The sequence below is a fragment of the Pelobates fuscus genome, chromosome 5, assembly GCF_036172605.1.
Source record: "Pelobates fuscus isolate aPelFus1 chromosome 5, aPelFus1.pri, whole genome shotgun sequence".
Taxonomy (NCBI): domain Eukaryota; kingdom Metazoa; phylum Chordata; class Amphibia; order Anura; family Pelobatidae; genus Pelobates; species Pelobates fuscus.
The window spans coordinates 322,403,238-322,475,326 of NC_086321.1; the positions used below are offsets into that span (position 1 = coordinate 322,403,238).

General features: G+C 40.0%; 1 protein-coding gene across 3 annotated transcripts; it reads right to left on the reverse strand.

Moving 5' to 3' along the window:
* Positions 1 to 6,813: 6,813 nt before the first annotated feature.
* On the reverse strand, positions 6,814 to 55,122 carry LOC134611584 (lysine-specific demethylase 4B-like). Of its 3 annotated transcripts, XM_063455593.1 has the most exons (23): positions 54,961 to 55,122; positions 39,583 to 39,764; positions 38,056 to 38,231; positions 31,614 to 31,728; positions 31,145 to 31,338; positions 20,299 to 20,348; positions 19,227 to 19,330; positions 18,999 to 19,136; positions 18,600 to 18,796; positions 18,207 to 18,361; positions 17,055 to 17,134; positions 16,740 to 16,895; positions 16,520 to 16,634; positions 15,698 to 15,876; positions 15,336 to 15,528; positions 15,134 to 15,210; positions 14,807 to 14,862; positions 13,240 to 13,348; positions 12,748 to 12,933; positions 12,336 to 12,497; positions 9,096 to 9,215; positions 8,821 to 8,913; positions 6,814 to 8,279 (listed from the first exon to the last, which is right to left on the reverse strand). In XM_063455593.1, the coding sequence occupies exons 2-23, from the start codon at positions 39,718 to 39,720 to the stop codon at positions 8,112 to 8,114; spliced, it is 2,961 nt and encodes a 986-aa protein (XP_063311663.1). In that variant the 5' UTR covers positions 39,721 to 39,764; positions 54,961 to 55,122; the 3' UTR covers positions 6,814 to 8,111. The 3 variants fall into 3 exon arrangements, with proteins under 3 accessions (XP_063311663.1, XP_063311662.1, XP_063311661.1); XM_063455592.1 differs by having other exon boundaries at positions 15,698 to 15,858; positions 16,740 to 17,134; XM_063455591.1 differs by having other exon boundaries at positions 16,740 to 17,134.
* Positions 55,123 to 72,089: the final 16,967 nt, after the last annotated feature.

Sequence of the window (72,089 nt, forward strand, 5' to 3'; positions counted from 1 at the left end):
CACAATGCATATTCTCAGAAAACATGGTTGTATTGTCAATCTAAAAAAGTCACAGCCTTTTCAACTTTAAAGATCCAATTCCTGGGTTTAATCATATATTCCAAAACACCATCACTTTATCTTCCGCTTCAAAAGAGACAAAAGATAAAAAGGAAATATTTTTTCTCCAACAAGAACCACATTGCACTATAAGAAAAGCAATGAGTATTCTAGGAACCCTTACATCTTTAATTCCAGCCGTCAAGTGAGCGAAATCAGCAATAAGGCCACTCCAATGGGAGATCTTATCTCATTGGACAAGAAGGAACGAAGACCTGGATTTGAAATTCAGCTTGTCATTACCAATCCGGATCCCGTTGAATTAGTGGAAGAAGTCAAGATTCCGGACGGGTTTTCCGTTTCATCAGAAAGAATGTATAGTTCTCACGACAGACGCATCAAAACAGGGAGGGGGAGCGCACCTTCTGTCACATTCCGTCAGGGTCTGTGGAATCAAGAGGAAGCAAATCATTCATTCAATTATAGAGAACTCAAGGCAGCTTGGTATACCCCGAAAGCGTTTACATTCTTGATTTTGAACAAAACAGTGAAGATCCAATGAGACAACAGCACTATGGTAGACTATATCAATCATCAAGGCAGAACAAGGATCAAAGAACTGCAAAGATAATGGTGTGGTCACAAGAAAATCTGGATTCCCTCGCAGCAGTCCACATAAAAGACAAAGAAAATATTGTCGCGGACAATCTCAGCAGGAATCAGTGGTCTCCAACAAACTGGTTTGTCCAGCCACATATTTTTTCAAAAATAGTGGAAAGATACGGTCTTCCTGTAATAGACCTCATGGCAAGAAAAATTAACAGAAAGGTTTCTGTGTTCACGTCGCTTTTCAGACAAGACAATCCATATTTTCTTGACCATAAGTCAATCCTCTGGCATTTCATTATTGCGTACCTGAAAAAAGAGAGAGGAAATCTGTTCCCACTACCAATATCAAGTACACACAAACAGTTAAAAATCTAGAAGATACTTTATTGATTGATCAGAGACACCAATGTAAAAAACCCCAGCAGTGACTGCCTGACTAAACGGAAGTCAATTTCGGCAGTCAAAGCAAAGAGCACAAAAAAATAGATAGAAAGTAAGAAAAATAGAGAATTACACAAAGAATAAAACAATGGACTGAGTTTCTAAACGACGCCGTAGCGATATAGATAAGTATCTAAAGTAGAATTAGTGCATAGAAGGTGCTCCAACTATGATCCCACTAAGTTGAGTTGTACAATATCGTTGTATATCGATATAATTGTATCAATGTGTGAGATATAAATTAGATACAATGCAAAGTATCTGTGCCGTTCAACTGAAGGGGGTTCTTCTACAGTCAATGTAAACTCAGTCTATGATAGTAATAGCAAATGAACATGTTCTATTATGGTCTCTTCAATGGTTCTTGTATACATATATGCTCAAATAGTACTAAGTGTGAGCCATATCAACATCAGATTCCTGAATTCGTATTGAAACGGTCATATGCAAATCATATCAAATCCTCCTGATGAGCCTTTAACCCCTTAACGCCGTTCTATGCCATCCCGCTTTAAGTGGGCTTTAATTCTACTTTAGATACTTATCTATATCGCTACGGCGACGTTTAGAAACTCAGTCCATTGTTTTATTCGTTTGTGTAATTCTCTATTTTTCTTACTTTCTATTTTTTTGTGCTTTTTGCTTTGACTGCCGAAATTTACTTCCGTTTAGTCAGGCAGTCACTGCTGTTTTTGTTTTTTTTACATTGGTGTCTCTGATCAATCAATAAAGTATCTTCTAGATTTTTAACTCTTTGTGTGTACTTGATATTGGTAGTGGGAACAGATTTCCTCTCTTTCTCAACTCTTTGAGGGTTACCCCCTTATCTGTTCCTATAGATTCTAGGACATCGATCTTCTGGCCAAATTTTCATTAATTATTATTGCATACCGGTTTCGTCCAATTCCATTGATTCCGAAGGTACTTCAGAAGATCAGAGCAGACCGGGCACGAGTTCTTGCTATCCTTCCTTATTGGCCGAACAGGAGTTGCTTATCGGCATTAAGACAAATGGCCCTAGAATCTTGGGAACTCTGCCTCTCGGGATCATCTTTTGGAGATTGTCCTTCTTCCATAGAAAATGCTTCAAATGTCCAAATTGACGGTTTGACTGTTGCAAGGCTAATTTTACAAAGTAAAGGAATACCGGAAAATCTGTTCAGTGCAATTCTAAATTCTACTAGAAAATCAACAGGGGAGAGAAAAAATCTTAACATAAGGGATAGTCTCCAACAAAAAGACCCAGATAAGGAGCTAAAATGCTTCTAAGGAAAGCTATCTCCCACTAAGTGGTATATCTCTAGAGAACAAGGGATGTGGGACACTACTACCACCCACAACTACTCAAACAAGGTTCCCTACTAGTAGGAATAAAAGTTATAGTTAAGGTCTAGGGGTGACTTAAGAGTCAGCACACATACTTGTCCCTATTTACCTCAGCACCGCACAAGGCTAGTGCCTACCTGCACCGAAATTCCCTCAAAGATAATTCCATTCAAAAAGTGCATAGTGCTACCTAAATGTGAATAAAATAAAACAAAAAATGAATGCCATATGTGCTTTTCGGGCGTGTTAAGACACAGGGTATGGCAGAATGACCATACCCTTGGTCTGTGCTGAATAAATATCATATCCTTAATTAGCCACCTCTGGATAAGCCAATCGGCTTACGAAGGGCGCGGGATTGAGAGGATTTTTTTTTACCTCTATTTAATTAATGGTTATCCCCTATTAGCAAACCCAGTCTAGGTCACCTTCACTCAGATAGGGGGCAGGACAAAGGGGTCCGTTCCTACTCATCTGCAAGGAGTGGGAACAGGATACCTACTTGGTCCCAATCTCCTGCCTTTTCTTCTTTATAAATATCTTAAAATCATGCAATGTTCCTTTGCCTTTTCCTATTAGAACCCATTTGACTAGGACCATGTCTACATCCTGAGCTTAAATATCCAACACTTCTCCTGAAGACTTTTGGAAAGCAGAAGCCTGTTCCTTATTTCATATGCTTATAAAGCACTATTGACTAGAGATCTTTTCATCCTCTGAAGCTGCTTTTGGGTGTAAGGGGCTTCAAGCTTTTTATATCTCCACAGGTACTGCCACTAAATTTACTTACCGTAAATATTTTTTTCCTTACTATAGTGTCAGTATGATTCCCTCCCTATATTGATAATACATGTATATTGAGCATGGAATGGTTTCTTGTGTTTTCTTATCATACTGGAGAGTCTGGGGGCAAGTCCGGTGTTTAAGGGGAACGTAGGTAAGAGGGACTACTTAAATTTATGATTGATTTATATTACAGTCGGCTTGTCTATAAGACGATATACAACCCCACAAGTACTGCCACTATATTAATGAAAGAATTTTCGGTAAGTAAAATTTCTAAAAACTATTGATTTATACACAGCATTTATTTGCGGTAACTATGATAATCTCATTCTAGTAAACAGTTTTATATGCTACAATTTTAACTATCAGTCAATGGTACTCATAGCCCATTAGCATTTGCCAAGTACTGAAAGAACAGTTGCAAGAAGTCCATTTCTTGAAATAAACAGACACATAAGAGACACCTGTGTAATCAAAACCTAGTGTACGTGTGCAGTAAATTGTCATCTGCCAAAAAAGTTGTTGAAACAGATTGAAAAGGTTTTTTTCTTTAATCTTTAGATCCAAAAGTGATATTTTTTTTTAATGTATGAATTAACCATAGTTAAGACACATACTTGGGAATCCTGAACATTAGCTATAAAGGTTTGGTCATACTCTAGATATAATCTTAGCCTTTAGCCCATTCTGTCCCATATCTGTCCATCTTGCCCAATGTCCATCATATTTTTTAAAATCTCTTCTCCTGTTTTTCTGCACTTATTGAATTATAAAAAAATTTAAAGCCTGTAATTGGAAGTCTGTAATGGGACAGCCGAAGCAAGTCTAGGCTGGGTTGAAAGGAAAGACTTACAAAGGCTTTAGACAAGAGATCTGCTGCTTTTGTAAGCTGTTTTTAGATATAGCTCAATGAGAAAAATAATGCATAATTAAAGGGACACTATAGAGCATGGGTGTCTAACCCGCGACTTGCATGTGACCCGGTTGCCGTCCGCGCTGCTGGGCAGAAAGTGAGGCAGGGAGCCCATTCAGTGGTGTGGGGAACAGCAGGAGGAGGAGGAATGTGAAGGTGCGCAATAACGCGCTGTCCACATGCTCTGCCCTCACGGTGTTCTGAGCAAAAGCACTCTGACAGTCTGTGCAGGCGCCGCCGCGGTGGGAGAGTCTGCAGTCTGGATCACCAGGAAGCAGCAAACAGGCGGAGGAGCAGGCTAAGTGCTTGCTAATATTGTGTTTTTTTAATTTCTTTTTTGTGCAAGGGTCTCGAGAGGGAGCAGGGTTTTTTGTAAACGGGTTTGTAGGGGGGCAGGAATCTTTGTACAGGGGAAACAGGAGTTTTTGTGAAAGGGGATTTGTAGGGAGTGAGCAAAGGTCTTGAAGCGAGTGACTGGGCAGGGGATTTTGTAGAAGGGAGTGACTGGGCAGGGGATTTTGTAGAAGGGAGTGACTGGGCAGGGGATTTTGTAGAAGGGAGTGACTGGGCAGGGGATTTTGTAGAAGGGAGGACTGGGCAGGGGTTATGTAGAAGTGAGGACTGAACAGGAGTTTTGTAGAAGGGAGGACTGAGCAGGAGTTTTGTAGAAGGGAGGACTGAGCAGGAGTTTTGTAGAAGGGAGGACTGAGCATGGGTTTTGTAGAAGGGAGGACTGAGCAGGGGTTTTGTAGAAGGGAGTGACTGGGCAGGGGATTTTGTAGAAGGGAGTGACTGGGCAGGGGATTTTGTAGAAGGGAGGACTGGGCAGGGGTTTTGTAGAAGGGAGGACTGAGCAGGAGTTTTGTAGAAGGGAGGACTGAGCAGGAGTTTTGTAGAAGGGAGGACTGAGCATGGGTTTTGTAGAAGGGAGGACTGAGCAGGGGTTTTGTAGAAGGGAGGACTGAGCAGGGGTTTTACAGAAGGTGGAGGGGTTGTAGAAGTGGGACTGGGCAGGATTTTTTGTAGAGTGGCAGGTGTTTTGTAGAAGGGGGGATAGAATGTTTTTTTTATTGCCTATTACTGTTGTAGTAGGCAATAAAAAAGAAAAATTAGAATACAAAAGCTCTAGGTATGCCCCTGGGCCCATTACATTCTGTGCTCCTCCTGCACAGCTTCCTCACCGCCTAACAGTGACCTGTCCGCCGGGATAGGACATCATCCCGGCATCACTGCTGGGCATGCGAGGGACCTGTGCATGAAGAGCACAGAGGTTCCAGGCTCCATCCCAGCAGCAACCACTGGCCACCAGGAAGAGGAAGAGCAAGTTAGGGAGGCTGGGTATACCTCTTTAGTATAAAATGTGTGTGCATGTGATTTTTGTGTATGTTTTGTCAGTGATTGGCTGTGTGTGGGGGGAGGGGTGGAGGGGCAGGGATCTGTGGACATGTCTGATTGTGTGTGTGTATATCTGTGATCATGTGTTTGTATGCATGTGATTTTATGTGTGTGTATCTGTGATTATGTTTGTGTATAAGTATGTGTGTGTATAGGTCTGATTGTGTGTAGGTATATGTATGTGTATGGTGGTGTGTGATTGATTGTTGGTGTACGCATGTGATTGTGTGTATGTATTTGTGATTGTGCGTATAGGTCTGTGATTGTATATGTGTGTCGGTGATTATGTGTATATAGGTCTGTGATTGTGAGCATCTGTGCATACATATACACACACGTGTGTGTTTAGTCGATAGCTCCCTAATTTGATATTCTTAAATATGCCAATCCCACACAAGGATAACAAATAAGGGAGTTATCTACTAAACAATTGAAATATCAAAATTAAGAAAAGGGCTTTTAAAGAGATTACTTATATACATTATCTATAATCTATATTATATATTTGATGTGTGGCCCAAGACAATTCCTCTGCGCTCAATGCGGCCCAGGGAAGACAAAAGGTTGGACACCCATGCTATAGAGTCTCAAACATAAACATATATATATATAAAAAACATTTACCCCCCCCATGCACCCTAAAATCTTACTTTTATTGCAGCTTGCTGGTGCTGGCTCTGCCTGCTTGGCTGACATAATCAGAAGTGTTCTCAGCCAATCACAATCCTTTCCCAGAGGAAAGAATTTGATTGGATCAGATGGTCAATGAGGCAGATCAGAGGCAGAGCCAGCACAAACCAAACACAACCTTGGCAAATCAGCATATTCTCAGAGATGAATTAAACCAATGCATCTCTATGATGAAGGTTCAGTGTCTCCATGCAGCATGTCAGTGCTGCACAGTGGCCACTGGAGGTATCCCTAGGCTGTGATGTAAACACATAATTTTCTCTGAAAAGATAGGCTTTACTGCAAAAAGCCTAAAGGGACTGATTATACTTACCAGAACCAATACAATAAGCTGTAGTTGTTCTAGTGACTATAGTGTCGCTTTAAATGCACGCATGTTTCCATATTGGGTATATCTGTGATTACTTTAATTAGGGCAGTCGAGTAGCCCTTTTGGTCTCTTTTCATATCCCTACTACCACTTATTATATAGTACATACCTCTTTAGTCTTCAACCTGGTATCTAAATGCTGCTTTTCTACTAAATGTAAGCAAAATATACATTAACAAAGTATATCTGGCAAACAAAATAAATTGAAAAAATTGAAAAAAGTAATAGGTCAAAGTAGAGAGTCAATGATCTGACATATCTTCGCTCATAGCTTTTAATTAATTAGAAACTGAGCAGAAAAATACATCACACGTCTGTCTAACAAGAGGAAATATCTGATTTGTGTGTGACGTGAGACAAACTGACAAATCCCACCCCCCCTCCCCAAAATTAATTTTTCATGGTTCCTTTTGGCTCCGTACAGCATGGGTTATAAGAACACAAACAGGAAACATGCTGCAGGCTGCACAGCTCTCAAGGGCAACACCTCACAATACACATTAAAAATACTTAGAAATGCAACTCCATCGCCCCAAAACTTGGTGAAAAAGGGGCTAGAACACATGCATAGTCAGCCCAGGAACCTAGTACAAAACCCCCACCACAAACCCTCCAGCCAAAAACACCCAATATTCTTTACATACATCCAGGAGCAGCATGGCGGAAGTGGCTATTACCGTTTAGGTCTTCGGACAGTAATTAATAGAACAAATTTTGCTTTGCTTTCTGCTGCATCCCCCCCCCACTCCCAACAGAAATAAAATATACATAAAAAACCCAAACAAACAATTTAGCTGGAATGGTAATTGACAAGTTTTACCCCTTTTGAAAATACTGTCCCATACAAATAATTTTTTGTGAGTAAGCTCAAGTGAATTAATGAGAACAAGCAGCAGATTCACAGGTAGTGATAGGAGAGAGATCAAGAACAGAACCAGAAAAATGAAAGTATGGAAAAGTAAACGCAAAAGGAGGAGAAAACAAATGACGACATCAGAACAATAGGAGAGAAATAACATTTGAATTAGGAAAAACACAAGCGAATTCCCCAGATAAACATGATCATCTTCTTTCACATCACAAAGAACAATTTTGTGTCATTTACAAATAAAAATATATATATATATAAAAATAATAAATAAAATGGTTGCTGCTCTGATTTCCTCCATAGATGTACGTCTACAAAATCGCCTTTTGATTCATTGTTTAAAGCCAGTAATTTATAAAACCTGATCTGAATTCTTCTTTTAAATTTTCTTCAGTTATTTCTAGAAATATTTCTTGCAAGGTTGTGAAAGAAGAGAGAATACTAAAGGGCAGTTTCAAGATAGCACCTGGAGCATTATTATTGTTCACACCTGGATGTGTCCCAATTCCGCATCTCTGCCCATGGCATAATTGCTCCTGTTTATTCTTTCTGAAATGTCAATAGTCCATAACCTGTGAACCTCGGAGAGGCTTTACTGTTCAACCATTAGCAAGACATTGTAGAGGGTGTGCATGGTTTGTCCACATATTGTTCGGAGCAGCTTGCTGGCAGTGTCAGTAAATTCCTTGAGACTGATTCAGGCTCTCTACAAATGGCTCTTTTAAGACTTCAAACGCCTGGCTTTCGGAATGTTCTTCAGGCCTGTCGGGACTGGTCACTCTTGGGCGTTTAGCTGTGTCTTCATCCTCAGTGCCATCCAAGGAAGCTCCAGTACTCAGAGACTGCACAAAAGGAGGGTTTATCAATGAACAAGCTAAAAATGCAGTACAACATTAATAATAATAATAATAAAAAAAAAAACTCCACTCCCTGGCACCGTACAAGATTTCACATATACAGCACTAGTCAGGTTCTATGCTGCCTGCAGTATTCCCTTTCGGGTGAGTAGACGGTTTGTATTTTTATTAAACAGACACTGTATTTATAGAACGTAATAGCTAGATTCAGCAATTTACAATTGTAACAGCAGCTTGGAAAACTGTTCTAAAAAGTCATCAATTCCTCCTTACAATAGCTTAAAAAAAATGATTATTTGTAGAAGATTGGCATCTGAAAATATTAAGTTGACTGCTATACATAAGGAGAAGTAGTCCCGTAATTTTCCTTATGTGTTTTATGAAACCTGAAGCCCTAAGAATAAAAATTAAGAGAAGCAATAAAGAAGCAGATTACATAAATATTCTTTTTGGTGGCACTTTAATGTGTTTACAAAAAAAGCAAACCATAACTACCACAAATAACCACAGAACTGATGATACTTACTAGACGACACCTGACTCTTTTCGGCAACTGTTCTTCGAGAGTAAAGATCTCATTGCGTTTTACCATTAACTGAGAGGCATCTTCAAACTCAACCTACATACAGAGGATACCCCCAGAAAGAGTGGGGAAGAGGAGGTTAATAGAAGACAGAATTAGCTATACATATTTAAAGACAGTTTATGTTATGTAAATCAATATGATAATGTGTTCTATTTCTGAAGGATGCATGTGTCCTTGTATCAGCTTTGTTTCCCTGTGTCTGAGAAATTGCTCACCTGATACACATGGTTGATATTGGATGAGATGAATTTGGCTTTATGCCTATTTCCATCCTTCCATCTCATCTCCAAGAACTGGCCTTCAGATGGTGGCCCATCCTTTACGCAATCCCTGCTCTGAGATGAAAATGTATGAAAGAATGATTAAGAAGAATACTCAGAGAATTAAATATCTTATATTGAAACAGATGCTGGTTAATGCAGATGGGCAAGAATCATAAAAAAAATAAATCCTGTAGTGCAAGACAAGCCAACAATGGCAAAGGGAGGAAATAGAAAGCAAAAAAGAGATAAGATGGTTTGAGAAATCCAAGGAGGAGGTTCTGGGATAAAGAAATATAGAATTCTAAATGTGATAGAAATCAGAGATAATATTAATATGCTTCATCTTTTCCTTTTACAATAACTCTACTTTTCTGAAACGTGTATTTACAAAAAAATAAACATTATTATTATATATATATAAATATATGTATACACAAAATATATATATATATTAAAGGCAGTCCAATGCCGGGCGCACCACCAGAGCTCCAAATAATGTAGAACAACAGAAGGGAAGGCTGCTCTCCGGACTTTAAAACATAAAAACTTTTATTCAATTATGATTAAAAAACGACCAACGTTTCGGTCCCCGTTCGGGACCTTCCTCAGGGTCAAAAAATAGAACAGCAGAACAATACAGTACAGTGCATCAGTGACCAATATATACCAAAATAATCAATTAGTTTACTCACTCAGGTGTGTTTCCGTGCGTTCCCGCCATCAACCTGTGCTCTTCCGGGTATGCGCGCGCATCCATGCGCGTTACGCCCCCTCCATTACGATATCAACAAAACAGCCCGTTCGTGAAAACCGGTCTGTGATCAACAGGATGAGAGATTCCACAAATATACTTTGAAAAAAAGTGCATAAAAGTGCTTCTAAATAAATAAAACGATCTATTGCTTGTGTAAGTGGATGTGCTAATAAATACCTATATTTATCATGAACCATAATATAGGCACAAATGTATCCTAATAGCAAAATAATGTGCATAAACCCCTTTGGGGTATGGGGGTAATTATATATACTCTAAATATATAATAAATGGAGTTGTAAAAGTGCTACTGCTTTCGTTTAAAGTGCTGGTGATAAATATAAAGTGCTAATGATTACCACAAAAAGGTGCAAGTGATCTAAATAAAGTGCAATAACCGCATGTAAAGTAGCTTAAAACATTAAACGGCTGTGTGCAACATAACAGTACATTATAATGACTCCAACATAAAATCACAACTAATAACAGTAATACCCGTTGCTTTCTATTACCAATTAAAAATTAAATATTACTAGCTAGCTGTAAACCTTCATATAAACGAGTGATATACATTGCTTTCGTTTAACCCCATAGGAGCCACCGTATTCAATTGGTGGATCCAAAAGGTCTCTTTTTGAAGGAGCATCCTTCCTCTATCTCCACCTCTACGGGGGGGGAGGAATGTGGTCAACTTGGGGTTATGACCCAAAAGTTTTTGGAAAGAGGATATGATGCTCATGTGTTGGATGATGCACTGTTGAAAGCTCGCTTAGCTCCGGTGCTCCCAAGTAAGAAACGTGAACAGAGACTGGTCTTCCCGATGACCTTTCATAATTCATCTAGCCAAATATCAGCTATTGTCAAAGATAACTGGAAAATGATCTCAGCGGACGACACTCTGCCAAAAATCTTTAAGGAGAGGCCACTTATCTGTTACAAGAAGAATAAAAGCCTCAAGCATATACTGGTTCGTACAGATCCAGTGGAGAGCTATTCAGGTGCAGTTAAGTACAACATACGAGGGAGTGTGCGGTGCCTTGGGTGTGTGACATGTGGACATATGATTCCAGCTAAGAGATTTAATCACCCACATACGAACAAGACCTATGACATTAAACACACCATTACTTGCAAGACTCAGTTTGTTGTATATAAACTAGTATATGCCCATGTGGCCTCCACTATGTGGGCAAAACGGAGACGCAGCTATGCGAAAGGATCAGAGGGCATCGGTCGAGTATTAGGTTAGCCTATAGGGATGGACTATCAGATAAACCGGTTGCACGGCACTTTTTGGAAAAGAAACACCCATTGGCATCATTGAAGTTTGTGGGCATAGACCACATTCCTCCCCCCCGTAGAGGTGGAGATAGAGGAAGGATGCTCCTTCAAAAAGAGACCTTTTGGATCCACCAATTGAATACGGTGGCTCCTATGGGGTTAAACGAAAGCAATGTATATCACTCGTTTATATGAAGGTTTACAGCTAGCTAGTAATATTTAATTTTTAATTGGTAATAGAAAGCAACGGGTATTACTGTTATTAGTTGTGATTTTATGTTGGAGTCATTATAATGTACTGTTATGTTGCACACAGCCGTTTAATGTTTTAAGCTACTTTACATGCGGTTATTGCACTTTATTTAGATCACTTGCACCTTTTTGTGGTAATCATTAGCACTTTATATTTATCACCAGCACTTTAAACGAAAGCAGTAGCACTTCTACAACTCCATTTATTATATATTTAGAGTATATATAATTACCCCCATTACCCAAAGGGGTTTATGCACATTATTTTGCTATTAGGATACATTTGTGCCTATATTATGGTTCATGATAAATATAGGTATTTATTAGCACATCCACTTACACAAGCAATAGATCGTTTTATTTATTTAGAAGCACTTTTATGCACTTTTTTTCAAAGTATATTTGTGGAATCTCTCATCCTGTTGATCACAGACCGGTTTTCACGAACGGGCTGTTTTGTTGATATGGTATCCAGGGTGATGGGTAAACCAATACGTAGGCACGTAATGGAGGGGGCGTGACGCGCATGGATGCGCGCGCATACCCGGAAGAGCACAGGGTGATGGCGGGAACGCACGGAAACACACCTGAGTGAGTAAACTAATTGATTATTTTGGTATATATTGGTCACTGATGCACTGTACTGTATTGTTCTGCTGTTCTATTTTTTGACCCTGAGGAAGGTCCCGAACGAGGACCGAAATGTTGGTTGTTTTTTAATCATAATTGAATAAAGGTTTTTATGTTTTAAAGTCCGGAGAGCAGCCTTCCCTTCTGTTGTTTATATATATATATATATATATATATATATATATATATATATACATATACACACACACATACACACACACACACACAAAAACACACATACAGAGAACGTTAGGACATGTAATGATTTCACTCACCATGACATTTTCTGGGTACACATTGTTACTATACGATCCGTCATCAAAGTTAACCTCATAGAACATCTGAGTGGCAGAGCCGATCACCTGACATTTGTAGTACAGTCCGTTCCTGTTTCGACTAATAACAGTCTGCCCAACACGGACTTCACGGGAAGAATTCTGCAACAGATAATGGCAAAGATGAAATGCGATGAAAATAAAACTGCAGACAGGAATGTTGATTCAAAGAAAAGGGGGCAAAACAAGAGGAGAAAGAGTAAGAAAGCAAACACAGGCTGGGCAAAGTAAAAGAAGGAAATACATGAGAAAAGAAGAAACACAAGTAAAGGTAAGGCTTGCAGTAAGTGGTAATTGAATTTAGGATGACAGAAAAACAAAACAAAACAAAAACACAAAAGTAAAAACTCACATTCTCATTTGTTGATCTGTGTTTGAAGCATTTTATTGACACGACATATGGCCAATCATCTGGCTCCACTGAGATGCCAGCACTGTGTGCACAGGTCACGTGGAAAGAAGTTGAACATCGATTAACGGAACACTGAACACATGCTCCTCCATCCTTGCGGATCTTTCTTCGACAATATACACATCTCTAAATAGGAGGAGAGTTCGTGTTAAACAGTGATTTCAAAAACTACTGTCACAGATTAAAGATACAGATAATCTCTCCCCTGCACACAAACAGGGTTATTCTCTAAATTGAGAATTCAAAGTAAATTTCAAATATAAGGTCAAAATAGCTAAACTGGAAAAATCATCTAAATCGGCTATGCTTGCAGTTCAGCTATTAGAGTTTTAAATTTGCAATTTGCTTTGAAAGCTCACCTTGGTAAATAACCCTGAAAGTGGTGAATCTTTTCCAGCACCAAAGCATGTCCAACAATGTGTGTTTTCTTACCAATTTGCATCTCTGCTCAGGAATGGCAGAGACATCTACTGGATGTCGTTCTACTGCACTCACAAAGCGAGCTTCTGGGACTGCAACAGCACACACAATGTGAACCCACCTAAGAATAGTGCAGAAGTGACAGTAGACAAAGCAGAAAACCGTTATAAGGATCAACGAAAACAGTCAGGTTTACACATGGTACATGTGAGCAGAGAAAGAAAAATAAAACTGTGGGGAGGGGGAGGCTAGCAGGTCAAGGGAATAGCTAAACGTGAAGGTCTTATGACCAGAACATAAGTTTCTTAATTTGCTTTAGTTTGTGTTTTGTAACATTAAAGTTATGACCTTTCTGCATTAGTTTAAGTATGTGAGATATATTTAAAGCAAAAAAACCAAAAACACAACAAATCAAAAAAAGCACTCTTAAGAATATTTTGGTTCTTGTAAAATCAATTCATAGTTGACTAATTAGAAATTCTGAAGTTATATATAAAAATAAATGGAAATTATCAGTTGGACATTAATAGTATACGACCAAAAAATGTTTTAAATGTTGTGTATAATATCGCATACCAAAATAGATGGAGGAAACAAGTTTGGTAATAAGAGTAAGAAAAATAATAAAAAAATAATAATAAGAAAAATAATATAAAAATTTGTGAGCATTCAATAAACATTAATACAAACACAAAATCTAGTATCTTGTTACTGATCTCAAAATACATGCCAAATATGAATTGGTTTAATTTCTTGGCATTCACTATTGTCTTAAAATACTCAACTTTTTTTTTTTTTTTTTTTAAAGGGGCATTCTATGCAACATAGCCACTAAACCAAGTGGCCCTCATTCCTATGGCGCTAATCAAACAATTAAAAAAAAATTCCTTCTCTGAGCAGAGGCCACATATATAATGCAGAATTAACACTTCTGAAAGATCAATGTCAATATCAACCAACCTAAGGGATGTTGATTGACTGAAGACCTGGGATTTTGAATTATAAACAACATATGAATGCATCAAATGAGACTGAAATTCAACAGCTTAACAAACACAAAGAAATGAAACTCGGGGTAACCAGATTGCATGCTTAGTGACTACTGACTTGCACAGTCAATGCTTTTTGTAATAAACAATTCACACTGAATAATACAGATATGATTTTTATTGTTCTGCACACAAGTGCAAAATTTATCCAGGTTTCGTCAACTCGAAATTGTTCGGGAAATAAAAGGGACATTATAGTCACCAAAACCACTACAGCTTAATGTAGTGGTTGTAGGGGACAATGCTTGTTCTTGAAGGCTTAGAATTGCAAATGCTGCCTTTTCACTATGACAGCCCCTAGAAGGACTTACTCAATGAGGTTCTGCAATCTTTGCAGGACCTATGTTCAGAATCTCTGTGCAGTGCATGAAGACACAAAACGCTCGCCATAGAGATGCACTGATTAAATACACCTCTATGAGGAGATGCTGATTGGTGCAGATTTCTCTTGAATTGCATTTGCAGTTTGAAATGGTCATTTAGGATTGTCCCTCTCTAGGACACAACATTTAAAAAACAGTCACACCTACCTATTGTCTGTTGTTTTCTGCAAAGCTCCTCCTCTGAGATTACACAGACAGCAATCCTGCATGAAACAAACATTAAGACTGGAGAACACTCTTCCAATACTAAACAGACAAATCTACACACTCAGCATTCCAATTTAATTTAGGTCTCAATAAATGGAAATTGATAAGGCTATAGTCAATTTTAGGACAAAGAGATGAAGATGGTGAAATTATCCCAAATCAGCTACTTTGGTCTCAGAATTCCCTAGTGGGTTTCATGAATATTCCTACTTATTAGAACACGGTCATACACATCACCCCTTCACTCTCTCATTTTCCAATACTCACTGCAGCCCAAGCAGAAGCAGTGCAGCGTGAGCAAGTCCAGTTCTCCTTTACCAAATCTGGATGGACACCATAACAGCCTGGAGATGAAAAAAATATCACCAAGGAAATTACATGAGCGGCCACAGGGCTTAAAAATATATGGAAAATGTTAAGTGGCACGAGCAGTGTATAACGCGGGTCATTTGATTATTACAACACTCACTGGCATGGACCTGTACACAACAATTGGTACAGAACAGCAACGGGCTGGTACCATCCTCTCCGGTATAAGTGCTAATTGGCAGAGGGTCCACATTGCTTTCACTGGAGGTAAAGCACATTTCTGGAATAAGTGGCTTTGTCCTTTCACCTCGTTTCGACATTGGGATGAAGGAATCTGGTACAGAGGTTGAATCCTAAGGACAAAATTATTACATCAAAAATGAAGGTTAGAGTGGAATAATAGGAAACAGATGGAAAGATGAGATAACAGTGGTAAAAGGAAGAGGCTCACTTGTTGCAAGTAGGTAAAAAAAAAAGAAAAAAAAGAAAAAAGTGAACCAAAATACATTATGGAGAAGTTACCTGACGGTATGGAGAAAAGAGTGAGCACACGGCGCAGTGAGGCTGGATCAGAGCAACTGCAGCATTGAATTTTCTCTCAGCTGCAAAGTTGGGAGATTTATTTTTCCACAGGTGGGAGAGAAGATTGAGTAGAGCTTCAGGGACACTAACATCTTCCTCACCTGAGAAAGGGATAGATTCTGAAATAAAAATTGTAAAAAGAGGAAAGAGTTCATGGAATTTTTTCCTGCTCAGCATGAACTTCTCCACTTAAAGGGTTGTGAATTGAAGTTGTCATGGTGGTAGGGATCTTGTATATTTAGCACTTCTGCTTGTAACACTGGACATCCAGAGATATACAGGGTTTTCAGACAAGTGAGAACTGAGAGCGAATTCATGATGAATTAAAATTTTACGGCCAAAGTAGGTGAACTGGAAGCACAGCTCTTTTGGAGAAGCATTCCAGTATGGCTAGTCTAAACTTAAATTTAAAATTCACATTAACATCTCACTTTAATCACTTCTGTGCTAGGGGCTTGGTACACTGACTTAGGCTGCCTGAAGTAAATTCTGGGGAAAAATTACATTTGTTGTCAGTGTGCACAGCATACTGGTGACAGATGTAATCAGTTTCTCCCTCCCCAGCTCAGAGCTGGCAAAACAATCTAAAAAAAATCCTTCTCTAAGAGAAGCATTTGATTGGACCATGCAAGGGACTTTGATATTTTTTTAATGGGGAAGGAGACCTAACCAGCAATGTCCAACAGGGCATATATTAAGTTAAAAAAAAACAAAATTGCATCAGGTTAAATGACTGGGGGGCCAGAAAGAGGAGTCACTCACCTTCATCACTAGACACTTCCTGTTTAACAACCATCATAGGGGATCGGGCAGGAGGTCTTCCTAGTGGGTGACGTCTGCTCTTCTTAATTTCCATTTTTGGAAACAGGATAGGAACCTTTAAAAAAAAAAAAAAAAAATCAATGAAATTACATCAAACTTAGGGTAAACACTGAAAAATTACTGATGCATGTTATATAAAAAAAAAAGTCACATCACATGCCTTAGTCTCTTCTTGTGACCTGCTTGCAGGGACCTCCTCCTCTTGGGATTTTCCTTCAGATTCTCTCTGGCTTCCAGACTGTCTCTTCCTTGTGGCAAAGCTTTCAAATGCTTCTTGGCACGACATCCGTGTTTTGTCAAAAACAACCTTCTTGGCCTGAGGAACAACATAAAGTGTGGGGATGATGGGACGAGGCTTGAATTCGTAATTTGCAGAGAGGTCCAAGGGCCCTCTGATGAACGAGGCAAAGCTGCCAATATCTGGGGTATTTAGAAGATCTACTGGCAGGTGGTTTACACCTGATCCCTCTCCCACCTGCTGTTCTTTTTTTCTACGTCTCTCGCCCTTGGGTTTCGATACACGGGAACGGCACTTCATGTCACCCATCAGTTGATCTGTCACAAAAAGGCCAAAAATAAAATAAACAAACTCGCACATACAGAATTGGATTCAAATAACATGTGAACTCTAAAGCTACTTTACGTGATATTTTCGGTGGATCCAGCTCATGCTTTTGTAGTACTAAAGGATTACGAACCTATGCCATGTTTAAACTAAATTTACTTGTACTTTGTATTAATTCTGGAGAACTTATAAGGATTTACCATTTTATCCATCTGAAATACAGCAATCACTGACAACTACAGATTAATGCTATTTTTGTCTCCCTCCTATGTACCTGTTGTGCCTAATCATTAGTTTCACGAAGCATCAATATCCAAAAAGTAATAATCAATACCCAATAAGGTTTAAAGCGATACTGGCGGCCACGCAACCCAATTCAGGATGAGTATCTTGAACAATAGCAAAGAGATTGGATTGCCCATAAGGGGATCCAATACAATATAAGTTGTACTCTAATTTAGGTTATTGCATGAATTCACTTCAAACAGCTTAAGTATATAGATATCTAGATATCAGCTTAATATAGGTCACTATTAGAGAAGCTTGGTTGTCACTCCGCTGCACACGACTGGGGGGGAACTCTGGCAGTCAGGCTTGGAGGGACCCTCTCCACTTGGAACAGCAGAACCAGCAACACGCGTCTGTATTACGGGTGGGTAGTTCTCCAAGTGAGTACCAAGTTTCACCATCTCTTATACCTTTTTAAATAGAGTGGGCAGTGTGTTCTTTTCCACCAAGTTTCTTATCAGTGCAGCCCAGCAAAGACCTGTCACGAGCGCCGGAGGGGACTGGCAGCTGGCCAGGCTGTTCAGGACCAATGACACCATTTCATGTCTGTGCGTTTAGCTTATCTCTTATCTATAGCCTAGCACTATACTATTTTCGTGATGTTATGCAGCCCCTCGATGTCGAGTCATGCTGATACTTTACACAGTTTTTTGCTGTGTCATGCCTGCCAGCTTAATTAATAGCTGTGACATCTAGGCCTGTATGTTCTAATACTTTTATTATCAGGTTTGCTCAGTAGTGCTCAATCAATTCCCAATATTATGACTTCAGTACCTTCATTACATCCTTTGCTGGACTCCTCCTCTTCATCACACTTCATGTCCTCATCCTCTCTCCCCTCCAGCATCAAGTCAGATCCAAGCACCTCCCTGAGCAATGACTGATCTTGCGTTTTGTGTCTGCGTGGCTGGGACCGTTTCTTATAAGGCCTAAAAAGAAGCGAACAGAAGATAAGATGTTCAAGTATTACACAGTATTTTTTTGCACATATAACAGGGAGTACAAGGACGAATAACTATGCAAAGCACCCAAATGAGAAATGTCCACAATATGTAAAAACTTAAAGATCATTGGAATACACAGAAAACGACATTCCGAAGGTATTACAGAGAGTCAGTCACTGTCCAGTATGCTTCCAGGACAGGAAAGAAATGGCCTTCACAGTACCTGCGGCCAACTTTCCCCTTAAATTGCGCTCTTCTTTCTCTCCAAGCCTCCAATTCAGGACTGCTGAGTTCGGTGGGTTTTAGATGATCTAGAACGGTGGTATCTTTTCCCTGCTTCCACACCTCATACCGGTCAGGTTGCAGAAATTTCACAAACACATCCATGGAAATCTTCACCATGTCTTTCCTACATGTGCACTGTGAGCATTGAAAGTCTGGTAAGATTATGGTGGGGGGGAGTGGAAATACTACAAAGAATGATGATTATATACAAGGGTAAACATTTGCTGCAAAAGTTCAATTTAAAGTGATGAGTTTAAAAAAAAAAAAAAAAAAAAATTACAAATATGATTAATAAGAAAAATGCAGATGAGGGAATGGATCATCCCTATTCCCTTACCTGTGTTGCCATCTTTCCATAATCAATCCAACGTAGTGTGGCAAAATTGGTTGATTCAGCACAGTTGAATCCATGGTTAAATCCTGCATGGTATCCATATGGGAATGTGATCATGAACTCACCTGCCTCTTGAGTAATCTAGAAAAGTGAAGCGGTAATGGGATTAGCATCGGATATAAGCAAAGGTTTTCAAATCGAATACTTAACTGCTTTCACCATAAAGCTCACCCGGTCAAAAGGAATTCCATATTTCTTTAGAATTGATGGAGAAATCAGAGTCATTTTGTGACGTAGGAAAGCATCACACCCCTGAGAGCTACCTGGGAAGAACCCTGGATAGATAGACATTAAACAGAACAATTTTTGTTGTTCTTTAACTGAATTCAAATTAACTTTGAAAAATAAAAGGCAAAAGTTATTTTTATGGGGAAAAGACATAGCAAAAAATAAATAAAACAACTTTGACAGAGTGGAGACTGCAAACATACAGGACAATTGACACATTCCTCGGGTATGATTATCAAATAAAGATAATCATAGTGTACATCCACACACACACACACACACACACACAACCTCCTAGAGACATCAGGTATGTGGAAAACAGGATCAAACCAGGTAAAACCATTGTGAGTATGGGAGATATTATCTGGAGTGTTATAAGTCTGCACAATAATGACATATGATAAAATATTTTTCTTCATTGACACAAAGGTACATAAAAGCAGTGAGCCTGATGGTTATTCAGTAGATAAACTGCCAGACATTAGCTCTATTACTGGGACAAAAAAAAAAAAAAAAAAAACATTCCCAGACAGAGGCACTTTTTTTTAAGAGTATCAAACATATTCATTAGCTTACATTACCAGGGCTTTTTTCTTGCAAGTTTACTTTGAGTAGAAGTGGAGTAAAATACTATCCCAATAGGGACAGAGGACATGCTACAATGACCTACCAATAGGGGGTTACCCAGCAAAGTACATACAAAGTAATAACTATAGTCTAATATGCCTAGGCACATAAGACCAAAGTAGGCCCCTCAGTATAAAAGAACAAGGTATATAAATTAAACTTTATTGAATAACTCAGATCTACTCTTGAGTAGAAACAGTTGCACACTGGTGTTCTGTTTTTTTTTTTTGTTCTGGTCAATGATGGTTGAGATCTGTTCAGCACTGGCTAGTATAATTAGGTGCCAATAAAACTTACAGAATTTCCAGGTTAAACCCATGTTTCTTATGAGTGTAGTATGCAATTTACTTGTTATTTTTATGTTAAAGGTTCTGTAAGTATGTCTTACCTTTTGCTAGGCGCTCTAGCCGCTTGCCATGTTCAGGCGGGATTGCATACCTGTAAATCGTAGAAAAACAGACAAAGATAGTGCGTATAAGAGAATACATATATATGTATGCAAGTACGTCCAGAATTCTAAAATGAAGCTATGACAGATTTTTAACTGGCAACTGAGAGTCATTTCTACTGTATCCAATATTCGCAAGAATTACTTTATATTACAGTAAAGTCAATGTGTCCTATTCTTAGGATAAAACAAACTAAATCAAAAGTACAGGTTCATCTCAACCAGCAGTTTGCCAGATTCTTCAGTTTAATATTAAGTAGCAGTGGCATGTCAGGCAAAGTAGTTTCTTAAACAGTTCAGTTTGTTTGAACTGTGAAAAGATAAAAGTGCTTTTCATATTTCTAACGCTATGCATCATCGATGCAATCTCTCCTTAGAATGTGCATTGAACAACATGCACTGTAAATTTTATACATGTTATTATGGTGGGATAAAGCTATTATTTTAACCCCTTAACGACTTAAAGGCATACAGGTGATACTCGAAAAATTAGAATAACGTGCAAAAGTTAATTTATTTAAGTAATGCAACGTAAAAGGGGAAACTAATATATGAGATAGATGCATTACATGCAAAGCAAGATAGTTCAAGCCGTGATTTGTCATAAGTGCGATGATTATGGCTTACAGCTCATGAAAACCCCAAATCCACAATCTCAGTAAATTAGAATATTACATGCAATCAATAAAACAAGGAGTGTACATAGAACAATATCGGTCCTCTGAAAAGTATAAGCATGCATATGGACTCAGTACTTTGTTTGGGCCCCTTTTGCAGCAATTACTGACTCAATGCAGAGTGGCATGGAAGCTATCAGCCTGTGGCACTGCTGAGGTGTTATGGAAGAACAGGATTCTTCAATATCGGCTTTCAGCTCTTCTGCATTGTTCGGTCTCATGTCTCTCATCTTTCTCTTGGCAATGCCCCATAGATTCCCTATGGGGTTCGGGTCAGGCGAGATTGCTGGCCAATCAAGCACAGTAATCCCACGGTCATTGAACCAGGCTTTGGTGCTTTTGGCAGTGCGGGCAGGTGCCAAGTCATGCTAGAAAATTAAGTCAGCATCCCCATAAAGCTCGTCTGCGGAAGGAATCATGAAGTGCTCCAAAATCTCCTGGTAGACGGCTGCCTTGACCCTGGAGTTAATGAAGCACAGTGAACCAACACCAGCAGATGACATGGCTCCCCAAATCAACACAGACTGTGGAAACGTCACAGTGGACTTCAAGCATCTTGCAGTCTGTGCCTCTCCATTCTTCCTCCAGACTCTGGGTCCTTGGTTTCCAAATGAGATGCAAAGGTTGCTCTCATCAGAAAAGAGGAATTTGGACCACTGAGCAACAGACCAGGTCTGTTTTTCTTTAGCCCAGGTAAGACGCTTCTGACGTTTTGTTGTTCAGGAGCAGCTTGACAAGAGGAATAGGACATCTGAAGCCCATGTCCAGAATCTGTCTGTGTGTGGTGGCTCCTGAAGCACTGACTCCAGCCTCAGTCCACTCCTTGTGAAAGTCCCCAACACTTTTGAATGGCCTTTTCCTGACAATCCTCTCCAGGCTGCGGTCATCCCTGCTGCTTGTGCACCTTTTTCTTCCACACTTTTCCCTTCCACATAACTTTCTATTAATATGCTTTGATACAGCACTTTGGGAACATGCAACTTCCTTCGCAATTACCTTTTGAGGCTTTCCCTCCTTATGGAGTGTGTTAATGATGGTTTTCCGCACAACTGTCAGGTCAGCAGTCTTCCCCATGATTGTGATTCCTACTGAACCAGACTGAGAGACCATTTAAAGGCTCAGAAACCCTTTGCAGGTGTTATGGCTTACTTAGCTGATTAGAGTGGGATACTGTGAGCCTAGAATATTGCACCTTTTCACAATATTCTAATTTACGGCTTGATCTATCTTGCTTTGCATGCAATGCGTCTCATATATTAGTTTCCCCTTTTATGTTGCATTACTGAAATAAATGAACTTTTGCACGATATTCTTATTTTTCGAGTATCACCTGTAGTTAAATCTCTACCTCACACCGGGGAGACCTATTAATCTATCGATACCTGCGGCTCCCATCTGTCTTCTGGGGCCATTGTTAGTCACCCCTGACTGATAGACGAGTTGTATGCAGAGCTCAAAGTTGTTGTGTCTAATCATTAGATCCATGAAGCATAAAATATCCAGTAATAACCAATACCTAATAAGGTCTAAAGCGATATTGGGGGGCATACAACCCAATTCGGCATGAGTATCTTGAACAATAGGAAAGAGAAATCACACAGAGACCTTGTTGAATATAATAATTCACATCACACTTTATTGTCCATAAAGTAGCCCAATACAATGTAAGGTGTACTCATTAAAGTTATTGCATGCATTCACATGAAACAGCTTAAGTATACATCACTATTAAAGAAGCTTGGTTGTCACTCAGTTGCACACGACTGGGGAAACTCTGGCAATCACATGTCCGTATTACAGGTGGGTAGTTCTCCAAGTGAGTGCCAAGTTTCACTGTTTCTTATACCTTTCCAAAAGAGTGGGCAGTCTGTACTTTTCCACCGAGTTTCTCATCAGTGCAGCCCAGCCAAGACCTGTCACGAGCGCCGGATGGGACTGGCAGCTGGCCAGGCTGTTCAGGACCACGGAAGACGCCTTTCATGTCTGTGCGGTTAGCTTAGTTCTTAGCTATTGGCTAACACTATACTATCTTCGCAGCCCCTCGATATCGAGTCAGGCTGATGCTGTGTTTTGTGGCTTTATACAGTTTTATGGGTTGTCATGCTTGTCAGCTTAATTAATAGCTGTGACATCCAGGCCTGTGTCTAGTGACACTGCCTGTATGTGCTTATGAGACTAGCACCATCTTGTATTAATATCAGGTTTGCTCAGGAGTGGTCAATCAATTCCCAATCAACCAATCAATTCCCAACATCATTAATTCAAAAGTGAGCATGCCCACCTGCTGACGGGTGGTGGTTTGGTGTGTGTGTGTGTGTGTGTAATTTTTTATTTTTTTTATTTATTAATTTATTTCCTATTAATTTTTTTTTAACTTTATGAAGTTTCTTTCTTCTTTTTGTATATTTGTGTTTGTTCTTCTCCATATAAAATAATATTATTTTTAAACGTGGTTATATTTACCTATTTTTTGTGTATACATTATGTAAACATATATCTGCCTTTACCATTATGATGAAGAGATGATAAATACCACACTCTCCAAACAAACAAGTTGCTCCCGATCCAGGGCTGGCCAGGCCTCATTTCCAGATATATATAGAGATATATATATATATATATATATATATATATATATATATTTACATATCTGGAAGAGAGGCTATACCATTATTAAGACAACTAGTAAAGTAAATGGGAGTATAACATGTTATAACCTTGGTACATTAACGTATTAAGTGGGACATTTATCTTTAGTTTATTAAGGTTTTTTTTATTTTTATTTTTTTAAAAATTGAGTACAGCTATGCCTCTCTGTTTTGCTAGTGACAATGTATTGTATTTATATATTTTATATTGCAGGTGTCCCCAACCCAGTCCTCAAGTACAACCGTCCAGTCCAGGATTTAGGGATTACCCTGTTGTGTCGAAATCTTAGAGACATCTGGATTATTATTTTATTATTTATACAGCGCCTGCAAATTGTACAATTGGATAATACCTAAATCCTGGACTGTTATAAGGTACTTAAGAACTGGGTTAGGAACCACTGTTACATTAGAATAAATTACATTTAGCACTTTTTTGACTCCACAGGTTTGCTGTTATTATTATTGCCATTTATATAGCGCCAACAGATTCCGTAGCGCTTTACAATATTATGAGAGGGGGGATTTAACTATAAATAGGACAATTACAATAAGAGAACCCTGCTCAAACTAGCTTACAGTCTATAGGAGGTGGGGTATAAGACACGTTAGGACAGGAAATATCAATCAAATAGGGTGGGAGTGAAGCAGAGCTGGAGGAGAGTTTAACCCCTTAAGGACCAAACTTCTGGATTAAAAGGGAATCATGACATGTCATGTGTCCTTAAGGGGTTAAAGCACTGTCCTATAGGAGAGAGCAAGAGACAGGTATGTAAGGTAGAGGTTACTCTGGGAGGCCATAAGCTTTCCTGAAGAGATGGGTTTTAAGGCCCCTCTTAAATGATTGAAGACTAGGGGAGAGTCTTATGGTGGTAGGCAGGCTATTCAATAGGAAAGGAGCCGCCCGGGAGAGATCCTGCAAGCGCTAGTTGGCCGTACGGGTGTGAACAGGGTCAGGAGGTGGTCACAGGCAGAGTGAAGGGAACGAGGAGGGGCATATCTATGGATCAGTGATGAGATATAAGAGGGGCTAGAATTGTTCAGTGCCTTAAATGTATGGGTTAGCACTTTGAATTGACTCCTATAGGATACAGGGAGCCAATGTAAGGACTGGCAGAGGGGCGAGGTGTGAGAGTACCGACTAGAGAAGATAATCAGTCTAGGTGCAGCATTCATTACAGACTGTAGTGGGGCAATATGGCTTTTGGGGAGACCAATCAAGAGAGGGTTACAGTAAGCCATGCGGGAAATTACTAGAACATGGACAAGAAAGGGGCGGATGCGGGCTATGTTTTGTAACATTACTTACACATGTTTAATGGGCATAAATATGCCAGGAAATGTAGTGCGAGATTGAGATCCCCTTGAGGAAATTATTGAGCCAAAACATTGGTCTCTACTCTCTTTGTCAGAAATGAAGGTAATACTGGCGGGTTTATGGTTTACATAAAGTTTACTTTGTTTACACATATACATATACTGTACAACTTGAAGAAGCCATTGTTTATTGTGGTTTTATCACATTTTGACTATGCACTTTAATTGTGCTATATTATTGCCATATTTTGTAACAATAAAGAAGTTTGCATAATGCCATTGATGTGCCTTAATAAATAACCGGTAATGTATGCTAAATACCGTACAAATAGTCTGAATTAAAAAATGTGTGTGGCATCTATTCATAGCATCCAAAACAGAGCACATCCTTGCCCAAGATATATTAAAAAAAAAAAAAAAAAGTAAATCCTAAATGCTTGGCAAACTGCCTCAAACTAAAATTACTGCACAGTATTGTCAGCAATTTACTACATATTTAGCATACTGCACTAGTGGTTTATAAATAAGCCAATCTAATTTTTTTGTTGTTCGAAACAAGTGTTTCTGTGCGGTAGAGAAAAGTTTGTTTGAGATAAAGGCAGTGTGTTCCAATCTAACATACAAACCCAAGAGATGTGTCCCACATTCTGTAGAAGTCCCCAATAACAAATCGGAGAAGCCGCTACAAAACAGTGATTGAGGTCACTGTAGCAATTGTGTTATATGAACTGAACAGAAGGCAATTTGCTGTAGCAGTCAGTAATGACTAGCAGCATCTACACAACATGACCATCATGCAGAATTACAAAATACCTCTCTTAACAGTATAACCTGTGAAGCTGCATGCTGTTTTATTAAGGGGAACAGGAAATCAGACTAGTTTAAAATGTTTGTGATGCATTATATGGAGATAGGAGAGAGTGTGTAACATACATTTTCAGAGTCCTCAACTTGCACTTACTCGAATAGCAAATTTATACACATCAAGCCCCTTAATTGATGACAACAGTCAAATCTCCAATCATTCAATCTCCTTCATAGCATGCGCCGTGAGCACCAGGCAATGGCACCACCCTTTGGTTCACACTACATACTTGTAGTCTACCCTTCAGCAAGTGCAGACCACAATAATCCCTTCATCGCAGTCCAGCCGTCACTAAAAATCCTGTGCTCTGATGACAAGGGATCAAATACTGTGGTATCACCTGCTGCAGGAGCACACCACACGCCCCACACTTATACAACAAGAACCACAGCGAATAATGTGTGTAGATGTTTTGTGGTGGCTGTGCACACCAAAGTCACATACAACACACAGAGACACACAGCACAACCCCACAAAAGAAGCACACAACACAGCTGAACGTCTGCCTACTGTGCAGCCCTGAGCCAGGAACCCCTCCAGTGGCCATCTAAGGAGTGGCCACTTGGAGGTGTCCCTTGGGGCAATGTAAACACTGCCTTTTCTCTGAAAGGGCAGTGTTTACATGAAAATGCCCGAAGGGAGCCATTATACTCATCAGAACAACTACATTAAGCTGTATTTATTCTTGTGACTATAGTGTCCTTTTAAACTATGTAATTTTCTATCCAGAAGCAGTGCTGTTCCAGTCCACCTGAAGCTGTCAGTGACAACAGTCTCCCCTTCCTGCTCGGATAAATTAGGCATAATCATTGACTCAAACGCGACACATTGCTCAACAGAATGCTTCTTATAGGGAAGCAGACTAAGCTTCCGCATGGAAGCTCTTACTTCTGCTTGAAAGACCAATCAGAAAGCCCCCTTTTGCTGTGTACCTGTTCCCAAACAATCCAAATTAATTCATAAAAGTAGAGATTTCTCTTCAAATCAGCACTTTTATGAATGGAGATAAGGGGGAGAGTCAGTTAACCATGAAAGTGCTTTGGGGGTCTAGAGCAAGGTTTGATAAATAAATTTGCTTTGAAACTAGGAGCTAGTTTTTTGTTTCTTTTACGAACAAAGCTTTGCTTTGTGTAGTCATTAAGGGACACTACAGCTTAATGACTACACTCATCATAACACCCAAGACATACTTGAAAACGAGAGAAATCTCAATGTATCTTTCCTGGTGAAATATTTTATAACTAACTAACTCTTGGTTAAAAGCTCCATCCATCTACTCTTAAAGGACCACTCTAGGCACCCAGACCACTTCAGCTTAATGAAGTGGTCTGGGTGTCAGGTCCATCTAGGGTTAACTAATTGTTTTATAAACATAGCAGTTTCAGAGAAACTGCTATGTTTATCAATTAGTTAAGCCTTCCCCCTAATCCTCTAGTGGCTGTCTCACTGACAGCCGCTAGAGGCGCTTGCGTGATTCTCACTGTGAAAATCACAGTGAGAGCACGCAAGCGTCCATAGGAAAGCATTATGAATGCTTTCCTATGTGACCGGCTGAATGCGCGCGCAGCTCTTGCCGCGCGTGCGCATTCAGCCGACGGGGAGGAACGGAGGCGGAGAGGAGGAGGAGAGCTCCCCGCCCAGCGCTGGAAAAAGGTAAGTTTTTACCCCTTTCCCCTTTCCAGAGCCGGGCGGGAGTGGGTCCCTGAGGGTGGGGGCACCCTCAGGGCACTCTAGTGCCAGGAAAACGACAATGCTTTCCTGGCACTAGAGTGGTCCTTTAATGTGTAAAATAATGAGACCTTAGAAACAAAACCAAATAAAATTAAACATTTGCAGTCTTCTTGGGTGTCTCCATTTGTACCAGGTAATTTCTATAATTTGCTTGATCGATCCAGAAGGACATACTCAGGAAAACAAGAGAAATCTCAATGTATCTTTCCTGGTAAAATATTTTATAAATAAATACAATATTTTATAAATATTCTCCTTCGACACTTTATTTTTCTAGGTCTGATCTGGTTTCTTCCATTTTGCTGCTCGAGTGCTTTCCTCTTCTAAGCTTGGGTTGAATAACAAAGCAATTGGACTAAGTAGGCATGATTTTTATGTTACATGGATGCCATATAAATTTGTGTCAATGCTTAGATGTACTTAATAAAGTGGTAACTGTGCACATACACACAACAAATATATATGCATATACACACAAACAGAGAGAGAGAGAGAGAGAGAGATTTATTAACACCTCTTCAATTCTCTGATTAATGGCACATAAAACAGCTTGCATAATTACTTAATTAGCAGCTGTAATTGGGAGATGTTCAGAGAACTTTAATTGAATCAAGGACTGGATAGTTTAATTCTTTGAAAGACAGGCACAGAGTTATCAGCAGAGACAGAAGAGTTTAATATGGGATGCAGAATCTCATGAGGGATTAAGAATAAAGAACGAGGCAGTGAGGATTGGGACACCGAGGGAGACAAACCGTTTTATCACAGACACAAGAGGCAAAGTGGGAGACAAGAGATTATGGATTAGGCAAATAATTAAATATGATGTAGGGAGTAAAAAGAAGAGGGAGGTAGAGAAATTGTTGTAGGAGAAGGGGAGAGAGAACATCTTCATCATTGAAAGAGGGCATAACTGAATGGAGGCAGGAAATATAAAATTTTATTTATTGTGAATGTATTTTTCCTTCGGATTAGAGGCAATGCACACAACTCGGATATTCACTCTATCTAGACAGGAAAAGGCAGGCCAGTCACCAAGAATTTTGAAAGTTAATCCCAACCTCATAATTCTCCTTAGGGTTTCAAAACCGCAAATGCCAAAATAACCCCAGAAATACACAAGCAAATTAACTGAAAAATTATATTAATTAAAAGGGGAGGACGATTTGTTTACTGTCTCTAATCAAACGGAAAAAAAAATACAATAAGTAAAATCTGATATATTCCCTCCAGATTAGAGGCAGTACACAACAACTGGGATAGATAAGCAATCCTCAAATGGTAGGAAGACAATATCACCACAGCTTGTAACACCTTTTCCCCAAATCAGTATCCTCAGAGGTCTGTATGTCTAATTTATAGTGTTTGGACAAAGTGTAAATTGATTGCCAGGTGGCGGTTTTGCAAATTTGAGGACAAGCTGAAGTCTTGCATGCCCATGAGGTAGCAATTGTTCTTGGGGAATGAGCCTTTACGTGAAGAGGAAAAGGCACTTAGATGACCTATATGCTGGAATGATAGTTTCCTTAAGACTCAAGAAAAAATTCACCCCGCACTCAGGTACCGCTTAGTAATCCGGCCATCCACCTGAGAGGTGCTCCGTGGAAACCGCAGACACCGCAATCTGCTAGAGTCTAGCAAATCGTAAAATACATAGGCGGCACTCCAAATTTCTTGATGGTGCGTCTATTAGAGGGTAAGTCTCCTCACAAACAATGTTTCGGCTCTAAGGAGCCTTAATCATGGACCTCCCAGCCTTCGACACATCATGCTCTCTACACAGGTGTTTGACGGAAGTAATACATGTGGAACACAGGCACTTGGCATTAGCTACATCATTCAAAAACCAGGGAGGAGCCGGGCCCGCACAGTGCCCTTACTTCTGAATGCGGGAGTGCCTATCCTAACCTGCCAAAGGAAGGCAGAGAACTGGGGTTATTTGGGCAATGGCTGATTTTATACCTATGAGGAGGGTCTTAACTTTTAAAGTTTCTAGGTAATTGTCTTTTTGTGTCTAGACAGTGAATACCAACAACAAAATTTGTTGTGCACTGCCCCTTATTTGGAGGGTAAACAGAATTACAGAACAAATGTCAAAAAAACCTGTTCAAGAGAAATTAAAATGGAAAAACTCATGGGATGTGATCAGGTTAAGGTTGAAACGATGTAGGCGGGACAAAGGAAATAGGACAATGCATAAGAAAAGTCATGTGGGAAAAAAAAAAAAAATACCCTAGAGGGATTAGGATCTAGTTAGTAAGTCTGGGTTTTAAGAACTAGTAAACAAATGCCTCAATAAATAAATAAATCTGAAAATTAACTGGCTATATGTAAGACACTTAAAAAAAACTTAAACAGTAGTTGATATGGATGAAAGAGTATTATTCTGCACAACATTAACCACCAGTGCACTACAGAAATTTGCTTCGGGTCACAGAAAACACAAACACACTCAGCGGGAATCTTCCCTTTATTCAGTATAGCAAAAGAATCATTCTATCATTCCTTAAATTTTCCATCTTAAGGTTCTTAATGGTCTATCAGCTCCATTGTGGATTTTTGACTATCCAGCAGCTAACATGTATCTTTAGATTAAAATCGAAACAAGAAACAATACCAGAATGGAATGCATTTAAAACGTTATTCACTATGGCCTTCTTGCATGTTCTCTTCTCTAGTGAGCTATAAATATACTATACTGCAGCAATAGTGTATGTATCGGAGAATGAATGAGGGAACCATTAACAGGGGAGTTCATGAATTGAATCATTAACCCCTTAAGGACCAAACTTCTGGAATAAAAGGGAATCATGACATGTCACACATGTCATGTGTCCTTAAGGGGTTAAAGATCTACTACTGACATGGGATGGTATGTTAGCGTTATTCAAATACTAAACCACCGTTACTTGTTCACTAAATGGAGCTCCCATAAATCTTTCCCAGCAAGCCACTGATGGCAAAGGTTCGGGAGTGTTGTAGTGTATAGTCACAACTATTTGCATCAGTTTTGCCATTCAGTAATAATTTGCAAAAATTTTTGTTTAGAGTGTCTCAACCTGTCTCAACCTCTGTCCCCCATGATCTCTTCCTTTGTCCCTCCCAGCATTGTGTGTGCTAGCAGTCTTGTTTGTGTTAGCTGGCTGTGTATGGTGGTGCTCTTTATTTTAGCTTTATGCAGGGAGGGTGCTATGGGTAAACTCCATGGTGGTCCAGCAGGGGTAGTGATCCCTGTCTGTCCAGTAGGATAGCTTGTGGTCTACAACTCCAGTGGTTGAGAGCACATTCTCCTTGCCCTGATCCCCTAAGCTTCTCCTGTAGCAGTCCGACTGATTGCAATACTGATCCCTGTATATATTGCAATACAAGAATAGCATAGGCAAATTGAGTAACAAAAAATAAACCATAAAGTAAAATTGGCAAAATCTGGGTACTAAACCACAAATAAACAAATACCTTAACTGTCCCCCTTACCACCACATACTTTAGTCTCCATTTTTTGTGTGTAATAAAAGTTTTCTAATCTATCCATGAACTTAAACACTTACCAGGATTTTGGTTCTCCAAAATGGAGGTAGTTGATGCTGTACAGGTCCATGTCCTCAGTGTGCCAAGCAAAAGTAGTCTTCCACATTCCAAAGTAAAGATATGGTGTATTGACTCCTTCAATGATAATCCCACATTCATTTTCCACCATGTCCAGCAGGGTGTTCAGCCCTCCAATCTTCCACAGATTTATTCCCTGCCAAGATAATGTAATCAGAGATGGTTATCCAGGTAAGCATTAAATGACGCAATTACCAAAAACAAAAAGTAATAAAAAGTAGTACAATCAAAGAAGATAAACACAAAGAAATAAGTTTCTCTTCACAGAGATTACAGAGAGTATTTATTTAATTCTATATGAATTATGTTTGGTAAGAATATAAAATAAGGCATTGTTATTAAGGGTATAAAGAAGTAAAGGCCATCAAAGTTTGTGCATATAACATGGTAAAAAGGTAGAATTTAACTCACACTGTCGTAAAGAGATCCACTGATATCCGCACCATATATGGGGGACATAAAAGTGAGATTCTTCCAGTATTTACGCTCTAAATCATCAAAATCCTGATGTCGTGGAGTGCAATATCTAGAGATTTAAAACAATGAGAGTAGTTCATCACATGAATGTACACAATGAAAGACAATTTAGGGTCATCCTCTTCATTTTAAACTCAATTACGAGTTAGGAGAAAGTGAAAGTCAGGAAAACGCCTCTTTCTGTCTGAATCTATACTAATTTAAAGCTGAAGCTGTAATTCAAACAATTGTGCGAAAACAAAAGTGAAAACGTGCCTGCTTTGCAGAAGAAAAATATAAGTAAATATTACAGCTTCTTTCAATTAGTACACTGACACTAAAGTGTGAATTGTCAATAATTCAAAACCAAATTTAAAATTTTAGACAAAAAAAAAAGCAAGAAAAAAAAAAGCGCCAAAATGGTTAAATTGTCCAAGTTTAGCTATTTTGGCTTGAAATCTTAATTTCGCTTTCTAATCTCGACATGTCACACATTAGCAAATAACCCCGATAAGCACTAATGATAAAGAAAGAAAGAAAGAAAGAAAGAAAGAAAGAAAAAAATCTATGAAGTACAGACACAAACACAATGGAACAGTTGAACTGTTCAAAGTAGACCATTTCATCCAATCCACAAATAGATACACATACTGATATTTACACTGTACAATGACAATGGTGGGCATATGCAAATTAGTTTAACAAAGAATCACATTTTTGCCTCATTCCATTTTAAACATGGATTCCTTTTAATCTGTGTTTGCAGTATACAACTGCTTGGAACACAATTTAGGAAAAGATGCAAAACCAGTGAACCAGTGAAGAGTTGCATTAACAACGAAACAGCTGTCCATACACAGTCATGGGGAAAAGAAAGTACACCCGCTTTGAATTGTATGGTTTTACATATCCGGACATAATGTTCAGCTGAGGTTATATTTACCTAATTTTAAGACCTGCTAAGGAACAGATGATTAATGACACATAACATATTACACCGTATCATGATTGAACAAAAAATGGAGGTATACTCACAAGTGAATAGCAAATAGGATATTGCTCAATATATGTAGGCGTAGGTGGTATGATACCACACCTACATATATTGAGCAATATCCTATTTGCTCTTCACTTGTGAGTATACCTCAATTTTTTATCATTTTATTTTGTATTATCCAGAGAGCACTATTTTGTGTTTCTATCCTATTTTTTTATATATCACCAACTATTTCAATACCGGCCTACTGCCATTGGAAAGGAGATATACCCTACTACCACTGGAGACCCCCTATTGAGGACATCCAAGGACCATCTACATATCCATAGGCAGGCCCGGACTGGCCATCGGGCACACCGGGCAAATGCCCGGTGGGCCGCGGTGGCAATGGGCCGAGGCCGGCAGGGAGATCACAGGATCTCCCCTGCCGGTCTTTGCAGGGCCGGCACTATCCGAGCGCCGGCCCTGCAGTAGTCCCTGGTGGGCCGGTGGGGAGATCAAAGATCTCCCTCACCGGCCCACATGCAGGATATTGCGGCCGCCGGTGGGGAGAGAGGGAGGGAGCCAGCCTGCCAGCAGAGGAACCCGGCGGAGCTCTAACTTGCAGCTCCGCCGGGTTCCTCTCGCGCGATTCGGAGCATTGGGTCTCGCAAGAGTGAACTCTAGCCCCACAGGCTAGAGTTCACGCACCACTGGACCACCAGGGATGGATGCCAGCAGCAGGATCCCCCCCTCCCAGGCATAAAGTAAGCAGGGAGGGGGGATATAATCATACAGGTCACAGCAGCCTCACTTACTCACAGACACCCTGCACCCCTAACACTCACAGCACGTACACACTGCATCCCTAACACTAACAGCACACACACACACACACACACACACTGCACCCCTGACACTCACACACACTGCACTCCTAACACTCACAGGACACACACACTGCACCCCTAACACTAACAGCACACACACCCTGCACCCCTGACACTCACAGCATCCCTGACACTCACACTGCACCCCTAACACTCACAGCACACACACACTGCACCCCTAACACTAACAGCACACACACACACACACACACACTGCACCCCTGACACTCACAGCATCCACACACACTGCACCCCTGGCACTCACACTGCACCCCGCACCCCTGACACTCACAGCATCCCTGACACTCACAGCACAGACACCCTGCACCCCTAACACTCACAGCATCCCTGACACTCACACTGCACCCCTAACACTCACAGAACACTCACAGCACACACACACTGCACCCCTAACACTCACAGCACACACACACACACTGCACCCCTGACACTCACAGCATCCCTAACACTCACAGCACACACACTGCACCCTTGGCACTCACAGCACACACACTCACACTGCACCCCTAACACTCACAGCACAGACACCCTGCACCCCTAACACTTACAGCGCACCCATAACGCTCACAGCACACACACTGCACCCCTAACACTCACAGCACACACACACTGCACCCCTAACACTCACAGCATCCCTGACACTCACAGCATCCCTGACACTCACAGCATCCCTGACACTCACACTGCACCCCTAACACTCACAGCACAGACACCCTGCACCCCTAACACTCACAGCACACACACTGCACCCTTAATACTCACCCCTAACACTAACAGCACACACTCACTGCACCCCTAACACTCACAGCACACACACACACTGCACCCCTAACACTCACAGAACACACACACACTGCACCCCTAACACTCACAGAACACACACACTGCACCCCTGACACTCACAGCACCCTCACTAGCACACACATACACACTCACAGCACCCTCACTCACACACAATGCACCCCTGACACTCACAGCTTCCTCACACGCACATAGCACCCTGATGCAAACACAGCACCCGCTCACACACAGCGCACACACACTGCACCCATCACACACACAGCACCCTCACGCAAACAGCACCCATCACTCACACACACACACACACACACTAAACCCTTCACACACACACTGCACTCCTCCCGCACACACACTACACCCCTTACACACACCCTCACACGCACTGCACAATATGCTTTCCTAGCATTTTTGTCTCCTGGTATCCCAACTATGGAGACACCAGAGACAAATTTCAAGCAAACACAGTGCAAGCATGTTATAAAATTTGCTTGCGCTGTGCAGAACAAATACAGGGTCTTTTTCTCATGCCAGAGCTCTTCAGCAGAGCTCTGCGCATGGTCTACCCTGGAAGAGCATTGAACCAACATGCTCACTTTGTGATGGGGCGTGCTGCTTGTCATTGGTGATGACAAAACACACCCTATCTGGCCCCGCCCCCTTTTTAGTGGGCCGCTGTAATTAAAAAATGCCCGGGCCGAATTTTCTTCCCAGTCCGGCCCTGTCCATAGGTGGGAATTGTACCGTCCAGGCGCACATATCTGGAGCGGAGTATAGTTTTTCTGTATTCTGAAAAACTATTACACCTTATGATTTAATAGCTTCTAGAACCACGTTTAGCAGCAATAACTTAAAGTAATAGTTTTCTGTGTGACTTAATTAGTCTCTCACATTGTTGTGGAGGAATTTTGGCTCACTCTTTTTTACAACATTGTTTCAGTTCATTGAGGTTTGTTGGCATTTGCTTATGAACAGCTCTCTTAAAGGGACACTATAGTCACCAGAACAACTACAGCTTATTGAATTTGTTCTGGTGAGTAGAATCATTACCTACAGTTTTTTTTGCTGTAAACACTATTTTCAGAGAAAATGCAGTGTTTATATTACATCCTAGTGATAACTTCACTGGTCACTCCTCAGATGGCTGTTAGAGATCATGTCTGCCTAAAATGCATCCAAACATTCAGTATCTCCTCCCTCTGCATGCAGACACTGAACTCTCCTCATAGAGATTCATTGATTCAATTTATCTCTATGAGGAGATGCGGATTGGCTAGGGTTGTTTGAATCATGCTGGCTCTGCCCTTGATCTGCCTCTTTGTCAGTCTTATGGGGAAGCACTGTGATTGGATCAGGCCACCACGTCTAATGATGTCAGCAGACTGCTTGTTTTTCTGAGTCTAACACCATGCAGAGTTAAAGCTTCAGGCTTGAATACAGTAAGATTTTGCCATATTTATGGAGGCATGAGGGGCACAGGGGTGCTAGATGGTGGTGTTAACACTATAGGGTCAGGAATTCCTGACCTTATAGTGATCCTTTTTAAGGTCCCCGCCACAGCATTTCAATCGGGTTGAGGCCTGGACTTTGACTGGGCCATTGCGACAACTTGATTCTTTTATTTTTTAACCATTCTGTTGTAGATTTGCTGGTGTGCTTGGGAACATTGTCCGGTTGCATGACCCAATTTTGGCCAAGCTTGAGGTGTAGGACAGATGGCCTCACATCTGACTCTAGAATACTTTGGTATACAGATTTCATGGTCGACTCAATTAATGCAAGGTTCCCAGGTCCTGTGGGTGCAAAACAACCCAAAATAATCACCCCTCCACCACCGTGCTTGAAAGTTGGTATGCTATGCTATGTTTGTTTTCCACCAAATGTGGCACTGTGCATTATGGCCAAACATCTTCACAATCTCATCTATGCAAAGGACATTGTTCCTAACCAGAGAGGCCATGTTCTTTCTAGAGAGAAGAAGCATTCTCCTGGCAACCCTTCCAAACAAACCATACTTGTTCTGTCTTTTTTTGAAATTTTACCATCAAGAACATTAACATTTAAAATGCTAACTGAGGCCTGTAGATTCTGATATGCAATTTCTCTGAGCATTGCATAGTCAAACCTTGTGGTGAATTTGCTGGGATATTCAGCCAAAGAAGATTGGCAACTGTCTTGAATGTTTTCCACTTTTGAATAATCTTTCTCACTGTAGAATGATAGACTTTAAAATGTTTGGAAATGGGTTTGTCATTTTTCCCAGTTTGATGTGAAGCAACAATTGATTCTCTAAGGTCATTGCTGATGTCTTTCCTCCTTGACATTGTGTTAACACATACCTGAATGCTCCAGATCAGCAAACTACTAAAACATTGTTTTTCTAGAGGTGGTCACACTTACTGATCAATTAATCAAGAGCAATTGATTTGCAGCACCTGTCTGCTACTTACCCTATTCATTCCTATGAAAGCAGTAAGAGTGCACAGCTTAAAGGGAAACTCCAGTGCCAGGAAAACAATCCGTTTTCCTGGCACTGGAGGTACCCTCTCCCTCCCACCCACCAATCCCCGGTTACTGAAGGGTTACTGAAGCGTCACTTACCTGATGCAGCGACGATGTCCCTCGTCGCTGTCTCCTCCTCCACGCCGCTCCTCCTTCTGATTCCGTCGGCCGGTGGGAGAGACTGATCCCGCCCACCGGCCAAGGAGACCTAATGCTCATGCGCGGCAATGCCGCGCATGCGCATTAGGTCTTCCCATAGGAAAGCATTGAAAACGAATTTCAATGCTTTCCTATGGGGAAAATGAGTGACGCTGGAGGTCCTCACACAGCGTGAGGATGTCCAGCGACGCTCTAGCAAGGAAAATCCTTGCTATAAATCAGGAAGCGACCTCTAGTGGCTGTCTAGTAGACAGCCACTAGAGGTGGAGTTAACCCTGCAATGTAATTATTGCAAATTATAAAAAACTGCAATAATTACAGTTGCAGGGTTAGGAGTAGTGGGCGTTGGCACCCAGACCACTCCAATGGGCAGATGTGGTCTGTGTGCCTGGAGTGTCCCTTTAATGTAGTTGTTCAGGGAAAAGGCAGTGTTTACATTGCTGCCTAGGAACACCTCTAGTGGCAGTCACTCAGACAGCCACTAGAGGTGCTTCCTGGGCCAGTGGTGTATAATGGGCAGCACTGGCATTCAGCATCTCCACACAATGCATGGAGACACTGAACGCTCCACATATAGATGTATTGATTCAATTCATCTCTAAGAGGGAATGCAGATTGGCGCAGCGCAGCGTTTTGCTGCACATGCACAATAGCCTGCCAATGCTTAGCTATGGGAAGCATTGGATTGGTTGAGATCGTCAAAATTGATGATCTCAGCAAAGAAGGCAGAGCATGGGCGGGGCCAGCCACAATGAGATCTACGCATTCTGGAAAAAGGTAAGTAAACTACCTTTTTCTCGGGAGGCAAGGGGGGCCAAACACTTAAACAGTGCTTTGACACCTACATGAAACAATGTAATATGCAATTTGTTGTTTGTTCATCTGAGGTTGTATTTACCTCATTTTAATACCTGCTTAGGAAAAGATGATTATTATGTCTGGATATGTAAAACCATAGAATTCAAAGTGGGTGTACTTTGATTTTCTCATGACTGTGTGCACATGTCCTGCAATTTACGTCTATTAATTGGTTTCACAGCACCAGTCTCACTTGTCACTGTTGGCCAACTTCCGGTATTCTCCTACAGTCATAGCTTTCTTCTGGATGTTATACTGCGTAAAGAGACCAGATTGGCCAGTAACCACCTGTTGAATGGGTGCAGGAATCACCATTTCATCCAAGTCATCATATGTTTGTCTTGGACGCCACTCCTTTGGAGGAATCACCTGCAAGCATAAAGAGCGTATTATAATTAGCAGTTACTCTACTATTTATATAATGTAATGACTTTAGGCATACATATATGCAAGAGAGAAGTTTAATTTTTAAGGTATATAAAATGCCAGATCTTTTTAAAAAACAAAAAGATACAGCATGAAGTCAAACATTTTCGGAGAGAGGAGAAACTTAAGTCCACTCCCTTGGTTCTTGCAGCTTAGTCTGAGTAAATGGGCTACTATACATGTCGTCGTTTCAGTTGTGAATAATTTGGTGCCCAATGGGAGCATTTGGGGATAGGCAGGGCAAAGGAAGAGCAGAGCAGACCTACAATAGGTCTGTCAATCAGGTCAGAGAGCATTCATCCTAGGCACCCAAAACAATAGACAGGCTTATTTGAACTATTCCAAGTCTATCACACAGTCCAATGTTCCTATTCCCTCCATGATAAGGGATACTGAGGAGCATAGCGAGGTTGCATCTTAACCCTTCAGTTCTGTAGAAGTGTCTTGATAGTCTATAATATGTAAATTGCAAAAAGATTAGACTATTTGCCTTCTGCTTCTTGACTATTGGCTCTGCACAAAAACAGACCCACTACTTGTGGGCATCCAATGTCATTACTATTCATGCCAAATTACTCTCCTTCAGCTACCATCTAAATGACTGCAAAATTTACATCTGATGCAACAGAGAACTGCAACAAGAAAGTCCTCCTGAACCACTGTCAAGTACTATTAAGCACACCTGGTTAGGATATGGAGAGGAAAACTTCCCTTATGGCCGTGTCAAGCAATGTCTCCAAGTAAACTATTTTCTGAATTACAATCAGTTTACTATTCACAAATATATGTGAGGAGCTGTACTTTGACTAAAAGGGACCACTAAAAATAAAATATGCCAGTTTCTTTTCCACAAACGTGTCAGGAACCACTGATGGAAGTAATTACCTTGGCATAAAAGAGGGACATGCCTTACTCCCAGTAGAGATTTACATATATGTCTCAGCCATGAGGCAGTCCAGCAATATGCATTCTGAGATTGCACCATCATTCAATCTGTGAAAGGCTGTTGCAGGGATTGACATCTCAGCTCATTTCGGGGACTTTACCTATGTAATGAGCTGTGAGACAATACAGAGGTACACTATTGTATTGCCAAGACAGGCAGATGAGTATTTGAAACGTGGAGAACCTAAGAGTGTACTATGCAGTACATAGAAAATAAATCTTTCTTAAAGACTCTGTTTTAGACTCTAAAAATATGTAATCTTATAAACGTTTTCTAGGAATCTATTGCACTCTAGACTAGTGATGAAAAAAAGTTTTATTTACTAAAATATGATCAGTCCACTCTTACCTTAGCAAGGCCAGCTCGGTGTGCACCCTGAGATTCAATGTATGCCATATATTTCCCAAAATCCTGAAACTCTTCCCAAGTTGGCCGGAAAGTCATGATCTTGCAGCTGGAATTCTGCGACGCAGCCTCTGACCCCATGATAAACGACTCACAAACTGCTCACAGTTTAACTTGAAAAGTACCTATAACAACAAATAATACAAAATCGTTAGAATACATAATTCAATATCTCTAAGAAATGAAATAAACAAAATAAATCCATTACAGATGACATGTACTCAAAAATTCAACATTTTAAAAAGAGATTACTTTAGTAAAGGAATGCACAATATTGTTCATTATTATTTTCAGCTTAAAGGGACACTATAGTCCCCTAAACAACTTTAGCTTAATGAAGCAGTTATGGTGTATAGATCATACCTCTGATGTTTCACTGCTCAATTATCTGCCATTTACAATTGAAATCACTTTGGTTTCTGTTTATGTAGCCCTTGTCACACCTCCCCTGGCTGTGACTGACATCCTGCATATTTTTTTTTAAGTTTCATTTTTAATCAGGTGTTAACTTACTTCATAAGGTTTTATCTCTGGCAAATCTTGCCAGTGACGTTGGCTAGCTGGCTTTGTTAGTTTTTTTTTTTTCTCCTAATCTATTTACTGGCAAAACTGTTAGCACAGTGCATGGATACAATTGTATGCTCAATTTAATGAGCAGAAATAGTTTTGGGTATGACAGGTGCCCTTTAAAAATTACAAAACATACAAAAACAAAACAACCTTTCGTGCTCCAATACCACAAGCTACAAAACATAGATTACATGAAATTTCAATACAGAGGTTTATTTTATTTTTTATTTGTTATAATGCGCTCTCCTCAGGTTTAAAGGGACACTATAGTAACCAGAACTAATATACAGCTTAATGTAGTGGTTTTGCTGCCTATAGCCTGACGTTTCACTGACGTTTTATTTTAGGTCTACCACGCTCCCTACCATTGAGAGAGCTGGGGTGGATTCTTTCCCTGGGGTCCAGTGTGGCTGCTGGGACACTGTAATCTTCCTGCTCTTCTCCCTCTCGCCGTATAGTGATGCTGGGGTTGGAGTCATGTCATATTCCAGCTCCCAGCATCATAGCAGGGCAAGCAAAGATGCAAAGCTAGAAGAGCATGAAGATCACAGTACCCTCAGCTGGCCGCCTCCACTCTCCCTCAGTTTGCTGCCTTGTCTGAACCGGCTGACAAACACCTAGGTGCCAGGACAAAATTCCTAGTCACAATAGCGACCTGGCACCATTGTTTGGCAATACCTAGGCCTCAACGGCGACTAGGGATTTTCTTCTGGTGCCTGGGATTCACCAAGCTTTGGCTTATAATACCTGGAGTACCCTAAAGTTGTTACTCCATTCAGTGTTATACAATGTTTGAGCAGTATAATACATAATGAGGGTCTCGTTTAGCATTACATATTAAAAACTGTTTAATGATAAATGGAACTCCAGGGCTGTGGGGTCTCCAGACATTATAAGTACTTCAATGAGATGACGCAGTTATAGTACCTACAGTGTCCGTTTGAAGATTTAGAACATTTTAATTATAATAGAGTTCAGACAAGGCCAAAACCAGAGCAAATATTGCAAATGAGTAAGCAAAGCAAATAATAATTACATTTCTCTTTTCTGTATGCTTTTTCTATGCTGACTGCCAGGTACAAAGAGGTTATAACAATGGTGACAGGGAGGGTGGAGGAGCCCAGCTGCAGAATAAAGACCTGTTATTTCTACCCTTCACTTTTTTGAAACCTCAAAAATATATTTGATAAATATAGGGATAAGTAACTGAAAAAGTGCAATATACAAAATGGTGTTAATTCACCAAATGTGCATAGTAAAAGTTCACATTTATCTGAAATATAGCATTACCTGCCCATACAATGTGAGGTCATTGGTTTGTTTGATTTTGCTTTTCTAAGTTTGTTTTGTTCATCCTTGGTCAAATTGACATTATTTTAGAGAACACAGGTATAATGTAGGCAAGCAGTATGGAGTTTCAAGTATTTTTGTTCATAGAGTGGAAGGGGAAGGGGGGGTAGAGGACTTGCCACGGGAGAGGTGTTGAGTGGCAATGCTGCTGTGGGTGTGCAGTCACGGTTATGTGGTGTTGATTTACCACATTTTGTGTTCTTTTTCGTAAGAAATATATATATGGTATAGTTGTTTTCACCAGATGCTAACCTCTTATTTTTTGTGACACTGGTTTCCTCATTCTTGTCATGCAATTCCAAACACTTTTTTTTTTTTTACATTCTTTATTTTATACTTTTTGTCGTTTGAACAAGGGTATTAACAGTTGGGGGTACAGTAGTATTACAAATTCAACACCCACAGTGGCTTGTGAAGCAGCCGCAGGAAATATGACCTTTGTATCCCAGAGTTCTAGCGGGTGTGCCCCTGATGGTCTAGGGGCCCTCTTCAGCTGTACCCGCTGGTCTAACGTGCACTACAGGGTCAGCCCGGCTAATGTGGGCCTGGTAGGTTTGACTTGTCTCTCTGCCTCAGCCTTCTCTTCGCGTTTGGTGTACTTCTTTGTTAAGGGAGTGGTGATAAGATGTTGGGGCGTGTGTCAGAGGCGAGACTTTTATTATACCGGTGTGGGGTGAAGTGGGGCCCGAGCCCTCTTCCCTATTCGTGGCTAGACAGAATTATTCCTCTTGGTCTCCAAGTTTTATTCCAGACATTGTAGGTTGTGCATTCGGTTGGCTAGTGGGCGTATTGCGAGTGTGTGTGGGTTTGACAGGGTTTGCATCCCTGGTGTCTCAGTCAGTTTACGGTGGGTTGTGGTGGGGTGATGTCCTGTAATTCACGTGTGTCTCTCTATTTCCTTGTCGTGTGGTCCCTTGTGGAGCTTCTCCCTTCCGCCCCTATTGTCTCCCTTCCCCTTGTCTCCTGCGTTCCCGTCTCCACTAGGGTGAGCATGGATATGCGTTTGGTTGTATGCGTCTTAACATCTCGTGGCCAGGTGTTCTTTGATTCCGTCGGTATCTGGAATGGGTTTCGTGGTGGAGGTCTGTGTGTCGGCGTGTGACTGTCTGTGGTCTAGAAGCTGTCCGCTTGTGTGGCTGTATGTCCGGGGTGGTGTCCACCTGTTCCGTTAGTCAGTGGGTAGTCGGCGAGGGGAGGAGTGGGATAAGGGAAGTGTGTGGGGGGGAGAGCTGGTGGGATGACGTGGGCAGGGGAGAGGGATGAGAGGACCCGCATCGTCGTTGGCCAGTATAAAAAAGGCTGAGCAGCTGGAGTATAGATAAGTAAAAACCTTTTTTTTAAAGGGTTTTTAATGAAATGCTAAGAGAGAAGGGGACACAAAAAAAAAACCACACAAATAGGGCACTATAACATTAAGAATATAGGCTTGTGTTCCGTTAAAGGGTCTGGGTTCAGTGTCCCTGACCACTTAACTTATCTTCAAAGAAAGTATGATGGAACTCCAACCCTTATCACGACTTCATTGAGATGAAGATATTATTGGGGTGGTTACAGAGATGAAATTGATAGAGTCTCAAACGAAAAATGGGACTCAAAGCTGTTTTTTAACCCCTTAAGGACACATGACATGTGTGACATGTCATGATTCCCTTTTATTCCAGAAGTTTGGTCCTTAAGGGGTTAAACAAAGTGCAGGAAACTCTCTTAATACATATTGTGAAAATCAGCACTGAGTACTAGTTAATGAAATCAATGTAATAAATCACATGGAAGACCCAAAATAGTGCCTAGACAATATAATAATGCTAAATAAAAATACTTTATTGTAATGTATAAAGAGGCACTTAGAAACATAGAATGTGACGGCAGATAAGAACCATTCGGCCCATCTAGTCTGCCCAGTTTTCTAAATACTTTCATTAGTCCCTGGCATTATCTTATAGTAAGGATAGCCTTATGCCTATCCCACGCATGCTTAAACTCCTTTACTGTGTTAACCTCTACCACTTCAGCCGGAAGGCTATTCCATGCATCCACTACCCTCTCAGTAAAGTAATACTTCCTGATATTATTTTTAAACCTTTGTCCTTCTAATTTTAGACTATGTCCTCTGGTTGTGGTAGTTTTTCTTCTTTTAAATATAGTCTCCTCCTTTACTGTGTTGATTCCCTTTATGCATTTAAATGTTTCTATCATATCCCCCCTGTCTCGTCTTTCCACCAAGCTATACTCTATGTGGAACAATCCAAATGGTGACTCAAAGATAGGTATAGATAGAATATACCAAAGTCAAAGAGGGATGGGGGAGATAGAAAAAGCTGAGAAAACACTAATGTCAAAAATGGGACAGAGTATGTAACTATAATCAAGTAAATGGAGGAAAATATAGAAAGGTAAATCCGCCCTATTGCTCCTGAAAAAGACACCTTCAAGGGTGTTCTATGCGGTCCCTGGGCAATGTATAACAGTGTCTAAACGGAAATTCGACAGTTATTGGAAAAAGGCTTGGAAGACAGCAAAAAACAGGAACGGGCAGATACAGAATAAAGTCCCTAATACTCCTAACTCCAAACACCTTCAAGGGTGTTCTATGCTGTCCCTAAAAAGCAATGAAAGGAGAGAAACTCTCTATCAGTTATCTCTTAAACCAAAGAACTCAATGCTGAACAAACAAAATAAAAAACAGTGATCAAACACCTAGTGCCACCATGTGTAACAGACAGGAACTAACAAAGAACCCGACGCGCGTTTCGGTGCGTTTAGTTGCACCTTCGTCAGGGGGCTAGGAGTACCTCGGTAAATGAAGTGACTTTTAAGCATTCAGTAAGCCAATTGGAATCGTTCCAAAATCACCCGGCGTTCGTCGGCAGGTGTGTACAGGGGCGTGGTATAGGCGGGACGTCCGCGTATACGTCATATCCTACGTAAGTGTAGCCGGGGTGCTCATGTATAAGTCATACCCTACGTGAAAGTAGGGAGACACGAGGTAGGGGAGGATACCAGATGCCGCGTCATGCGGCTATTCACTGCCCCCATCTTGTGGGAAGAGAACACTCCTCCCTTAATATGTATTAAGAGAGTTTCCTGCACTTTGTTTAAAAACCAGCTTTGATTCCCATTTTTCGATTGAGACTATCAATTTCATCTCTGTACTCATTATATCCTGGGTCCAAGCCCTCTATCTGGTGGATCTGGAACCACCACTCTGACCTCTGTGTGTTTCCGTTCCCACACTCTGTGAGATTTGGACACATATTTAGCTTTTTGTATCTATTATTGGGGTGGCCCTACAAGATTAGATTTATATAAATTCCTAACCCTAAATATAAAACCCCCTATTTGCATTTGCACTCTTCCCTCCCACTTTCATTAATGTTTTACATAAATCCTCCTGTATGTCTACTTCTTTGTGCTGAGGCAGAAATGTGGTTTGCCATACACAGTGTTGAAGGGGAAGTATGCTGTCGTTGACAATAAAGCTTTGCTAGCTTTAAAAAAAAAAAACCTGGCTCCTAACTTTTTTAGTCGTCTTCTAGATTCAAAGCAAATCTACCAAGCCCTGACCTTCAGTACATGCAGTTGTGCTTTATCAATCAATAAGAGATAGCCGGGGAAATCTTTGTTTTAATCCTGTCTGATTAGCAATTTGACAAATTTCTAAGATGCTGCCAAATCATGTGTGTCGATAAAATACAGTCACCACACTTCCATAAAGACTATACAAAAGAAAATGCTATTTATCATTTATTCAGGAAACAACAGTAGTCTCAAGTAGGCAATGATTTCCCATAAGATCATATTTGTTGCGCATGCAGATTGAATTGCCCCACTGAGGCAAAGCGGTGGTGGATGAGGATTTTCCAACCAATGAACGGCAGTCATGGTGGCAAAATAGAACAGGACGAGGTATTTTTTTTTTTTAAATAAAGTTTTAACACAAGCATGTTTATAAAAAAACAGAAAAAAAGGAAAAAACTTTTTTTCATACCATTTATACCATAACCTTTGCAATTATGCTTTTGGATTGAGAGATCGGCAAATAACCATATTTGTTTTAAAAGGTATACTATATTCACCAGAATCACTACAGCGTAATGTAGTAGTTCTGGTGTCTATAACATTTCCCCTGCAGTGTTCGGAATGAAAACAGTACCTTTTCAGAGAAAAGCCAGTATTTTACATTGCTGGATAGTAACACCTCTAGTGGCCATCACGCTGACAACCACCAAATGCAGCAAAGGCGTTCTGCATGGAGTTGCTGAATGTTCCCTATAGAGGTGCACTGATTCAACGTGGCGTTTGTCACGCAAGCCCCTATCGAAAGCACTGGATTGGCTGAGATCATCAAGATTGATAATCTCAGCCATGGAGGAGTAACCAGTCGTGGCGACGGAGAAAACAAGAGTAAAATAACGTTGTTACTAAGAGAAAAAAATAGTGGTCACGAGTGCTCTTGAAAAGATGGCCTTTAGAATAAGAGGAAAAGAAACAGCCAATCGGACGACAGCGTCCTTGGTTTCCTAGCTCACGTGCGCTTTAGCCAATCAGCATGAGAGTCCCGGTCAGATGATCGACCAGGAAATGATGTCGGTCTTGGCGTCTATGGCGGCTTTCGGCAACGAGCAATCACCGATTAACAGCTGAATGCAAGTACTGAATTAATTCATATCCTATATAAGTGTGTTTTCATTTTTAAGATAATATATGTCCTGATGAAAGCTCCCTAGAGGAGCTGAAACGTCGATTTATTTTGGAGCAGTAAAACTTTGAAAAATTCCTCGAGTGACGTTTTTTTCCTACAATTGAGCTACCAGAGCACCAGGTACTACTTTATGGTGTCCCTTTATAGAGAAACCCTTAAATGACCACTATAGGCACCCAGACCACTTCAGCTCAATGAAGTGGTCTGAATGCCAGGTCCATCTAGGATTAACCCTGCCTGCTGTAAACATAGCAGGTTCAGAGAAACTGCTATGTTTACATATGGGTTAATCCATCCTCTAGTGGCTGTCTCATTGACAGCTGCTAGAGGCGCTTACGAGCTTCTCACTGTGATTTTCACAGTAAGAAGACACCAGCATCCATAGGAAAGCATTGAGAATGCTTTCCTATGGACAGGCTGAATTTCGCGTGCGGCTCTTGCCGCGCATGCGCATTCAGACGACGACGTCGGAAGGAGAAGACTCCCCAGCGCTGGAGAAAGTTGAGTGTTTAACCCCCTTCAGCCCGGCGGGAGTGGGACCTTGAGGGTGGGGGCACCCTCAGGGCACTATAGTGCCAGGAAAACAAGTTTGTTTTCCTGGCACTATAGTGGTCCTTTAAATTACGGTGCAAATTCAAGATTTTTTTTTTTTCTTTCAAATCTTGGACAATTACCTCCACCCATAAGGGGTAAAAGTATCACCAATATCAAAATGTAAGTTATGTAAAGTAAGCCCAGGATCATAGCCTAAGCCGAACTGTCTCCCTAGCCCTATCCTAACCTTTGGGTTAAGGTTGCAGGGGTAGGCAACCTACGGCACTAGTGCCATGCACGGCACTCGAGGTGTCTTTGCACGGCACTCAAGGCTGCTAGAGTCAAACAGGCTCTGGCCTATCAGGAGTCCCAGTAAAACTTCAGATATTTGCTAATCCGAAAAGGTGGTGAAGGACAATCCTCAATTTATGCATTGCAGCACGTAGAGGAAGTGATCGCAGATCACTTCCTCCCAGCACTTGTGAATAGGAAGCCACACTGCAGTAGAGCAGCTCGCAGTTGCTGTTGCAGCTCCTGTCCTTGACATGTACCTGGCCAGACTTGTCCCTACTGGAACCCAGGGAAGCCACCCACACTGCTAGATATACACAGAAATGCAGAATAATCCTCCCCTCATACAAATAATACGGACAGCCCACACACAAACATACACACAATCCGCACAAACGAAACACCACTAACAATCCACATACATGCACACAACCCCACATGCAATACCCCAAACAGCCCCCACACACTACCAAACGCACACTTTCACATATCCATCCACACACACACAATACCACAAGCAGCACCCATACACAGCTTACATTCATATGTATCATACACAATACCATAAACTACTCATGAACATAAACAATATAATAGCTCATATACGCAGGGCCTTCTTTAACGCGGGGCAAACTGGGCAGCTGCACCGTGAGCCCTGCTGGCCTCAACTATTTCTAACCCTCTGGCTGGTAATCTGCACACTAAGGAGGCCCACCGGGTGGCCCATGCACAAAGGTCAGCAGGGACCCGTCACACGCTGAGGTGCTTTAACAGCGCGAGCGGGCCCCTTGCTTTTCGGCAGCAGGCTGGGAGGAAGTGACGGCCACGCATCACTTCCTCCCACAAAGAGAGGAGCGCGCAGGAAAGAAGAGTAGGCAGATTGGAGGGGGGCTGGCCAAGAGCTCTAGACCCCAACTCCCAACGCCTTCAGCCACCAACAGGAAAGGTAGGAAACTGGAGGGTGAGTTTTAAAGTGTATGTCTGTGTCAGTATGTCTGTCAGTGTGTGTGTGTGTCATATCTGTGTGTGTCAGTATGTTTGTGTGTCAGCATGTGTATGTGTCAGTATGTCTGTGTGTGTGTCAGTATATCTGTGTGTGTGTCAATATGTTTGTATGTCAGCATGTCTATTTATGTGTCAGTATATCTGTGTCAGTATATCTGTGTGTGTGTGTCAGTATGTTTGTATGACAGCATGTCTGTGTGTATGTCAGTATGTCTGTGTGTGTGTGTGTGCTTGCAATCACGCCAACACCACATACAAACATATTCCACAAAAACACACAAAAACTGCTTAGTGCTAAATACAGACCTGCAAACATGAGTAAATGGTAGAGCCCCAGCTGTCAATGCATTTCTGGAGTTGCACGACAGATGGGGATCTACCTTTTAATCACCCGTGCAACAGGGAGACCGCCAAGAATTCTTGCACCTCTCTACTTTAGGTCCACCACTGTGTTGAGGTGTAGGACGTGATTGCATGCCTGGGAAGGGGGGGACAAGGTCCAGGGGGCCCTAAGCAAATGCTTTGCCCAGGGTCCAGTCATTATTAAAGACAGCCCTGCATATATACGCACAAATACAATGATACAAAGCAATTACAGTACAAACACAAGCAGAATACGGCAGCACACCCACCTCGATTTATAAAAAAAAATAGGACCGGCACGCTACAGGACATCACAATCCTATATCGGCACAGTGCTGCTAAAAGGTTGCCTACCCCTGGGTTAGGGATACAGTTTTATGCTTATACACCCTGTTCCAAATTATTATGCAAATTCTATTTAAGTGTCACAAAGATTAAATACTTTGTTTTTCAGTTCAACTCATGGATGGCATTGTGTCTCAATGCTCTTTTGATCACTGAAAACAATCTCGGACACCTGTGATAATTAGATTGCCAGGTGAGCCAATTTAAGGAAAAACGACTAAAGGAGGGTGTTCCACATTGTTAAGCAGAGCACCATTTTCATGCAATATGGAGAAGAAAAAGGATCTCTCTGCTGCCGAAAGGAGTGAAATAGTTAAATGCCTTGGACGAGGTATGAAAACATTAGATATTTCACGAAAAAGTAAGTGTGATCATCGCACTATTAAGAGATTTGTGGCTGATTCAGAGCACAGACGGGTTTGTGCAGATAAAGGCACATTGAGGAAGATTTCTGCCAGATCCATGCATCGGATCAAAAGAGCAGCTGCTAAAATACCATTACATAGCAGCAAACAGATATTTGAAGCTGCTGATGCCTCTGGAGTCCTCCAGAGTCTTGCAACTGTGCATAAACCTTCTATTCGGCAACCACTAACCAATGCTCACAAGCAGAAACGGCTGCATTGGGCAGAAAAATACATGAAGACTAATTTTCAAACAGTCCTGTTCACTGATGAGTGCCGTGCAACCCTGGATGGTTCAGATGGATTGAGTAGTGGATGGTTGGTGGACGGCCACCCTGTTCCAACAAGGCTGCGACGTCAGCAAGGCAGTGGTGGAGTCATGTTTTGGGCCAGAATCATGGGAAAAGAGCTTGTTGGCCCCTTTAGGGTCCCCGAAGGTGTAAAGATGACCTCTGCAAAGTATGTGGAGTTTCTGACTGACCACTTTCTTCCCTGGTACAGAAGGAAGAACTATGCTTTTCGCAATAAAATCATCTTCACGCATGACAATGCACCATCTCATGCTGCAAAGAATGCATCAATGGCTGCTATGGGGATAAAAGGAGAGAAAGTCATGGTGTGGCCTCCATCCTCTCCTGACCGCAATCCTATTGAGAACCATTGCAGCATCCTCATGCAAAAGATCTATGAGGGTGGGAGGCAGTTTACATCCAAACAGCAGCTCTGGGAGGCTATTCTGACATCTTGCAAACAAATTCAAGCAGAAACTGTCCAAAAACTCACAAGTTCAATGGATGCAAGACTTGTGAAGCTGCCCCTGCGCTGGTTCAGCGCCAAAAGGAAGTAAAGTTCCTTTCACTTCCTCCCGGCGCACTGAGATAACAGAGACAGGAGAGTAGGAGTCTGGATCAGCGGCAGCCCACACCTATCAGCTGCATCAAGCCCCATTGTAACCTGCTTTCAGTCCCACTGGACCCAAGGAAAGCCCCTCCTGCGCCCACGAGGTAAGAGGAGGGTGGCAATATATGTATTTATCTTTTTTTCTGTGTGTGGGTCTGTGTGTATCTCTTTGTATAAAAAAAATACTTGGAGTGTGTGTACATATATCTGTGAGTGTGTCTGTCTGTGTATATGTGTGTCGGTTTCTGTCTGTCAGTGCATGTACATGTTTAGGTCACATGGAAATGGTGTTTTTACTTAGTTTTTCCAATTACGTGCCCGTCTCGCTGCGGCTGGCACGCCTCCATAGCTGAGATAATTTTGATGATCTCAGTAAATCCAATGCTTTGCCATAGGAAAGCATTGTGAAGCTATTGAGCATGCGCCGCAAAATGCTGCACTAATCAGCATCTCCTCATAGAGATGCTTTAAATCCATGCCTCTCTATGGGGAACGTTCAGCTCCTCTATGCAGAGCGTGTAGATGCTGAATGAAGATTGGAGACTCTTTAGTGATTGCAGAAACTTAAGTTAGGAGTCCGTTCCCCCCCCCCAACAATAAATATACAATTCTTAAAGGAACAGGCTATAGACACGAGAGCTACATTAAGTTACAGTGGTTCTGGTGACTATAGTGTTCCTTTAAGAATTTTATTTTTTGTTGTTTTAAAAAATAAATGGCTCCTAACTTTTTTAGCAAATTGATAAATTGGTTAACTTGTTAAATGCTCCATTCCTTTTATCAATTTTGTAGCCTGCCTCTGGACTTTTTTAGTGCCATAATATCCTTCTTTAGAACAGGTGCCCAAAAGTGTGGTCATCCAGTGATTTGTAAAAGAGGCAAAATTATATTTTCATCCCGAGAATTAATGTCCCTATTTAACCCCTTAAGGACACATGACATGTGTGACATGTCATGATTCCCTTTTATTCTAGAAGTTTGGTCCTTAAGGGGTTAAACAGAATACCTTACTGACCTAACTGCCGATTGACATTGCATGTCGTTGCCTAGTTTGTTGTGTATAACAAGTCCCAAATTCTTCTTGTGTTGTTTTATCCCTGATTTACTACCATTTAGGGTGTAAGTTACTTGTGCATTATTTCCCATCCTGAGTGAATAACCTTGCATTTTTCTATATTTAATTTCATCTGCCATTTGAGTGCCCAGTCCCCCAATTTATCTAAATCCCTCTGCAGCAAAGCAATATCCTACCCACACATCGACTGCAAAATCCTGATCTAGACTTCTACTTATTTCTTTGTAGAATGCAATTAGGTTAGTTTGACATGACCTGTGCTTCATAAAACCATGCCAATTATTGCCAATAACAATGTTCTTCCCAATAAATTCCTGAATTGTATCCCTTAATAACCACCCAAATACTTTCCCAGCCAAAAAAAAAATTATGCTCACATGTATCTTTACGATATTTAATCAATGTATATGGAAGTGATTTAAATAATTATTTTATTACATTACAGGTTCACTATAAGCTCAGAATGAAGATGCTGAACGTTCCCCATAGAAATGCCCTGGTATAATGTAACTATGTGGAGATGCTCAATGGCACAGTGCGCCAATTGTTACACTTCTATGAAGAAGCATTGGATTTGTCACTGATGACCTCCATGATGGATGGAAAGTCGGGTGCAGTGAGAAATTGAGGTGGTTAAACAATGCCCACATGGGTCACCAAAAAACAAAACCCCAAACACCCTGGTCACCAACATTTGATTCACCCCTGAATGCACCATATATTTTCTACACAATCAGCATTTTATCTGCATGGTTTTGACATGGGCAACATATTTAATACATATTTTTGATGCTAATAATATTTCTGTGTCATTGCTTCACAAAGGGGCACAAAGAACAAGTCAATGCAATCAGTTAATGTCTTAATTATATCCAAGAGGACTAACTAATTACTTCCTACTTATAATAAAGGACATATTTAATCCACCAAATTTCACAATAAGTAGCAGAATTTGACCAAAAAGCATCTCAACACACAAACGGAAAAGATAATCATCAGAATAAACATTTGCTATACGTCCAGATTGTGGCCAAAAAACACAAACAAATGCACTGAAAACACAACTGAAACAAAAACGCATAAAATTCAGATACATTTTAAATGCTATCAAGTTAGAAACAAGCATACACCACTACAATTACATAGTATATACTGGGCAAAACATGGAAGGAGACAGTTATAAACACTATGATTAATAATACGAGCAAAAAAGCCATGTATCCTAAAATTGATGACTTGTGGTAGATTTTATAGTTCTATTTGTAAATGCATGTATCCATTAAAGGGATACTATAGTCACCTGAACAACTTCAGCTTAATGAAGCAGTTTTGGTGTATAGAACATGCCCCTGCAGCCTCGCTGCTCAATCCTCTGCCATTTAGGAGTTAAATCCCTTTGTTTATGAACCCTTGTCACAGCTCCCTGCATGTGACTTGCACAGCCTTCCATAAACACTTCCTGTAAAGAAAGCCCTATTTAGGCTTTCTTTATTGCAAGTTCTGTTTAATTAAGATTTTCTTATCCCCTGCTATGTTAATAGCTGCAAGAGCCAACTGTATGTGATTAAAGTTCAATTTAGAGATTGAGATACAATTATTTAAGGTAAATTACATCTGTTTGAAAGTGAAACCAGTTTTTTTTTTTTTCATGCAGGCTCTGTCAATCATAGCCAGGGGAGGTGTGGCTAGGGCTGCATAAACAGAAACAAAGTGATTTAACTCCAAAATGACAGTGAATTGCGCAGTGAAATTGCAAGGGAATGATCTATACACTAAAACTGCTTTATTTAGCTAAAGTAATTTAGGTAACTATAGTGTTCCTTTAAATAGTTTTTTTTGGTATACAGTATTGCACTCTTTTTTTTTTTTTTTTTTTTTTAACATCATTAGAGGTCCCATATCGCAAGATACCTATTGGGACAAGACGCCACTTCTGGCTATACCCCTAAGGGGAAATGTGCCTACTTTTCATTACTATCTTGTGTGTTCTACTTGCCCCTTCCCCACACTGATTCAAACTATTTTGTTATTTATTTTCTCTCCTAGATTGCAATATATATTATTTATACTATTTCATTTACCAGGTTGTATATTTATATTATTTGATTTACTCCTTTGCAGAGCTCTGCTTTTTAGTTATACATATTTTTGGGTTTTGTAAGTTTTATGGGGTGTTCGTGAGACACTATCGGTTAGCCTTAGTTTTATACTTCTTGATGCTCCGTTTATTTGATGACAGCTGGTATCTAACTTTCCTTACCTTACAAAGACAACACAGCAAAACATATTCACTTGTACCTACCTACCTTGCTCTTATGGAAAATGACTGCCATGAAACAATACTTTGGGAAAATAAATCTATTTCAACAAGTGCATTGATAGTAGCAGGTGTATAAATGAATAGTATGTACTAATATTTGTTCACTCTGGATAAGGGCACTACATAAAGGTTAAACAATCATTTGTAAACGGTACTTTAGATGGCAATTATGTTCATTCACATGACTCTACTGTGACTTAATTCAACAATAGACAATCCCCCAATTAAAACGAGAACTATATACACCAATTAGTTTTAAATTTAACAGGTATGTTTACAGACTCAAGAGACAGATCTCAAATGACCTGCACTCTTGTGAAACTAACCAAATCCCCATCTGTAAATGGTCAGTCTATGCTAAAAACCAAACCACAAATACATGATGTCATGCCATCACCCAATGCATTTCACTTCCGTGACAATTCACAGCATGCTCCTTCTATTATTGTCTCCCACATTCACCTGCCTTATGTCCTTTATTGCGCTGGTTAAATGGTCACGTATTTTCAGTCAGCCTACTTTTACTACATATGCCAATAGTACCAAGGAAAGCATTACCAAGACAATCAGTATATAATTCTTGGTAAAATTCAAATATAAGATTCATGAAATCATGGTACATCGATTTCATGTATTCCCCCGTATAACATTATGGCAAATTGGTAAGTTTATTAAATAGCTGCATTGTCTTTCACCTTTGAACGTAACCTTCTATGTCTCAGAATACCAACCTGCACCTTATATAAGAACTCTGGTTTCTCAAATCTTTGAATTGGAGCTCTACGCTATTCTTTTTTAAGAATGTTGCCATAAAATGCCCTTTATACACAATTATAATAATTCTGCTCTCACAAACCTATGAAAACATAAGTCCCCTATAGTCATTGATCATTCTTGTATCAACATTTTAAAATGATTTATTTTTTATAATTCAGATCTGCAGCAACCCTGTGCAAGAATGACAGAAATGTGTTGTGGCTTCTTTTTTTATTATTATTATATTGCATTTTTATGTTTACAATTCTTAGCATCAACTCTGTGCAAAAATCTGAATATTTTATATTAATTTTGTGATTTTTCTCTCTCTCTCTCTCCTTGTGGCAAAAACACTGTATGGCTTAATGAGTACAAAGGGAAGGTTTTCTAAACACAACGTCAATTGATCAAAGATACCTCGACCTTCCCAGCTAATGGTATAATTAGTGTGTGGGGGGTGGGGGTTATTTTTTAATTATTACTCCCCATTGTTTTAATACCCGGACTCCACAGGGCTGCATTAACAGGTAATAATAATTAGCACGGCCTGGACACAATGCCCTCCGTGACCCGGGCGGTGCTGTAATAATACCCTCTCTCTGTATTGTTATTATGGTGTATTGATAGATAGATTATATCCATGTCGAGCTGTGCTGGCCGCACAGCTCCCTATTAATCAGGAGGTACACTCGGTGAAGAAGCTTACTGTTATATCTGCCCAACAAGCTCTTGTCACCCGTGCCAGCACGAGAGCTGTCCGCGGTTGGCCCGCAGCTTGTCACCTAATCCTCCCCGTCTGCCTCTCCGGCTCCTATCCGCCTGATCCCGAGAACAGGCCGCAGCTGACCATGAGCCCGCCCCCCTCGGAGAATCCGATTGGCTGCCAGCCGTCGTCGTTCTCACGGCGCGGCGACACGATTGGACGAGGTGGCGATGACTGACGCGCCGAGGCCCCGCCCTTCTTCCTGTAACCAACAATGTTGTCGTTTACCTTTGGTCAGAAAAAAATAAATAAAATAAAAAAAAATGACGTGGCCCCGCCCACTTTTTTTTTTATCCCAAAACCGAGGCCCGAGTGGCGAGCGCTGGTGTGACGTCAAAACCAGGAAGACGATATCGCTCGCGTTCACGTTGGATTGGCCAATCAGCGACGGCGACACTTCCACGCCTATAAATAGAGAGCGATCGCTGAACGTCCGTCATTGGGCGATGCTGTTTGTAAGGGCGAGCGCTGTGGTTTCCAGCGGCCACGCCCACTTCCAATTCAGCGGAAGTGAGGACGTGCTGAAGCGCACAGCTGATTGTAGGGGGAGGGGTGGTGGTATCGCAGTGCTGAGAATAAAGCGGAGTTGGGGGGAGGAGGTGAATGCGGTTTAATGTCGGTTTGGCCGTTAAATCGCCGGGATGGGGGATACTAGAATACCGAGCTTCCCCGTGACTGGCGGAGGGAGGGGAATCCGAGGGCTTCATTAATCGCTCATCAGTCCTCTCCCAGGGGCGGGGCTGCCGCCATTTTGTTAACGAGACCATGTTTATTGATCTAAATACAGAATAGGGAGAGCGTGTGGAAAATGTACTCCGCATTGTGCGTGTCCTCTCTGGCCCTCATGGGCCACTTACTCAGCCTTTGTCTGTGTGTGTTTTATAGGGGACTAATAGGGCGATATTAGCAGCCTACATTAATTGGGAGAAATGTCTAGTAGTGTCATACAGCTTTGTGTATAGACAGCAGGAAAGGGAGACATTTAATAAAGGGCTACCAATTAATGTTTGCAGTCAAGATAATTTAATCAGAGAGGTGCTGCTATAATCTATCACGCTGCCCACCCACCCATCCACCAAAGACATCAGAACGGGTTACACAGAATTCTAGAGAGAATGCTGCACATTGCATTTATAATCGGCGTTCAACAGGGCTTTGTTTGATGGCCACCAGAATGGCAGTAAATCGTCAGATAACCATATTTAATATAAATTGTAGTGCAGTTTTAAATATAATAATTTCACAGAAGCTGAACACACAGGTGATGGGTGAACTGCAAAAAACAAAAACAGCATGGTTAATGGAATAACTAATATTTTATTGTGGCTTTTTTTTTTTTTTTTTTTTTTAGTCTTTGTATATAGTCAAGCACTGCAGCCAGGCAAGATTTTAAGTTCAAAATACCTGCAGAAAGTTATGAAGATCCTGGAGGGGGTAAAAAAGGCAACTGCTGTGTCCATAGAACATCCTGTAATTTGCTTCCTTGTATGCTTTTTATTCATTATTTAAAATTGAGTATACAAGCTGAACACAACTTGTGTAACTATGGCATTCTTATTATTCAAAACCTTGTTTTGACTGCAGTGATACTTTGAGAGTTCTGAGGTGGTTAACACAAAGCCAAGTTTTATCTTTTAGACATTTGACTTGTAGTGTACGGTTTTTGACATTCGTACTCATTTTGTCGGTCAGCGTGTAATGGCATGGAGTCAAGCATGCGTTGTGGAAGAATGTAGTTAGGTTTCCATTATTCTTGAAACTGTTATGGGCATGCATTGATCATTCATGTATCAGAACCATCTTGTGAACAGTGGAAATTTTAAAGGAAATGTCTGACTATAATGCACTAGCCTACTAAACAACTTAATGTGGAAAGTATTTTTTTTTTCAATTTTATAAATAACTTTACAAACATTGACATATTGCCAGTCAGCCTGGTGTGCCTTCATGCATAGCTCACTGTTCTTGGGATGGGCTTGCTTGCTTTGGTCACTTTACCAACCTTCTCCCTTGTACACTGCCCACTGGTCTTACTTTACAGGATACCTATGTTGCGGAGGAGAGGGTATGTAATTATAGTGGAAAATTGATCAACCTATAGGGTATTGGAAAGGTAGTTATGCTACAAGCACTTATAAGAACCATCCAGCATAAGCAATTTTGTATCGAACATTTGGTAAAAATGACAGGATTTGCTATTCATAAATTTAATAATGGGAATCCATTACAATTTGGTACAAAGGAGCACAATACAGCCGGAACCATTCCGTCTTGCTTTTTTTTTTTTTTTTTAAAGCAAACCTTTTAAATAGAGAAATCATATCATATGTATCAATCTATCTACCAGTTCTTGCCTGTATACTAGGAAAGTCTGATTAAATATGTTCACTCACAGGTGCATTTATTAAAATCAAGACAGTTTGCCCGCTGGCAGAGCCAGCAGCAAGAAGGCAAATTAATGGGGGAGGAAGTGACCGAAAAACTGTCTTGTCAGTGCAAGTGTTTAGTGTGTGGCAGCTCCTCCCTTATATCCTCATCTGACATGCTCTAAGGAAAAAATAAATTGGGGACACACTTTTTCTCCCAGCCATGAGCCTTGATAGGGTGCTATTACTATAATAGAGGTTGACATGACAGTATAACATCTTTGCCAACAGGTCCCCCAATAAATGAGTGTGGGCAACTCACAAGCCTTTGTAATTTTAAAACAAAGGCAAAAGCTGAGCTGAAATGCACGTTTCTATTGTTTCAGCTAATTTTTGTGTGGCTTGAGTGCCACAGAAGGGGATCATAAGTGGAGCCTAGCAGAAGAATGGAGGCAGGTCACTTCTGCTTCAGATTCCATCAACCCCCAAAAGAAGAAGAAAAAAACATAATATGTGCAGGGTGTGTTACAAGAGGGGAGTAAGAGCTAAGACCAATTATTACTGTCCTGATGGCCCCTCTCAGCCCAGCCTATGTATTGGCCACGGTTTTAAAATTTTCCACACCCAGATAAGTAGACCAGTTTTGGGGTGTGATTTTAGTAATCTGTCTGGTTATCGAATCTTGGCTTTGTCTCACGCTTATCCTGTCTTCTCTGATCCTTGAACTTGGCTTGTGCTATCGTCGTTCTGTTTCTTTACTCCTTTGACCTCGGCTTGTACCTTGACTATTCTGTTTGTATAGCCCGGCCATTCTAAGGTCCGGTATTACAAGTTTCTGTGTTCTCACTTTGTGGTCTGTCTGTCTTTGTTTTGGAATCCATGACAGCGTTGCCTGAGACGCAGATGACTGGGTACTACCCCCTGATAAGTTTATGCCAAATATTCCCCCTTTCACAGCAAATAGTATGCACTTGTTCATAATTTCGAATTGATGAGCTGTCTATGTATAGATGTGGCCTTTGAGAGAGAACTTGCAATCCTGAGCTGCTAAAATGAGACTTGTGCCCAGCATCCACTCTTGAAAAATATGAAATTGGTGTGTCTCAAATGTGCCCCTTTAACATCCACAATAAATGGGAAAATTGTTGTACTAAGATGACATAGCGGAGCAACATATTAGGTGTTGTACTGCTGTTGCACACAAGGATTGCAAAATATACAGTAACATCTCCAAGTGTGTGTCAAAAAGGCAGAAAAAATGGTAATTGCTACTAGACTTGGTACAAACTAGCAAAAAAAATGATCCTACTCTAGGGTTTGAAATATGCCTTTTGAAATACCCTGGGGTGTCTATTTAAGAAATGGCAGGCCTTTCGTAGATTTGATTTTTTTTTTTGATTTTTTTATTTAACAGCTTTTGACACTGTTGCACATAGAAGGCTTATCAATAAACTGCTTTATACCCCTACTGCGCAGTTCCACATTGGAGTAAAATAAAAGGGCAATATGTACAAAAAAGATAAAATGGCTACTCTAATGTAGTACAGACTATAGAGGGATTTGCATAGATAAGTGATGCATATCAGGGAGGCAAGATATTGTCATTCCTCAAAACAATGTGTGTGGTTCCAAATGACTCATGGTAAAGTGGCTGTATGCTGTTAGAGCCCTTGATACACATTTCACCACTTTGGCTCATCGGAGGGGTACTGGACTGGTTAATTTGACTGATTTTTACAAAGGTCAAACATGTATAAATGGTCACATTAAAATTGCTGTGCACCTGTCAGGAGAAGGATGAATGTTCCTAGAATCTGCATAATTTGTGGTCACGATTAACGAAGATCATAGATGGACGAATTGGAAAGATTTTTATGTTTAACATACAAAAATTGGACATGGGGTTTGACCTACTTTAAATCGGTTCTCAGTGGTGTTGGTATTTCCCATAGATCAAAGGTTAATGCAATACAGCGATATCCTAATGTTAAAGGAGTTGTTTGCTAATATATATTGTTTAGGGAACCAGATTAAGCTCTCGTAAAAAAATATATACGAAGTTTGTTGGATCACTGCAAATGTCACATTACAAGTTATTATTTCAACACCAATTATGACTTGGAAGTAAAAAGTTGTGCCATACACTTAATCCTGGCTGTAATTTAATATAGATTTCTTTTGTTTGCTGCCTTTCCTCAAAACAATTCTGCATATGTCACTGGGTCTCCTGATAATTTTAAGATGGCACAATGTATCTTTCAGGTGCTCCATAGCAGAACCATATTTCCCCCTTTATCTGATGGTTTCATGATTAGTTATTTTTTCAAAATTAATTCTCTCAATACCCTACGTTCACCCATAGGTTGTTTTGGGATATTGTAGGTGGGTGCAAGGATTCAATTTGATCTCTCGACATTTGAACAAATAGGTCTACGTTAATGACTTTTCAGACTTTGGGTAAACCCACTCTGACATCGGAAATTGGTAAGTGAAGAATCCCTGTCTTGCTCCTCTGTAAAAGTGTTTGTATGTGTGCAGTGCCGATTTTTGGGGGGTTTTATGTAATGGATTTTAAATGCAGTGTCTCTGTGGTAAACATTTTTATATTGACTAATAAAAGTTGTTTTATTCTATATTACTATAGTTCACTATACTCGTTATGTTTTTTGTTTGCATGGTTTATAGTAATGTAAACAGGCCTGACTGTATTCACCCAGGAGTACTTAAGGAGCAAAGTGGGGAATTCCGTGAACCTCTGTATTTAATGTTTCAAGAATTGTACCTGAGGATTAGAGGAGGGTAAATGTTCCTATATTCAAAGAGTTTGGGGTTAGAGGTCGGAGGCAGCCAATTACAGCCAAAGGAGGGTTATTTAAACCCAAATTACTTTTGGTTCAGTGCCTTGTCATGGTTTCCCTTATTTGGTTATAAGAGTATGTTCATGCTCGTTTATATTCTGTTTTTTGGACTTTGGCTTAGTTTTGACTTCCCTGAATTCTGGTATCTTTGACTTTCCCTCATCGTTGTCTCTTGTGTCCCTGACCTCGGCAAGTATTCTGACTATTCTCTGGTACGCCAAGTCTGGCCATTCTAAGGTCCAGTAAGACGTTACCTTTAGTCCTAGATGTGATCTAACTCTGTGTGCTGGATCAACTAGTAATCCTGACAGGAAGTGACCTACTTGTATTTTGCAAGGTGTTTGACCTCACAACAGGTTAGTGTTCAAACTGAAAGAAATGGGTCTCAATGAAAATTCTTGTTCTTGGGTACAACATGCTTAAAAACAGTGCATAGAGAATTGTCATTAATGGTAAATTTTCAAGCTGGTAAGTGGTGTCTGTCTCTGTTCTGGGAAGGCTTGTAATGAGAATATTTGTAATTGATCTTGAAATAGGCACTGAAAGCCATGTTTCAGTGTTTGCAGTTGACACAACACTGTAAAGTAATATATTGTGAGCAGGATATTGCTTTGCTGCAGAGGGATTTATATAGATTAAGGCACTCAAATGGCAGATTAAATGTAATGTAGGAAAATGCATGGTAAACCATGCACAAGCAACTTACACCCTAACTGATAGTGAATTAGGGATAACACCACATGAAGGATTTAGGAATTGTTGTAGAGAACAAGCTAGGCATCAATATGCAATGTTGGGGACGGGGCCAAGCTGCTGAACTGAATGGTCGCATGCTCCATATTGCAAAGCCAATTTCCCACTATCCCTCTTTTTGCTCACTATTTGCGGGTCATACTTGGGTCATCTGGTATTTCTAGCGGCAGGCGCATGGTGAGTGCTCTGTTGTATGATCCGACCCTCAGAGCTGAAGGTCTACACTTACCTACTCTGCTGGTGCCTGGACCTTCTTTGCAAAAGTTAGACTTGTCCCCAGTTACAAAGGCCGTCACTGCTAGTGGTCATCCAGCGTAATATCCAGGTTGATGTGGCCAATATCCACAAGGATCTGTAAGGCCTGATAGGCTGCATTGGAGGCTCTGGTGCAGGACTCCCGTAACAACTCTCAGCAAGTCACGGTCCTAAAACAGGCGTTACAGATGCTACAGCAACAACACAATACATTTGAGCAGCTGTTAACAATGTTAGAGGACTCTAGACACGGAAAGAACCTAAAGAAAAGAGGCATCACTTCCTGCAGCTTTTCATGGGTGTAGTGTTGTACCCTAGACAGGCTACAGTGGTTGGATTCGGTAGCATGTTCCGGATTCCCAGACCAGCTGCAACCCCAGCTAAAGCACCAAGGGACTTGGTTGTTCAATTCCAGAGTGGGCAGGATAAGGCTGCTGTCCTGATTGCAATCCGGGGTCACACTCTCCTTTATAATTTAGAACATGGCAAGTAAATCAACAGAAAATAGCATAAATCAGTCTAAAATATCATACATCTGAGTGGATTGTACATTTATTGTAGAGGAGGTAAGCATTTCGGTACTTGGAAACAATTCTGGTTATATCTTTTTATACTTTTGAAAACATGTCTCTTACCTTTTATACTGATCTATGAGGGAGTACTTAGACATGGCGGAGGTTACTCCAGCGATTCGTGTGTCCTCCATGCACACGCCATCAAATATTGGTGTCCCACACACTATTACTGCATGGAGACACTTCCTATCCAAACCAGGATCTGCAGGGGCTACAGCACTCTTGGCGGCCTTGGGTCTCCCTCAAGAATCCTAAAGTAAGGCCGAGCACAGCCAACAAGCCTCATGGCTGGGACTCTGCAATTGTCACTGTTCTTTCCCCATGGGTCCACATTGGACAGATATGCAGCATTGAAAAATCAATATGCACCGGCACTCTATCCTAGTGGAGCTAGGTATCTCAGGGTAGCCCTCAATGAATACCCTCGATAATTACAATAAATACACCGCACTCAAATATAGATATAAAGTAAAATGTATCTTATTCTGTCTATTAAAAATTAAGTATCTCTTAAATACAGTGAAAATGTAAGACAAAACAATTTAACACATTAAGTTGTTACATGTGAACTCTACTACACCTTAGGTGATATACCCTAACAAACGAATAAAAGTATCCCTAATTCATATACCTCTGTATAATCACTATTTTAGTGTAATACAGCTCTATGTAGGTAGAGGACCCTGTTTGCAATTGACACTGATCATCAGGACTAAAGAATCTGAAATGTTGAGAAAACAAAATATGTATATACAGTCCCAGTGTGTACACACTCATAATGTTCCAAAATGTTTGCTTTATAAGCAGTTGTAATTGGATTGATCTCACCACTCGAGTCCTGAATACAGTAGACTGTGTGATATCAGTTGGTCCCAATCAGTATGTCGAACGATGCTCCTGGATATATTCAGATGATTGCAGATATTGTAGTTCGACCTTTGGGTGGGTGTTCCTGGTTATATCCAGGCTGAGTAATCAAGGGGAAGCCTGGGCTGTGCGATCGGGACTGCATCCGTCCCTTCGAAGGCCCTGGTGAAGAAAAAAATCAAAATTGCGATTTATTGCCTCTATTTGGCTCATCCGCCAATATCCGCGGGTTGCACCCCTTGGATGTCATACAGGGTACATATTCATGCGCATGCACGCCTTTTAATTTCTGGGTCAGCGTAAACTTCACTCATTACTGTATCCATTATCACTCCCATATTGACGTTTCTTTCCTTTTTTTTTTTTGGCAGGCGCATCACAATAGCTTTATTGGCAATTAGACTAACAATTTGAATAGTTTGGATATCTCGGTTTTGTTAACCATCAAACATCTTGTATAGTGTTATACCTCAGCAGACCATAATCCTTATATTCCAAACTTTTTATAACCTACATTTTTCTTTTAAATAATGGTCACTATATGTCTATAATTTTCATTACAGTTAAACATATTCCCAAGTATCCCAGTTAAGGAACTCTGATGTGGGTTAAAAATAAATTTAAGGGAAAAAAATTCTTTAAGAAAAAATTATTTGTATAGTGTAATGTTACTTGATTATAAATTACTCACTACAAGGTACAATAACTATCAGCGGCACACTACACTCCTGTAAATGTTGAAATAGAGGCATACTCAGTAGTGTGTGGTATCATCTATTGTGGACTCCGTCTCCAGTCGGGTATTGGACCGTATGAGTTAAACATCGTAAGAGGCATATGTGGGGTTCAAGAGACAAATGGGCCAACCTTGGTCAAGATATGCAGCATTCACTACTTGTGCCCTTGATGTGCATAATCTGGGACAGGCCTCTTATATCTACTACTAATTGTTTGCTTTATGTCTTGTTGCTTATGAGCTCTGCTGATTTAACTATTTTCTGATTTAATTTATTGCATGCATAGTCCACTTACTACATCACTTCCCTCTTCTTAACTAAAGGGTCTTATACCCCATAGGATCTACCTAGCTCTGTCAAAGGCGTAGTGAAGTAGGCTCTACTTGAGCAGTACCGGTTATATAACTTTTTTTTTTTTTTTTTAACCTGAATAACTTACCTTTTTATTTTATTCTCATACATCTAAAGAGCCTTGATCTTTTAGATGTCTTGATGTCACTATCTTCCACACAGTAGAGGGTTAATGCAGGGCCACAAGTCCTCCAATAATAAATGTAGCCCTCTGAGCAACACAAGTTGTTCACTGTTTTTTGGATCATCCTTTATTTTTTAGTTTACCACAGCGATGGCATTCTTCTGGCTTCTAGTTTCAGGAATTCCCACTAGTTCGGGGGTATCTTACCACATCCATTCTACTATTCTTTGACAAAACATAACTTAACTCAGCTGTTAATCACCCTATACAATCTATCCATATTTTACATGTCAGACACTCCACTATGGGTAGAGTTTGCGGTAGAAACCACTTCTGTCCAATTATAAGTTCCTGATGGGGTTTAAGACTATACTCTAGCTACATCTTGTCTATCCCACTTTATATTGTTATGTAAAACAAACAGAATATAGGCGCTCACTATAGTGTAACAGGTGATATTATTGTTTGTTTTGCATTTACCATATTCCCCTTTATAGGCAGCCCTATAGACACTACAATATGACATTGTTTGAATATCGTGATAACTACAATATAGACATAGATGATATCTTCAACAATTTGGAGGATCTAACAAATCCTAATGATGATGAACTGTTAATCATATTTGATGATCCACAAGAATTACTAAAAGAATTGGAATTTTCTTTGATTAAAGAAATGAAATTGAGATGGGAAATAGCCACTCTAAGTATATAAACGAAAAAATCACCCCCAGGGGTTTAAGGTTATTTAAAATGCCCACGTCAGACACTGACAATAAACCATTCATGGAAGAATGGTACAATCATTTGGAGTTTTGTACTTTTGGACTAATGAAAAGTCTGATTAAGGTAAAAAATGAAAAACTTTTAAATTTAGACAAAAAGATCAATAGTTTAAGGGACCAACTTATCCCATTTGCCGACACTGAAATATACTATAATCAAACACTAAAAATCAAAAAAACAGTTGAAAAAATTGAAATAGACACTAAAAAAATTAAAATCACAAAATACAATAGAGATAAACACGACTATGCTCATAATCAAATACGCACATATAATGCAAAGAAAACCCACTACCAAAACAATAGAAATACGAATTATCACCAATACACTGACACTGAATTTAAACAAAAGAGACCACACAGAACAACAAGGGAAAATTACCAACCCTACACTTATCACCAACAGAGATCTCCAAAGAGACACATTAAGAAATTCCACAATATGCATCACTGGGAAAAATCTCCAAATGAACATTTTCAAAAAAGCACCTTCCAAAAAAATACTTTTCAAAATGGTACTAAAAACCCAGCCGTAACGGTTAAACAAATCTCGGCCCGCACTAGATTTCCAGAATACAATAGAAAAGATTTACACTACAATGATGGAACCCATTCACAGCACACAGATACACCACTAATTGTAAGACCAAAAACTCATAAACACACATGTACCATTTTCACCACAACAAAGACACACTAAAAAACGACACTACTCCTGGGAAAAAGTCACTACAAAAAATCGCAAAAAACACGATGAATGCGAACCCAACACTCCAAATGAATTGATCACAAAAAACAGATACAATGTGCTATCATTTTGTGAACCATTCGATGAAACTTCTTTTTTAGAAATTCCTTACAACAGGGAACGTCATACAAACCTCATAAACATTACCCCAATAGAGTCGAAAGACCTAGAGGACGAAGATCAGGGAGAAGACAGCAAAAAAGGTCGAATGGAAAGATCTTAGTATCTAACCAGTCACCTACAGGCATATTCAATCTATCCAATAAAAATCTAAATAAAATGGAAATAGATGTTTTAAAAAAGGGCCTGAAATTTGCACCAACAAGACCATATAACTCCTTTATGACCTTTATAGATATCAACAAGTTCGTTAGAAACGCCACATTGAAAAGATTTTTTTGTTGCCAACTCTAAAAATGAACAAGTCAGATCTATAAACATCCCTGCCGATATCTCAGACAAGAAATACATAAAAAGTAACCTAAAGAATAAGTCTAGTTTTTATCCTGCACACTATAAATCTAGCGCTCTCGACATCTTTGAGAAAAAGGTTGGGAGAGACATAAGAAACTTGGAAAACAACAATAGATATAAGGATAAAGCCAATTTAAACAAAAATGAAAGACAAATCCTAAAAGATCTGTATAATGACAAGTCCATTGTAATCAAACCCGCAGACAAGGGTGGAGGTTTGGTGGTACTATCAAAAGAACAATATGAGGAAAAGGCCAATAAACAATTAAATGACTCCACCACTTATATTAAATTAAAAGCGAACCCCACCATAACTATAAAAGAAAAATTAACATCTTTTCTAAAAAGAGGATTAAATGAGGGCATTTTAGATCCTAAGGAATTTCATTACCTCAATGTCGCACATCCAAGAATCCCAGTCATCTATTTTCTCCCCAAGATTCACAAGGACCTAATTAAGCCCCCAGGACGTCCTATCGTCTCTGGGATAGGGTCTGCACTTTCGAATCTTTCGGAATACATAGACATCCTACTCCAGCCGTACGTTATTCAATCTAAATCATACCTTAGGGACACCATAGATCTTTTAAAAAAACTTGAAAAGATTACTTGGCAAGAGGACTTTTTATTTATTACTTGCGATGTTCAGTCATTGTACACCATCATACAGCATGAAAAAGGGTGTAATGCAGTTAAGACTATTTTAGAAAAGGCAAATTTTATGGAACAAGAACAAATTGACTTTTTAATCGAAGGTATTAATCTGATTCTTAACAATTACTTTTGGTTTAAAGATTCGTTTTATTTACAGAACAGAGGAACAGCTATGTGTACTAGATTCGCGCCCAGCTATGCCAACCTCTTCATGGCCGAGTGGGAAGACAGATTTATTTGGAGTGGGCATGGCTGGACGTCGAATCTAGTATCCTACTCTAGATATATAGATGATCTTATTTTTATTTGGAAGGGTACTCTAAAGGAAGCACATGATTTTATCCATTTATTTAAACTCAAATCAAGAGGGTATCATTTTAACCTCAGAAATAAATGGTAAGGAGATCACATATTTGGATCTTAACATTTATATTAAAGATGGCGCTATTCATACTAAAACTCGTTTTAAAGATGTTCACGTTAACAACTATATTAACACAAAAAGCTGCCATAATAAAGTTTGGCTCAACAGCATCCCAAAGAGCCAAATTACTAGACTCCGGAGAAATTGTTCGGACAACAAAGTTTTTTTAGAACAGGCGAATAAGATTAAAAACTGCTTAACAAATAAAGGCTATAATAAAGAACAAATAGAGTCCACCATACAGCAAACGTTGGAGATCAATCAAAAAGAGCTTATACATAAAATAAAACCTAATAAAAAAAAATCAAGTTAATCTACCGATAGTATTAGACTACAATGATAAAAACAAACATTTAAAAAGGATAATGAACAAACATTGGCACCTTTTAAAAGAAGACCCTATTCTAAAAGACATAATTCCAAATAAACCACGTATTGTTTTTAGAGGTGCCCCAAATTTAAAAATGCATTTGACGAATAATTACACCAAAGATCAAGTAGTAAGCAAACACACAAAGGACTCTTTACCCCTCGCCAATGGTTTCTTTAAATGCAATAGTTGCATAGCTTGCAAAAAAACAAAACCAACAGAGAAAAGAAGGTCGACTTTCAAATCAAACAACAATAATAAGATCTATAATATCAAAGAAATTATTACTTGTGAAAGCAAGAATGTTATTTACTTGTTAGAATGCCCGTGCGGCCTCCAATATATTGGTCGTACCATTAGACCTTTAAAAATACGTATAGCAGAACACTGTAGAAACATTGAAAATAAATATGAGAAACATTTCAGTGTCTGCTCACTTCTGTAAACACAATAGTGACCCCAAATTTCTTACATTCACAGGAATTGCCACAATAAAAAACCATTGGAGAGGAGGTGATTTTATTAAAAAAAATAGGTCAAAAGGAGATGGAATGGGTGTTCAAAATTGATATGTTGCATCCGAACGGCTTAAATATAGATTTTGATCTCTTTAATTTTTTATAATTTTCTATAATATTGACCTATGTTTGCTCTATATATTCTTTTTCTTTTTGAATATTCATTGCCGTTCTTCCTGTATTCTACTTTATTTAAAAAAATAAAATTTAGTCCCCTTCTCCCCCCTTTTTTCCTCCTTTTTTTTTAATATTTCCCCTTTTTATATATATATATATATATATATATATATATATATTTGACACTGTATACACATGTATATATAAACATAGAGTCTGTATACACCCACTCATACTAATTATACTCCCCTTTTTTTACCCTTGATGTATCTTATCAAATATTTATTCACCCTTTTTTTTTATTTCTAATTTTATCAGTAATTAATTTTAACTATTTCGTTTTTTTATATCTATCATATTGCTTTTGATCAAAGCCTCTTATTATTTATGTGGCCCATATATCCAATATATCAACTTATTAATATGGATATCTATGTTTGTGTATACATGCAGACACTCCATTCATGGAGTGGAGTCACTCACTTTGATTTTACCCATATTTTATGTGCAATTTTATGTACCCTTTATATGTATATAAACACACACTATTATAGTTGTGAATACACATATACCTCTTATTAATAAGGTCTGTTGTTCTTTCACTTTATACTGTGCCTGTATATTGGTATATTACCTGCCAGATTCGAACATTCACACTTTATTTGCCCACGGACATCAACCTGGCATTATTTACAGTGGCCAGCTACAGCCCCTGATTGGCCCGTCTTCGATATGCGTTCCACGCTGGAACGCACAGAATACCGCCGGCCACGCCGCGTCATTTCCGGTATGACGCGTGCGTTCCACCGGTGGTTAGAGCAAACCCACTTCCTTGAAATCATTGGGAATTATGGTGCCGCGTCACTTCCGGTTTGACAGCGCGCGCGAAATTAGGACACAGTAAGTAAACTAATTTTCCTACCACATGTCACCAATTGTTTTTATTACATCTGCTATATATTTGGACATTACCAGGACTCTATCCACACTTCTGAAGAAGCCTCCATAGGTGAAACGCGTAAAGTGGATTTTATATGGACTTTCTCAGAGTATTTTATGCATCCTGCTTTTTATCAATATATATGTTAATAAATAGTTTTAATATACTTTTTATTACTCTGAGATCTCCATTTTATATTTTGTTCCTGGTTTTCGTCTATATTCCTTGTTGGGGATCATACCACCTATGCGCTACTAACTAGAGCGAGGTACGCTCTGGTAAATGTGAGTACGATACCTTTTATTCACTTATCACCCATACTAATATTGGTACTTACTACACTATGTGGATATTCCTGTCTGTTTTTTCTGTTTGAGACCATCAAGACGCTGACTACTTCACACATATCCTAGGACGGGGATCATTCAGTCTATGCGCTAAAACAGCAGAGCTCTGTATTTAGCTCTGCCAAATGTGAGTGTATAACCATATATTTCTTTCACTCTCAGATTACCCACAGGGTTACAATATTATTTTGTATATTTTTTTTTTTTGAGGTATACCGTTGAAATTGTAAGGCCAAAAGGACTTGAGTACGTATGTTCGTATCATAATAAGGGCACGGTTTTCTTTTATTCACTTTTTATATTATGTGCATTGTGATCTTTATTAACCGACTGATTTTAGCTAATATGGAACACTTTTTTTTTTCCCCAACATGTCTGATTAAAATACAAAACTGCATTACTTCTTGGGATGAAACTATACTTTTGCCTTTTGAAAAAGACCACACTTAGAATATTTTGGCTCTAGAAAAAGTACAGAGGCTGGCTACAAAATTGATAAAGGAATGGAGCGTTTTTGTTATGAAGAAAGATTAGCACATTTTTAAATCTCTTCAGTTTGGAAAAACAGTCTCTCAGAAGGGATATGATAGTATTATACAAATATATTTGGGGCCAGTACAAACTATTGTATGGAAACAAATTCCTAAACAGGACTATACATAGGTCATGCATTTCTAGACTGGAAGAAAGGAGATTTAGTCTAAGGCAGGGGTTCTCAACCTTTTCCTCAAGGACCCCCTACCAGTCCAGGGTTTAGGGATTACCTGGGTGTGTCTAAGTTTTTTAGAAAAAGAGAAACCACTTGGAGACTAAGCTTTTGTTTCCCTTTTTCTAAACACCTTGGACACACCCAGGTAATCCCTAAACCCCTGGTCTAAGGGAAAGGTAGTTTTTTTTTTTTTTTTTTTTTAACAGTAAAAACAATACGGATCACTTCACTCTTAACTGAACGCATGCAGTGCTGTGCATGAAAAGTCGGTTTTATCAAAGTCTATACAGATGTTTAAACAGCAATTGGATAAATACTTGCAAAAACATAATACAGGGATATAATTTTTAATTAGTGGAGCGATAGCTTCTTGATCCAATGAGACCTTCCTGCCATTCTGGGGTCAAGAAGGATTGTTTCCTAGTTTGTTGCAAATTGTAAGCGACTTAGACTGGTTTTTTTTTTGCCTTTTTTGTTTTTGTTTTTTTAAATCAACAAAGATATGTGAGGCTAAACTTGATAAATGCATGTCTCTCTTCAGCAATGTAACTATGTAAGTGTACAAAGTTAGTTTATTTTTGACATTCAGAGTACCATTTATCACAAAATGTATCCACTCTTTCTTTTAATCTTTATAAAGGAATTTTCATATTTCCAATTACGTGTGTGCCCGAAAACGGAATCTGAATCCTTGCGATTACTTTACAAACATAGCTAGGATAACTCCCTGAGCATGCCAGGATGACTAAATGATTTAAGAACTTGTATGAATTACCTAAAATCACAGGGCAGATATCTGAATGCAGGACAAACCATGATGACCAGATCTTATTTCTTTCAATTGGGGATCCTTATTATAGAAATATTTTTCTGATGTAGCTTGGCATGAAATTTAAAACATCTCTGACCACGATGGAATTTCATGTTTCTTCCAGTGTCTTGCTAAACAGATGTTAATGTAAAGATATCTGGGAAAAAATCATGTGAAGGAAGATCCTTATGAAAAATGTTTGGGGCGATAGTACATAATTATAAACCTTTACATAAATAACCAATTGATACTAAACAGCTTAAACTAGCTTCCTTCCTGATTATAGTGTATAAGTTAATTCCCCGCAACTGTTGCCAAATGCAACCAGGAATATCCAATAACTTTATTGGATCTTTATATTATGGTACAGCTGGGTGGCTAAAAAACTAGAAATTGTGTATGTATACATAAGAGAATCTCGGTCTGCTCTGTCTCCGGTAGGATAATCATCCGTGGCAATGGGGAAGGTATAGTAATCTTACCCCAATTGTCACTGAAAACAAGTTGTTTAGGAGATTGAATTCAGAGCTGAGAGGGAGTTGGCTAACTAAAAGTTAGCTGAGGCTGGAGGCAGATTGGGGCAGAGATATGGATAAAAGTAAAATGAAATGTACTGAAGGTGGCGTAAGGGGATCGTGGGGTCGTTGCAGTTGCTCAGAATTTGCACCACTGAGAAGAAACTCTCCCAAGGGCTATAGTCAATAGAGGAAATGACCACAATTCAGGTCAATGGCTAAAGAGCTAGTGTAAAGTGTGTACACTCAGGTATAGATACCCTAAATAAGTATAAAAAAGCAAGTACATTTCGCATACATCTAAATCTTGGAAGATTATTGCTGATCCCTAAATCTCCTAAGAAACACCTTTTTGAGGGTGTTCTATTCTATATCTACCATCTATTGCTGCTCACTCCCAATATGCCCAGCCGTTTAAACACTCAGGAAGGAACAGACCAAAAAAACACATCTAAAGTTCTACATGCCCCAAAACCGCATAATGTGAGTGTTGCGGATGCCGGCCCGCCATGTGACACGGCTGTGCCCGACTGGCACAGTCTAGCCGACGGCACAAGCTTACCTGCGAGTCGGCAACCGCTTCCCCGCATCCTCCGGCAGTCGCACCCGGATCCAAAATGGCGCTGACATGTGGTCGCGCTTAAACATAGCTCCGCCCCCGAAGTTTATACTGACGTGCGCGTGACGTCACGTCGTAAACGCGCACGTTTTGGGGTCAGAGGTCGCCCTCTGACCAATCAGACCTTTGAGAGGGATATTTAAATCCCTAGCT

Excerpts from the sequence above, each read along its gene's own strand:
- LOC134611584 (XM_063455591.1), bottom strand. The coding sequence starts at position 39,720 with ATGGGGTCAGAGGCTGCGTCGCAGAATTCCAGCTGCAAGATCATGACT. Across the intron at positions 20,349-31,144 it reads TTTGGAGAACCAAAATCCTG|GTATGCAATCCCGCCTGAAC; the intron begins GTAAGTGTTTAA and ends TACGATTTACAG. Across the intron at positions 9,216-12,335 it reads TGTACCCAGAAAATGTCATG|AGCAGGGATTGCGTAAAGGA; the intron begins GTGAGTGAAATC and ends TTTTCATCTCAG.